We start from the raw sequence: 72,089 nt of genomic DNA on the forward strand, positions 1-72,089 counted from the left end.
TTACCTTTTCTTTGGAAAACACCAAGCCTGATAACCTGGTTCCCCACAGAGGAAGTAAATCTTCTCTTCTGCAAATACAAATGCTAGAAAATGACAGAAAAATAACTAGTGGTTTTTAAGCTCTTAGACATGAGTTCCATCAAGTAGATGATGAAAGCTATAAACAACAACAAAAATGAACACACACTTGTGCAATACTCTGGTATAACAACTACAAAAGGTTCACAGATCCTCCTGAAGTTCGTATCCATGTTTAGAACCTCATAGAGCTTCAGAGCCCATTTTAAATGGAAAGACAGACCTAGTCCAGTTGTTACTCAGTTTTGAAACTAAAAGAAAGACATTCTTATAAATGCAATTATATGAAAATATTTATTCAACAAATATTAAATATCAATAACGCTTTAGGGCCAGGGAAACTGTGAATAAGCAGACAAGTCAGTTTCTTTTGTAGAGCTTGTATCTTTTAAGAGGGAAACAGATGTAAACAGGAAAATAAATAAATGCCTGAGATAATGTCAAGTAACTGCTGTGAAAAAGGGCCTACTTGACAAGATGATCAAGTTTGAACTAAGATCCAAATGACTAGAATGAGCAAATCAAGTGAAAATCTAAATACGGAGCATTCCAGTAGCGGAAACAGCAAGTACCAATGCCCTGGGGTGGAAATGAGCCTGTTATGTTAAAAAATAGCACAGAAGTCCAGAGAGTAGGGTCAGTGAGGAGGAGATAAGGTTGCAGAAGAAGCAGGGCCAGATTCTGAAGCGTTCCAGGGGTCATGGTAGCCAATTAAGCTTACATCCTAAGTACAGTGGAAAGCTGTTGAAGAGTTTCAATAAAGAGAAACATTCTCCGATTTGCAATTTTTTCACAATTTTTTTTCTTGTGGTAAATACACATAACAAAATATACTGACTTGACTATTTTTACATCTATAGTTCGGTAGTGTTAAATACATTCATAATGTTGCACAACCATCACCACTGTCCATCTCTAGAACTCTTTTCATTTGCAGAACTGAAACTCTGTACCCATTAAACAATAACTCCCCATTCCTCCCTCCTTCCAGTCCCTGGCAACCACCATTCTACTTTCTGTCTCTACAGTTTTTTTTAGGAGGGTCTTGCTCTATCACCCGGGCTGGAATACAATGGCACATTAGCCTTGAACTCCTAGGTTCAAGCAATCCTCTCACCTCAGCCTCGCAAGTAGCTGGGACTACAGGCACACACTACCACACCAAGCTAATTTTTTTAAGAGATTGGTCATGCTATGTTGCCCAGGCTGGTCTCAAACTCCCAGCCTTCAAGTGATCCTCCTGCCTCAGCCTCCCTGATCTCTGCAATTTTGATTGCTCTAAATATTTTATGTAAGTGGAATCAAGGAGTATTTGTCTTATTGTGACTGGCTTAGTTCACTCAGCATAATGTCTTCCAGGTTCACTTATGCTGTAGTATGTCAGATTTGCCTTCCTTTTTAAGGCAGAATAATATCCCATTGTATGTATATTTACTGCTGTCCTTTTGCTACTTGTTTTCTACATACCTTATAGCTTCTTTTTGTCCTTCATTTCCTTCATTACTTTCTCTGTATGTATTTAGTTGTTTTTTTAATAGTGAAGCATTTACATTTCTTTCTCATTTCCTTTTGTGTATATTCTATAGCTACTTTCTCTGTGGTTACCATGGAGATTACATTTAACATTCTAAAGTTATAATAATCTAATTTGAATTTATACAGCTTAACTTCAATAACATACAAAAACTCTGCTCCTTTACAGCTCAGTCCCCACCTCTTTCAGTTGTTGATGTCACAGAATTACATCCTTATGCATAATCTATACAAAAACATAAACTAACAATTCTTTTTAATGAATTAGTCTTTTTATTGTGGTAAGAACACTTAACTTTAGATCTGTCCTGTTATTAAATGTTTAAGTGCACAATATAACATTGTTAACTATAAACACAATGTTGTACGGCAGATCTGTAGAGCTTATTTGTCTTCTGTTACTGAAACCGCATACTCCTTGAACAGCAGTCCCCCATTCCTCCCTTCTCCTAGCTCCTGGCAACCTACTACTCCATTCTCTATTTCTATGGCTTTGAATATTTTAGATATTTCATATACATTGAATAATGCAGTATTTGTCCTTGTGTTCCTGGCTTATCTCATTTAGAATAAGGTCCTCCAAGCTCATCCATTTGTCACATATTACAGAATGTTCTTTTTAAAGGCTGAATAGTATTTAATATATGTATATACCACATTTATTTATCTGTGCATCTCTCAATGGACATTTGGGTTACTTCCATATTTGGGTATTATGAATAATGCTGCAATGAACATGAGAGTGCAGATATCTCTTTGAGAGACTGATTTCAGTTATTTTGGATTAGCTTCTCTTTTGGAAAACACCAATCTGATAATGGCTAATTCAAATTCTCATCCAAGATGTGGAATTTTTTGGTCATATGGTAATCCTATTTTAATTTTTTTGTGGAACTTCCATACTACTTTCCATAGTAGCTGCACCAATTTACATTCCCACCAAAAACGTACAAGAGTTCCCTTGTCTCCACATTGTTGCCAACACTTGTTATTTTGTGTGTGTTTTTTATGTAACAGCTATCCTAACAGATATAAAGTGATATTTGATTGTGGTTTTGATTTGTAGTCCCAGATAATTAGTAATATTGAGCATCTTTTCATACACCTGTTAGCCATTTGTATGTCTTCTGTGGAAATATGTCTATTTAACTCCTTTGTCCAATTTTCAATCTAGTTATCTGGTTTTGGGTTTTGGTTTGTTTGAGGTTTTTGCAATTAAGTTATAGGAGTTCCTTATGGATTTTGAATATTAATCCTTATCAGATATGTGGTTTGCAAATATTTTCTCCCATCCATAGATTGCCTTTCCAGTCTGTTGTTTCCTTTGCTGTGCAGAAGCTTTTAGGTTTGATATAGCCCCACTTGCCTATTTTTGCTTTTGTTGCTTGTGCTTTTCGTGTCATAGCTAAGAAATCATTGCCAAGACCAATATCAGAAAACTTTTTCCCTATGTTTTCTTCTAGGAGTTTTACAGTTTCAGGTCTTACATTTAAATATTTCATTCATTTTGAGTTTATTTTTGTGTACAGTATAAGATAAGGGTACAAATTTATTATTTTACATGTGGATATCCATTTTCCCAACACCATTTGTTGAAGAAACTATCCTTTCCCCCTTGCACATTCTTGGCACCCTTATCAAAGATAAGTTGATGCCAGACATGTGGGTTTATTTCTGGGCTCTCTATTCTGCTTCACTGAGCTTATGTCTACTTTTATACTAGTATTACACTGTGTTAATTACTGTAGTTTTGTAATATATTTTTGAATCAGGAAGGATGTTGTCTCCAGCTTTGTTCTTCTTTCTCAAGATTGTTTTGGCTATTTGAGGTCTATATATGATTTGAGGTCTATATATTATATATGATTTTGTGGTTCTATATGTGATTTTTTTGGATTTTTATTTTTTAAAAATTGTCATTGGGATTTTGATAGAGACTACATTGAATCTGTAGATTGCTTTGGGTAATATGGCCATTTTAATAATGTTAATTCTTCCAATCCATGAACACAGGACATCTTTTCATTTATTTGTGACTTCTTTAATATTTTCATCAATATTTTATAGTTTTCAACGTACAATCTTTTACCTCCTTGGCTAAGTTTATTTTTAAGTATTTTATTCTTTTGTTGTTATTATTAATGGGGTTGTTTTCTAGATTTTTTTAAGACAATCACTGTTAATTTATAGAAATGTAACTGATTTCATATGTTGATCTTGCATCCTGTAATTCTCCTGATTTCACTTATTAGTTCTAACAATTTTTGGTGAAGCCTTTACCGTTTACTATATACAAGATTATGTCATCTGAAAAGATAATTTTACTTCTCTCTTTCTGACTTGGAGGTCTTTTATTTCTTTTTCTTGACTAATTGCCCTGACTAGGACTTCTAGTACTATGTTGAATAGAAGTGGCAAAAGTAGGTACCCTTGTCTTGTTCCTAACTTTAGAGGAAAAGCTTTCAGTTTTTTTACCATTAAGTATCATGTTTGTTTTGGGCTTTTCATATATAGCACTTATTATATTGAGATAAATTCCTTCCAACTTGATAAGACTTTTTATCATGAAAAGATATTGAATTTTGTCAAATGCTTTTTCTGCATCTATTGAGATAAAAATGTTATTTTCATCCTTCATAATATGAGATTTTATCCTTCTGTTGGTATGGCTTGTCACATTTATTGATTTGCATGTGCTTGATCATGCTTGCATCTTAGGGATAAATATCACTTGGTCATAAGGTATGATCTTTTTTTTTTTTTTCTTTGAGACGGAGTCTCACTCTGTCGCCCAGACTGGTGTGTAGTGGCGCAATCTCGGCTCACTGCAACCTCTGCCTCCCAGGTTCGAGCAATTCTCCTGCCTCAGCCTTCCGAGTAGCTGGGATTACAGGCATGCGTCACCAGGTCTGGCTTATTTTTGTATTTTTAGTAGAGACAGGGTTTCCCCATGTTGGCCAGGCTGGTCTTGAACTCCTGGCCTCAGGTGATCCACCAGCCTCGGTCTCCCAAAGTACTGGGATTACAGACATGAGCCACCATGCCCAGCTGGGTATGATTCTTTTAATGAGCTGTTGAATTCCGTTTGCTAGTATTTTGTTGAGGATTTTGCATCTATGTTCATCAGAGATATTGGACCGTGGCTTTCTTTTCATGTAGTGTCTTTTTACGACTTTGGTCTCAAGGTCACGCTGGCATTATAAAATAAGTTTGCAAATATTCCCTCTTCCATTTTTTTTGGAAGAGTTTAAAAAGGATTTGTATTAATTCTTTTTTAAATGTTTGATGGAATTTACTAGTGAAGTCACCTGGTCATAGGTTTTTCTTGATTAGGAGGTTTTAGATTACTGATGCAATCTCCTTGTTTGTTAGTGGTCTGTTCAAGTTTTCTATTTCTTTATGATTCAGCCTTTGTAGGTTTCATGATTTTAAGAATTCATCTATTTCTTCTCAGTTATCCAATTTGTTGGCATCGAACTGTCCATAATAATACCTTCTGATCCTTTTCAATTCTGTGGCATCAGTTGTAAAGTCTTTTTCATTTCTGATTTTATTTGAGTCTTCTCCTTTTTTTCTTAGAAAAAAAATTTCAAAAAAATCAAATCATTTTCATTTCAAAACATCCACTCTTAATTTTGATTTTTTTCTCCTCTCTATTTAATTTACCTCTGCTCCAAGTTTTATTATTTTCTTTCTTCTGCTAGCATTGGGCTTAATTTATTCTGCTTCTAATTTCTTGGGGGTATAAAATTAGGTAGTTTATTTGATGGCCTTCTTCTTTTTTACTGTAGACATTTATTGCTATAAACTTCCCTCTTAGTACTGCTTTTGCCGCATCCCATAAGTTTTGATATGTTTTCATTTTAGTTTGTCTCAAGATATATTCTAATTTCTCTTTTGATTTCTTCTTTGATTCAATATCTGTTAAGAATGTGTTATTTTCACACATTTGTGAATTTTCCAGTTTTTCTTCTGTTACTGATTTCTAGTTTCATTCCACTGTATTTGGAAAAGATATTTGGTATGTTTTCAGTCTTCTTAAATTTGTTAAAACTTTTTGTAACCTAACATATGATCTATCCTGGAGAGGGCTTCATGTTACTTGAAAAGAATGTATATTCTGGTGCTGTTGTGTAGAATGTTTTGTGTGTGCCTGTTAAGTCTATTGATCTACAGTGTTGTTCAATTTCCTATTTCCTTATTGATTTTCTGCCTGAACATTCTAACCATTATTGAAAGTGGAATGTTAAAGTCTCCTAGTATCACTGTATTACTGTCTATTTTTCCTTTCTGATCTATCAATGTCTGCATTCAGATGTTCTGGGGTTAGGTGCATATATATGTTTATAATTATTATATCTTCCTGATAAATTCACATTTTAATTATTATATAATAATCTTCTTTGTCTCTTGTCAGAGTTTTTGACTTAAGCTTTATTTTGTCTGATATAATTAAACCACTCTGCCCTCTTTTGATTACCATTTGCATAGAATATCTTTTTCCATCCCTTCATTTTCAGCCTGTGCATGCCCTTAAAGCTAAAGTGTTTTATAGATAAGATCTAGTTGGATCCTGGTGGGTTTTTTAATCCATTCATCCACTCTATGTCTTTTTATTGGAAGTTGAATCCACTTGCGTTTCAAGGAATTATTGCTGGGTAAGAACTTACTGTTGCCATTAAATTGTTTTCTCTCTGCTTTGTAATTCTTTTGTCTTTCTCTTCCTCTCCTGTTTTCCTTTGTGACTTATTATTTTTTTAAGTGAGCAGGTTTTGATTCCTTCCTCTTTTTGTGTGTATATCTACTCAAGGTATTTCTTAGTGGTTTCCATGAGGCTTACATAAAACATCCTATAATTATATTAGTTTATTTTAATCTGATAACATCTTAACTTTAAGTGCACACAAAAACTCTACTTTTATTTCTCTCCTACCTCACATTTTATACTATCGATATCACAATTTACATCCTTACTGTATATGAACAAACTTTATAATTATAGTTATTCTTAATACTTCTGTCCTTTAACTTTCACACGAGTGGTAAAAGTGATTTATACACTTCATTACAATATTACAGTATTCTGTATTTGTCTACATATTTACTTTTACCAGTGGGTTTTATACCTTTATATACTTTTATGTTGCTCTTTAGTATCTTTTCATTTCAACTTAAAGACCTCCCTTTAGCATTTCTTGCAAGGCAGGTCTGGTGGTGATGAACAACCTCAGTTTTTGCTTTCAGGAAAATTCTCTACATCTCTTCTCTACTTTTTTTAAAGGACAGTTTTTTCAGGTATAATTTTCTTTCTCCACAATGTTTTTCTTTTAGCAATTTGAATATACCCACCCACTCTATCCTGGCTTGCAAAGTTTCTGCTGGGAAATCAGCTGTTAGTCTTATATGTGCTTTCTTGTATATGATGAGTCACTTTCTCTTGCTGCTTTTAAAATTTTCTGTTTGTCTTTGACTTTGGACAATTCGATTGTAATATGTCTTGGTGTAGACTTCTTTGAGTTTATCATGTTTGGATCTTTGGGCTTTGTAAATCTAAATGTTCATTTCTCTCACAGATTTGAAATGCTTTCAGCCATTTTTTCTTTAAATAAGCTTTATGCCCCCTTTTCTCTCTTTTCCTCCTGAAACTCCTATAATATGCATATTAGTTTGCCTGATAGACTCCCAGAAGTCCCTTAAGCTTTTTCACCGTTTTTTGTTCTTTCTTCTTTTTACTTCTTACAATAGCCACCTGCTATGTTTGAATGTTTGTTCCCTCCAAAACTAATGTTTAAACTTAAGTGTCATTGTAACAGCTTTAAAAGGTGGGAATTTTAAGAGGTGATTAGGTACTTCCAGTTTTAAAATGGCAATGTAGAAGCTGGCTTCACTCATCCCACAGAAAACCTAAAACAAATATACAGTACTGAGATTTTCACCAGCAACAAGCCACAACTCAACTATGAGGATGAGACAGATCCTGAGGCCAAAGAGAAGTGAAAAAATTCCAAGCAGACAGCAGCAAGTGCATAAAAAGTCTTCCCCCAACCCACAGTTTCCACAGTGGAACAAAATGAGATTGAGGTGATTAACCACTTTCTCATTATTTGGGTTCCCTGGAGACCTGTTCTTGCCTTAAGCCACAGGAAGAATTGTCAGTGCCTGAAGGAAGAAATATCCATGAGGATAGACAAGGATGACAGTAGGGAGGCAGGAATATCATCTCCAGCACCAGAAACTGCTCTGTAATGTGGCCAAAGGAGATGCCAAATCAAAGTGGCCGTTCAGCAGCACCACAGTGTAGGAGGTACATTTCACAGGTCACTTGAGCATGAACTCCTAGCCAGTCTTCCCATGCAAGAATAATCCCTTTGGGACCTCCTGCATTTGTGAAAGGTAGCACTTTAATCATTTAATAGCTTAACTCTAAGGTAAATCTGGGCTTAAGTCAACCCTTGAGCCAAAAAGGAAGCAGCAAACTAGCACAGATTTGCTAAGCAAACATATCCGATAAAAATAAAAACAAGCCACACAAAGAAGACTGAAATAAGTAACTAATCCTTTCGTGCAGAGACATAGATTTATACCCACAAGAAACAACAGCAAACAGCAAATCTAGACCTCCCCAAAAGGGCAAAGCCAAAATCCATTGAAGACTCTAACTAGACAGTGATTTGTGATCTCTCTGACTAAAATTTCAAAATAGTAGTTTTAAAGAAACTCAGTGATCTCCAAGATAACATAGAAAAGCAACTCAGAAATTTATCAGAGATATTTTCTTAAAGGACTCAAATGATTTAATAATCAAACAGAAATGTTGAAACCAAAAAATATTTTTGCTAAACTGAATAACTCCTTAGAGGTTCTCAGTGGCAGAAAGTACCAAGCAGAGAAAAAAATTAAGTGAGCTTGAAGACTACTATTTGACAATACACAGTCAGAGGAGGAAAAACAATGAAAAGGAACAACGACTGCTTACAAAATACAGAATTAAAGACTTAAACGTAAAACCTAAAATCATAAACATCCTAGAAGAAAACCTAGGCAATACCATTCAGGATATAGGCATGGGCAAAGACTTCATGACTAAAACACCAAAAGCAATGGCAACAAAAGCCAAAATTGACAAATGGGATCTAATTAAACTAAAGAACATCTGCACAGCAAAAGAAACTATAATCAGAGTAAACAGGCAACCTACAGAATGGGAGAAAATGTTTGCAATCTACCCATCTGACAAAGGGCTAATATCGAGAATCTACAAAGAACTTAAATTTACAAGAAAAAAATCAAACAACCCCATCAAAAAGTGGGTGAAGGATATGAACAGCCACTTCTCAAAAGAAGACATTTATGTGGCCAACAAACATGTAAAAAAAGCTTATCATCACTGGTCCTTAGAGAAATGCAAATCAAAACCATAATGAGATACCATCTCACACCAGTTAGGATGGTAATCATTAAAATGTCAGAAAATAACAGATGCTGGAGAGGTTGTGGAGAAATAGGAACACTTTTACACTGTTGTTTGGAGTGTAAATTAGTTCAACCATTGTGGAAGACAGTGTGGCAATTTCTCAAGGATCTAGAACTGGAAATACCATTTGACCCAGCAGTCCTATTACTGGGCATATACCCAAAGGATTATAAATCATTTCATTATAAAGACACATGCACACGCACGTTCATTGCAGCATTGTTCACAATAGCAAAGACTTGGAACCAACCCAAATGCCCATCAATGATAGACTGGATTAAGAAAATGTGGCACATATACACCATGGAATACTATGCAGCCATAAAAAGGGATGAGTTCATGTTCTTTTCAGGGACATGGATGAAGCTGGAAACCATCATTCTCAGCAAACTAACACAAGAACAGAAAACCAAACATCGCATGTTCTCACTCACAAGTGGGTGTTGAACAATAAGAACACATGGACACAGGGAGGGAAATATCACACACCGGGGCCTGTTGGGGGATGGGGGGTGGGGGAGTGATAGCATTAGGAGAAATACCTAATGTAGGTGACAGGTTGATGGGTGCGGCAAACCACCATGGCACATATATACCTATGTAACAAAACTGCATGTTCTGCACGTATAACCTAGAACTTAAAGTATAATACATAAAAAAAGAAAATTGCCTTAAAAGACCAAACAAGCTATAGGATGTTTGTTTTTATTGTATACGTTTGCTTGAATATGTTATAGGATATTTTATTAGTTATGTTTGTTCAAGAGAGAATTAAGCAAAAGCAAATGGTAAAAAAAAAAAAAAACTTATTCAAAGAAATAATGACAGAAAACTTTCCAAAACTTGAGAAAAATATTCAGGCACAAGAAGGACCAAGAACACGAAACAGATTCAATCCAAATAAGACTACCCCAAGGCATATAATAAGCAAACTCTCAAATCTCAAGGACAAAGAGAGGGTCCTAAAAGTGGTAAGAGAAAAGACACAAACAACATATAAAGGAGCTCCAATTTGTCTGGTAACAGGCTTCTCAACAAACTATACAGGTTTGTCATGTAAGAGAAATACAAAGAATCATTAGAGACTATTATGAACAACTGCATGCCAACAAATTGGAAAGCCTAGAAGAAATGGATAAATTCCTAGACACACACAATCTATCAAGATTGAACCATGAAGAAATAGAAAACCTCAAGAAACCAATGAGTAACAAAATCAAAGCCGCAATAAAATGTCTCCCAACAAAGAAAAGCCCAAGACTGATGGCTTCACTGCTGAATTCTACCAAACATTTAAAAGAGAGTACCAGTCCTATTCCAACTCTTCACATAAATTGAAGAAGAACAAATACTTCCAAACTCATTCTATGAGGCCAGCATTACCCTGATGCCAAACCAGATGAGGTCTCAGCAAAAAAAAAGACAACCATAGGCCAATATCCCAGATTAAAATAGATTCAAAAATCTTCAACAAAATACTAGCAAACCAAATTCAACAACATATTAGAAAGATCATTCACCATGTTCAAGTGGGATTCATCCCAGGGATGCAAGCACAGTTCAACATGTACAAATCAATAAACATAATACATCACATTAACAGTATCAAGAACAAAAACCATAGATAATTTCAACAGATGCTGAAAAGCATTTGATAAAATTCAACATCCTTTATGATGAAAACCCTCATCAAAATGGGTATTGAAGGAACATACCTCGAAATAACAATGACCATATGTGACAAACCTACAGGTAACATACTGAATGAGGGAGAACTGAAGGCCTTTCCTCTAAGGACTGGAACAAGACAAGGATACCCACTTTCACTACTGTCACTAAGCATAACACTGCAAGTCCTGGCCAGAGCAATTAGGCAAGAGAAAGAAATAAAGGGCACCCAAACTGGAAAGGAAAAAGTCAAATTAGACTTGTTCACAGATGACATGACCTAGACAAACTCAGACTCCACCAAAAAAAAAAACAAAACCTGTCAGAACTGATAAACAAATTTGGTAAAGTTGTAGGATACAGAATTAACATACAAAAATCAGTAGCATTTATACACACCAACAGCAAAAAAACTGAAAAAGAAATCATGAAAGCAATCTCACTTACAATTGATGCGAAAAATATATAACACCTAGGACTCAATCTAACCAAAGTAAAATATCTATACAAGGAAAACTATAGAACTCTGATGAAAGAAATCAAAGACCCCCCAAAATGGAAAGATATACCACATGCATGGATTGAAAGAATTAATGTTGTTAAAATGACAGTACTACCCAAAGAAATTTACAGATTTAATGTAACCCCTATTAAAATACCAATAACATTCTCCATAGAAATAGAAAAAAAATTATAAAATTTATAAGGAACCACAAAAGACTCAGAATAACCAAAGCAATTCTGAGCAAAAAGAACAAAGCAAAATTTTCTACAAAGTTATCATAACCAAGATGCATGACACTGGCATGAAAACAGACACATAGACCAATGGAATAAAACAGAAAACTCAGATAGAAATCCACACATTTACAACCAACTCATCTTTAACAAAGGCACCAAGAACATACAATAGTTCTAACATACAAGAACATATAAAAAATGGTCCTAAGAAAACTGGATAACTATATGTAGAAGAATGAAACTAGACCTCTTTCTCTAACCATACACAAAAATCAACTCAAAATGAATTAAAGACTTAAATCTAAGACCTGAAACTATAAAAACTACTAGAAGTAAACACTGGGGAAATACTCCATTGGTCTGGGCAAAGACCTTTTCTAAAGCCTTTAGAGGAACCAAAGCAAAAATAGACAAATGGGGTTAATTCAAGCTGAAAAGCTTCTGCACAGCAAAGGAAACAAGCAACAATGTAAAGAAACAACCTACAGAATGGGAGAAAATATTTGCGAGTGACCTACCCAGCAAGGACTTAAATATCCAGAATATATATAAGGAGCTCAGATAACTCAGCAGCAAAGAAACAAATAATCCAGTTTAAAAATGGGCAAAATATCTAAACAGACGCTTCTCAAAAGAAAACATTCAAATGGTCAACAGGTATATGAAAAAATGCTCAACATCACTAACCATCAAAGAAATGCAAATCAAAACCACAGTGCAATATCATCTCACCCTAGTTAAGGTTTGAGGTTTGTATCAAAAAGGCAGGAAATAACAGATACTTCCAAGGATATGGAGAAAGGGGAATCCTCATACACTGCTGGTGGGAATGTAAATTAGTATAGCCACTGTGGAAAACAGTATGGAGGTTCCTCAAAAAATTTAAAATAGTACTAACATATGACCCAACAATTCTGTTACCGGGTTATGTCCCAAAGAAAGGAAATCAATATATGAAAGAGATATCTGCACTCCCACATTTATTGCAGTACTATTCACAATAGTCAAAATAGGGAATCGACCCCAGGGCCCATCAGTGGATGAATGAATAAAGAAAATGTAGCACATATACACAGTGGACAATTATTCAGCCATAAAAAGAATGACATCCTGTCATTCTGGAGGCTATTATGTTAAGTGAAATAAGCCAAACACAGAAAGACAAATATGGTATGTTCTCACTTATATGTGGGAGCTAGATCTCATGAAAATTAAGACAGAGAATACATTAGTGTTACCAAAGGCCAGGAAGTGTAGAGTAAGAAGATGAAGTAGGGAGAAGATTATATATGTAATTATTGCCACAGAACAGTGAACTTAAAGATGGTAAAATGGTAAACTTATATGTATATTTTACCTCAATAAAAAAAATTAAATTAAGAAACTATTGCCAAGCAAGAAGGTGATTAGGCCAGAAGGTCTCTGCCCTCATGGGTGAGATTAATGCCATTGAAAAGGGCAAGCTCAGCCCCCTAGTGGACAGGCAGGGGGAACAAAACGAATATAACTGTAATGAGAAATTTTAACACACTATTCTCATCTTCCACAAACCAAACAAAAAGTTAAAAATGTGCAAGAATCTGACTAATTAGAATCACTCATTAGATATATCAGAAATATATTAGATATATATTAAACTTTCAGCTCAGCAGAGAATAAACCATATATTCAAGAGTAAATAAAAGATTTATTAAAATGTATCAAATATTGAGTACTATAGGAGATCTCTATAAATAGGCTGAAAAGTAAAAAATACAATCTTTTCGGGCCACAATGAAAGAATACCATAAATTTTTTAAGGGTTTAAACAAAGAAACAAAAAGGGAGTCCTGACTTCTTTAACAAGTATTGTAAAACACTGCATGTATAACCATTGGTTCAATAAGGAAAGCAAAACTGTAACAGAAAACACGACTATCCTTCTGGAGCCTGCTGGCATTGACCTATTCTCATGGCTAGACTGCAGAAGCTTGGAAACTGAAAAAAAGCAATAATGACCGTAAGACTGAGTGACCCCCACCAATGGACTGCCAACTAACACCAATTTTATCTATATTGTGCTCATCCTCCACCAGCTAATTTGACAGAGTAAGCATGTAACACATACATAGACACACATGCGCACACACACACACATTGAATTAACTGGATATGAGAAATACACTTAAGGTAGAGAGGTGATGGCAGAACAAAAATTGTATGTGGCCATCTTCAAACTAAACACATTAAATATTGTAAAAAATCTTCTTGTCTTAAAAAGTCATAAGGGTGATAAATCTTGGAGAGCCTTAAGTTGGCCATTAGGCTTGATGAAGTGGGAAATTCTAGGGTATATGTACCAGGTGAGCACGAATACAGTAGGTGAGGTAATCAGTTTTGGAGTCCAAATAAAACGAGGGCCATTTCTTTTTGCTAGCTTTACATACCAAAAGCCACTGCTTTGATGGTGGGTATTTCGGTACATGGCTATTCTTTATGTTATTTTCTACATTTTCCTATATGTTTGTAGTATTTTTTAACTTTCAAAATAAACATATTTATCATTGTATTACTTACAAGAATGCTACAAAATAGACTCATATTGTACTGATGGGAATGTATGCTGGAAAACAATTTTGAAATATTTATGGAGAGCCTCAGAAGTGCTGATACTCTTTAGCTCAGTAATTGTATTTGGGGGATCCTATCCTTAAGGAGAAAAATATAGTCAATATATTCATTGGAATATCATTTATAATAAAAAATGGAGAAATCAAAATTCACAAATGGAATAATTATTATTTAACTCAGGGGTAGGCTGTAGTCAGCAGCCTATGAACCAATTCCAACCCATTGGCTATTTTATTAGCACATAGGCATGCCTATTTGTTTACATATTATCCGTGGCTGTTTTCATACTAAGTAGGCGAGTTGAGTGAAAGAAACCATACAGTTCAAAAGCTGAAAACATTTGCTATCAGACCCTTTGTGAAAAGTTTGCCAACCCCTTGCTTAAAGTATGGTATATCTATATAACAAAATACAATGCAGCAATTTAAAATTATGCTTATTAGAGAAATTTTAATGACATGACCAAATATTTAGAATATTAAGTTTAAAAATGTATGTACACCATAATTTCAACCACAGTACAGAATATAAAGGTAACTTAATTATATCTTCAAGAAATATTTACTGAATATCTGCTGTGCTTCAGGGCATGTTTTAGAAACGCACCTCTTGGCCAGGGGAGGAATTCTGAATACAGACACCTAAACAGGCAATTACAATGCAGTGACAGAAGTGCTTTGAAAGGTGAGTCAGAGGATACATGAGAGTACATAGGAGGGGTGTCTAACTAGTGCTGGGCAGGGGAGGCACTCAGCGGAAAGTGACATTTCATTTAAAATCTGAAGGGAAAGAGTCAGCTAAAGAAAGGTAAAGAAAGGAAGTGTTCCAGTAAACAACACAGCAAACCAGAGGGAAAAAAAAAAAACAGGCAAAATGAAGGCCTAAAGATGAGAGACGGTGTGATACTTTGGAAAATCTAAAAGTAGCCCAGCATGACCAAAATACAGACTCTAAAGAATACCAAAGAAACCTTAGTCCTGAAAGGTGTGATTATAGATCACACTCCAAGGTTATCAGGGCAAAATTTAACATTAATATTCACACTTCCCCTACCCACATCACCATCATCTTCTTCCTCATCTCAAGAAAGAGGGCTCAACTTCATGATCCACTGAGTCACTGTACATAATAAGAAGGTGGGAAGAGTGAGGAAAAAGGGGAGTGTTACTAATCTGTGTGTTGGCAGAAAATTGAAGGGGGTTGGGAGGCCAGTAGTGATCACACACACTTTTGCTGTTTGATGAGAAATGCAAGTAAAATATTTTAGTTATTTTTTAATACCCATTGAACTGTGTTTCCTTAAACAAAACACGGGGGCTGAACAACCTGGGCTCCTGGAATTATAAAGATCAGGTGCACCACAAACAGTGTACATTGTTTTTATTAAGATACAAAGAGGTTTTCTTAATAGAATTTATTTCTATAAATAGCAAACTCTTCATCTCATAAATCCTTTTACAGACTTTAAAATTAGATACTCTTTCAGTAATTCTTGAGGGATCATTTTCCTTAATGGAATTTGGGTGGATAATTCTTTCTACTATTTACTTCACATCTAACTATGAATCACCTTGATATGCGGTTAGTATCTGGACAGGTGGATCTGCCCCACATCCCCATCCTCATTTGTCCTTGTTTCTATGTTGTCCCTAACTAGGGAGACTATAATTTCCTTACACGACTTTGTTTAAGTAATTCTATCTATCTTATTCTAGTCTCATTTAATTGTTGTAGAAAGCATTCAGAAGCTGTGGCTCCATCTTTCTAAGAATTATCTATAGAGTATATAGAGTATTGCTGTTCCCATTACTAGATTTAAACTTTGGCACTGAGTCCCCAAATCTAGCACTGATTGTAAATAACAATATTGAAAGCTCTTCCAGGTCCATACTTGTAGGCTGCTAAAATCATGCCTTCTGTGCATGTGTGTCTGTGTGTGTGTGTGCGCCTCTAAGTTATCTTATACATCTTTCGATAATATCCTTTTTCAATCACTCCTCTGTTTTGAAAGCCTTCAATGACTTCGCTTTAGCCACTGGATAAACTCCAAGCTCCTTACCCTAGGGCTTCAATATTCTTCAAAATCAGATTGCAATCTGTATTAGTACATTCTCATATTGCTAAAGAAATACCTGAGACTGGGTAACTTATAAAGAACAGAGATTTAATTGGCTCAAGTTTCCACAGCTCTACAAGAAGCATGGGGGCATCTGCTTCCGGGGAGGCCTCAGGGAGCTTTTACTCATGGTGGAAGGCAAAGCGGGAGCAGGTGCCTTAAATGGCAGGAGCAGGAGCAGGAGTAAGGAGAAAGGGGGAAGGTGCTGCACACTTTCATACAAACAGACCTCATGAGAACTCACTATCATGACAACAGTACCAAGGGGGATGGTGTTAAATCATTCATGAGACACCCACCCCCATGATCCAATCACTTCCCCTCAGGCCCCACCTCCAATATTGAGGATTACAATTCAACATGAGATTTGGTGGGGACACAAATCCAAACCATATCACAACCCATCTGTGAATCGTATTTTGCACTAGCTCCCATTACTATAATTGAACCAGGCTACTCAGACCTTCCTTTCGGCTTTCCTGTTCCCTGTCTCTGTCCCTACCTACAATGCCCCCACTTCTCTTCCTCCATCTGAATCCAGTCCTGAATCCAAGGCCAGGCCAAACCCTGAGCCACACTGAATCACGGGGTTCTCATTCTCCTTCACCCATCAGCTCTACTACTCACTTGGCACATTTTACATTCTGACATATCAAATTTCTTTTTCCTGTGTGCTTGTCTTATCCCTTCCAGCTAGATCTTAAATTTCTTGAGGACCAAACAATGACTTATTCTACTTGTACTAAGTGCTCAAAAACTACACCTGGTCCTAGATCATTTATTTTATAATACAAACATTTAGAATTTGACCCACTCTCAGCATGGCGGTTGGCCTTCTTTCTACTACTATTCCCTAAAGTTGCAGGAGCCTTACGGCTGGACTTTCTCCAGGCTGCTGTTCAGGCAAAGCTAATGTCTCTCAGTTCTGTTTGAGCTGCCCACTTTACCTAGGGGCTGAGAGGGCAGCTGGTACTGACTGGCTAAGACCTAAGGGGTAGTGGGTGCAGTGCACTCAACTCTAATTTGGGAGAAAATGTACTTAACCCTAGAAGGCAAATAATATTTACTGTATAACTGAATAAAAATGCTAAATATTGAGCCCTCATCCTATGTCTAAATGACAGGTAATGTACTAAGTACTTTACATACATTTAATTATCATAACAATCCTATGAAGCAGGCATCATGAGCCTTCATTTTACAAATAAAAAAAAACCACATTTCAGAGAGGCTAAATAGTTGCTCAAAAGCACACAGATAGAAAATGGAAGAGCTGGGACTCAAATCCAGGTCACTCGGACACCAAATCTTGGAGTATCACCCATTTCATGATTTGCCTCCCAATCATAGCCCAGCCTTCCCTCTTCTGGTTCTCTCTTTGACGAACACATCATTTTTTCACAGCCATATAAGCTAATACAATCTCACTTTATATCAGATGTAGTCTGATCCCTTGAGCTGAGAATCAATAACTTCTTAGCAGGGTCATGACCTAGAATATCTATACTATTTAAACACGTATGGTACTTCACATTTGTGATCTCCTGAGCTCAAGGCAAATTAAAGGTGGCAACATGGTGGAGACTCTTACCTTTCCCCCTCCTCCTGTCTTTAGTGTGAACATGAGTGATTACGATGATATGCTGGAGAAGGGGTGGAACATATAGGAAGAGGGCTGATAAGTTGTTTCATAGCTCAAAGACATGAGATTGTGTAAAAAGATTCACGTCTGAGGCAGGTGTGGCCCAGGACACTGATTGACTCCTATGGTTTGGGGTTGACTATGTAGCCGATAAAAATAGTTTTGAGTCTGCCAAGCAACTTCAGCCTTCCATTTTCTTATTTTTTTTTTCATTCAAGGACCTTAGAAGCCATAGGTACAAGTATACTTTGTGAGGTCGGATAGAAAGGAGTCCTGCTAGCTATAAAAATGTGTATAGAAATACAGCTGAAAAGGGTGATTTTTGTCCTGAGCCTTGTTCATGAGTCAGATTCCACAGGGCCCAATTTCTCTGCAGCTCTCCCTCTTCCCTCCTCCTACACATGACTGATTTGCTGATAATGAGCCACATGACCCCTGAACACTGAGTGGTTTCTTGACTATAGTGACTTCTTTAGTCCTCTGTGTGGTCTTTATTCGGGTAGAATTTCTTCTCCCCACCTTGTAAGCAGCCACCTTCTTTGGAAAACTTATGGGTACCAGTTGCTTGTCAGTATAACAAGTCAGTGAAGTTGAATTGTGCTATGTCTGAAAATTGCAAACAAATCCAGCTTAACTTCAATTTCTGGGAAGAAACAAGAACAAATCATCCCACATTCAACTGACAGACACCTAGAAGACCCATTCCCAGAGCCACTGTTCCAGCCATATTCTAGTACTTCATTATAGATGTCCTGGTGCTGACATTTGAGGTGAAGCATGATGGGAAGGTGTCACCTCTAAACCCACTCTCCTGCAAATTGGAATAGTATGGCAAGTAGCCCATCTCTGAAGGACAGAGTGAAGATTAACAAGACACTCCTGGTAAATTGGTCTCAGAATCTAAAATGACAGCAAAGGGGGAAAGAAAATAGCTAACAGAGGCTTGGCACCTACAAAAGAAAGTATTTTTAAAAATTCTTTCATAAGTCTAGTTTCTGAGCTAAACACTAAAATACAGTGGACTCAGGACAGTTGAATTCTTGAACAATTATCTAAATGTTGTATAGCCATTTCCATCTTGTTAAATGATAATATTGTCCTCAATGTCTATTTCATTTACTATTTTTCATTTCTGTATTTGTGCTTCTTCCTAACCAGGTCTTCCTGAGACTGTTTTATCATCATTTTCTTTTATTGTATGGTGTCAATCCTGACAACTCCCTTGCAAACACCCTCACTGCTTTGCCCCTTTTTCCCTTTGTTGAACTCACCTGGGAAAAATACCAACTCTGGTTAATGCAACAACCCACTTATTCTACCCCTGTGCTAAAGCAGCTCCTGTTGACTCAACTAATTTCCAATTTATAACCACAGATTTCAAGGAGGCACCGTGTACTGCCATAGATAACCCTATTACACTTTCCTAGTAAATTCATATTCTCTGACATGATTACTTTAGATTTAGTCTCTTTCCTCAAATCTTCAAAACCCCTACCCATCTCATCCTTAATGACATCATTTTATAGAAAAAATAGATGCAACAGAACAAATCTCCCTCATCTTGCCCCTCCAAACACCATCAACGAACCTTCATTTCTTATTTTAGTAAAATATGCATAACATAAAATGTGCCATTTAACCATTTTAAGTGTACAGTTCATTAGCATTAAGCACATTCATTTTTTTGTGCAACCTCACTACTATCCTTCTCCAAAACTTTTTCATCTGCACTTGTTTTTTTAAAGAAAATAATAATAGCTAGCTTTTATTGACTACTTACTATCTGTGAAGCATTTTTCCTAGGAATTTATACGCATGAACTCATTTAATCCTCACAACCATGAGGTGGGTATCATTTTCTCCATTTTATAGAACTGAAATTTAGGGGCAAAAAAGTAGAGTAATCTCTCATGACACTGAGATATCTCACACCTGTTAGGATGACTGTTATCAAAAAAAAACCAAAACAAAACAAAAACAGACAAGTTTGGCAAGAATGTTGAGAAATTAGAATCTTCGTACACTGTTGGTGGGAAAGAAAAATGGTACAACCCTCAAGGAAAACAGTATGGAGTTTCCTGAAAAAAAAAATAAAAATAGAGCTATCATATAATCTAGTAATTCCATGTATGGGTATTTATCCAAAATAACTGAAATCAGGCTCTTGAAGAGATATTAGTACTCACATGTTCCCTGCAGCATTGACTCACAATAGCCAACAAGTTGAAACAACCTAAGTGTCCATTAATGGATAAATAAAGAAAATGTGGCATACAATGGAATATTATTCATCCTTAATAAAACAGGAAATCCTGCAGTATGCATATACAACATGGATGAACCTGGAGGACATTGTGCGAAATGAAATAAGTCAATCACAGAAAGACAAAGACAGCATAATTCCACATATATGAGGTATCTAAAATAGTCAAACTCATAGAAGCAGAGAGCAGAATGGTGGTTGCCAGTGAGGGGAGGAAGGGAGAAGTGGGGAGTTGCTGTTCAATGTGTAAGTTTCCATAATGCAAAATGAATATGTTCTAGAGATATTCTGAATTACATTGTGGCTGTGGTTAACAATATTGCCTTGTATACTTAAAAATGTGTTAAGAGGGAAGATCTCAAGTTAAGAGTTATTACTACAATAAAATTAAATTTTTTTAAAAGTTGACCAATAAATAGGGCACAAAGTAATTGTTATGGCCACACATTCTACCTTTCATCCTGTAACAATGGCTAAACTGTGTATACTCCCATCTAAGGGTGACGCCTCCACCCATTTTCTTTGGTGCTATTGCTTTTCACCTGCTCAAAGACTTCACTCCAAGCCATTGTCTTATTTCTCTTTCATATCTTCAGTTTCTCCTTTCCTATTGCATCTCTTCTGATGGCATACAAATATGCTAACTGGCATCTATATTTAACAACAGAAGGAAAACTCTCTTTTGACTCCACATCCTCCTCTAGTCCCTGTCCTGGGTTTCTGCTAATTTTCACAATAGACATCCTTGCAAATGGTATCTGTACTTGTCTACTTCCTTTCATCCCATTCGCTTCTCAAAAACTTCACTTTTGGTTTTCTGCACTGACATCAATATACCATGATTTAAATTCTACGAGTGATTTATTTTACACTTTTCAAAAACATTCCTATACCTTTATCTAGCTATAAAGATCATGAATCAAACAACTTTCTGTTTCCTACTACGAAAGCCAAGTAATTAAGTCCTTTCACTTTCTCGGTGTTCTTTGCAACTTCCAGGTCTTTCTTAATTTAATTTGAGGTTTTAAACGCAATCGTCATTCTCTGTAACATTCTCTTTATGATTTTTAAGTTGTTACATTCAACATTGCAACTATAGTCATACTATCACACTTATTTCTGTGTATTTATTTAGTGTCACAGTATGACTTTCTCTTAACACTCCTCACAATTTGAGTTCAGCTCTCACTGAAGAGAAGGACAGGTACAAATATATTTTTCAGGAAGAATACCTAGGTGGTACATTTTGTAAAAAATCTTAAAGATACGGGAGTATTAATTTATTGCTTTCACACACAAATTTGGGAATGCTTAGAATTTTTGTATCATAATCTTTTTTTCTGATAAATTTTGTAGAACAGCAGATCTTAAAACTGGAGATGTGATCCTATTTCCAGGTTTGATCAGTCTAAGATGGGGCTCACTCAAGTGTGACTTTTATAAAGCCCCAAAAGTGACTGTGATGAGAAGACAGTGTTCAGAACACTGCAATTGTCATTTCTCCAGTTTCTCTGGCATTCTGGATTGCAAAAAAGTTTAATAACAATGTGAATTGTTTTCTTTTTAGATAATTTGCTCATCTTCTTGTATGCCCAGGTTTAAATCCAAAGTCTTATCACCTAGTACTGTTGCTGAGATGTGGATGAGGTTATGTAAGTTCTCAGAACCCCAACTTCCTCATCTCATTGCTGAATAAATGTATTCTTATATCACCTTTGTGAAGGATAATAATGTTTAGTGTTCAGCACATGATGAATGATCAATAATTTTTTTTGCTTAGCCTTAAGCACCCTATTTCAGCACGATACATCCAATCGTGGATTCTTTCCTTCCTTCCTTCTTTCCTTTCTTCCTTCCTTCCTTCCTTCCTTCCTTCTTTCCTTCCTTCCTTTCCTTCCTTCCTTCTTTCCTTTCTTTCCTTCCTTCTTTCCTTTTTTTTTTTTTTTTTTTTTTAACAGAGCCTTGCTCTGTCCCAGGCTGGAGTGCAGTGGCATGATCTCAGCTCACTGCAACCTCTGCCTTACAGGTTCAAGCGATTCTCCTGCCTCAGCCTCCCGAGTAGCTGGGATTACAGGCACATGCCACCATGCCCAGTTAATTTTTGTATTTTTAGTAGAGATGGGGTTTCACCATGTTGGTCAGGCTGGTCTTGAACTCCTGACCTCCTGATCTGCCCACCTCGGCCTCCTAAAGTGCTGGGATTACAGGTGTTAGCCACCGCACCCAGCCGATTTTTTTTTTTATTTCAATAGCTTTAGGGGTACAAGTGATTTCTGGTTACATGGATGAACCGTATAGCAGTGAAGTTTGAGATCTTAGTCACCATCATCTGAGTAGTGTACATTGTACCCAGTATGTAATTTTTTATCCCTCATTCCCCTCCTGCCCTCTCCCCTTCCAAGTCTCCCGCACCCATTATACCACTGTGTCTGCCTTTGCATACCCAGATCTTAGCTCCCACTTATAAGTGAGAACATAGGGTATTTGGTTTTCCATTCCTAAGTTACTTCACTTAGAATAATGGTCTCCAGCTCCATCCGAGTTGCTGCATAATACATTATTTTGTTGCTTTTATGGCTGAGTAGTATTACGTGGTGTATGTATGCCACATTTTCTTTATCTGCTCATCAGTTGATAAGCACTTAGATTGGTTCCATGTCTTTTCAATTGTGAGTCGTGCTGCGATAAACATACACAGGCAGGTGCCTTTTTGATACAATGACTTCTTTTCCCATGGATAGACACCCAGTAGTGGGATTGCTGGACGGAATGTTAGATCTACTTTTTGTTCTTTGAGAAATCTCCATACTGTTTTCCACAGAGGTTGCACTAATTTGCATTCCCACCAGCAGTGTATAGGCATTCTCTTTTCACTACATCCATATCAACCTCTACTGTTTTTTGATATTTTAATAATGGCCATTCTTTTGCTAAGGTAAGTGGTATTTCATTGTGCTTTTAATTTGCATTTCCCTGATGATTAGTGATGTTGCGCGTTTTTTCATTTGTTTGTTAGCCAGTTGTACATGATCTTTTGAGAAATGTCTGTGCATGTCATTGCCCATTTTTTTGTGAGATCATTTGTTTGTTTCTTGCTGTAGAGTCTGGATATTAGTCCCTTGTCAGATGCACAGTTTGCAAATATTTACTCCCATTCTGTAGGTTGTCTGTTCATTCTGCATGTTGTCTGATTATTATTTCTTTTGCTATGCAAAAGCTTTTTAGTTTAATTAGGTCCCATTTGTTTTTGTTTTTGTTGCATTTTGCTTTTGGTTCTTAGTCATTAATTCTTTGCCTAGGCCAATATCCAGGAGATTTTTTTCCCTACGTTTTCTTCTAGAATTTTTGTGGTTTCAGGTCTTAGATTTGTCTTTATTCTATGTTGAATTGATGTTTGTATGTGATGAGAGATAGGGATCCGATTTCACACTTCTACATGTGGCTTTTCAGTTTTCCCAGCACCACTTATTGAATAGGATATCCTTTCCCCAACTTATATTTTTGTATGCTTTCTCAAAGATCAGTTGGTTATAAGTATTAGGCTTTATTTCTGGGTTCGGGTTCTCTATTCTGTTCCATTGGTCTATGTATCTACTTTTAAATCAGTTCTATACTGTTTTGGTTACTATAGCCTTGTAGTATAATTTGAAGTTGGGTAATGTGATGTCTCCAGATTTGTTCTCTTTGCTTAGGATTGCTTTGGCTGTTTGGGCTCTTTTTTTATTCCATATGAATTATAGGATTGCTTTTTCTAATTTTGTGAAAAATGATATTGGTATTTTGATAGGAATTGCATTGAGTCTGTAGATTGCTTTGGGCAGTATGGTCATTTTCATGACATTGATACTTGCAGTCCATGAGCATGGGACATATATCCATTTGTTTGTGTCATCTATAGTTTCTTTCAACAGTGTTTTTGTAGTTTTCCTTGTAGAGAACTTTCACCTCCCTGGTTAAATAAATTCCCAAGTCTGTCTGTCTTTTCTTTTTTTTTTTTTTTTTTTTTTTTTTTTTTTTGCAGCTGTTGTAAAAGGGATAGAGTTATCGATTTGATTCTCAGCTTGGCTGTTGTTGGGGTATAGCAGTGCTACCGATTTGTGTACATTGATTTTGTAACCTGAGACTTTACTGAATTCATTTATCAAATCTAGGAGTATCTTGGAGGAGTATTTAGGATTTTCTAAGTATATAATTATAACATGAGCAAGCAGAGATAGTTTGATTTCATCTTCTCCAATTTAGATGCTCTTTATTTCTTTCTCTTGCCTGATTGCTCTGGCTAGGACTTCCAGTACTATATTGAATAGAAGCGGTGAAAGTGGGCATCCTTGTCTCATTCTGGTTCTTAGGGAGAATGCTTTCAACTTTTCCCCATTCAGTATGATGTTGGTTATGGGTTTCCTATATATGGCATTTATTATTTTTGGTATTTTCTTTCTATGCCTAGCTTGTTGAGGGTTTTTATCATAAAGTGATATGGATTTTATTGAATGCTTTTTCTGCATCTATTGAGGTGATCATATGGTTTTTGGTTTTGGTTCTGTTTATGTGATGAATCATATTTTTTAAATTGCTTATGTTGAACCATCCCTGCATCCCTTGGATGAAATCCAATTGATCATGGTGAATTATCTTTTTGATGTGCTGTTGGATTCAGTTTGCTAGTATTTTGTTGAGGATTTTTGCATCTATATTCACCAGGGATATTAGTTCGTAGTTTTCTTTTATTTTATTTATTTTATTTTTTGTTATGTTCTTTCCTGGCTTTGGTATCAGGGTGATACTGGCTTTATAGAGTAAGTTAGGAAGCATCCCTCTTTCTCAATCTTTTGGAATAATTTCAGTAGGATTGGTACCAATTCTTTGAATGTCTAGTAGAATTTGGCTATGAATTCATATGGCCCTGGGCTTTTTTCATTGTTGTTGGCAAATTTTTTGTTAGTGATTCAATCTCACTCTTTGTTATAGGTCTGTTCAGGATTTCTATTTCTTCCTGATCCAAGCTAGGAGGGTTGTATATTTCTAGAAATGTATCCATTTCTTCTAGATTTTCTAGTTTGTGTGCACAGAGGTATTCACAGTAGTCTCAAATGATCTTTCAAATTTCTAGAGTGTCAACTGTAATGTCTCCATTTTCATTTCTAATTAAGCTTACCTGAATCTTCTGTCTTTTTAGTTAATTTACCTAATGGTCTATCAATTTTATCTTTTCAAAGAACCAACTTTTCATTTCATTGATCTTTTGTATTTTTTGTTTCATTTTATTTCATTCTACTCTGATCTTTGTTACTTCTTTTCTTCTGCTAGCTTTGGTTTTCATTTGTTCTTGTTTCTCTTGTGCCTTGAGGTATGACATCAGGATGTCAATTTGTGATCTTTCAGACTTTTTGATGTAGGCATTTAGCACTCTTTGTTATTACCTTTCTTCTGCAGCTTTGGGTTTCATTTGTTCTTGCTTCTCTTGTGCTTTGAGGTATGACATTAGGATGTCAATTTGTGATCTTTCAGACTTTTCGATGTAGGCATTTAGCACTATAAACTTTCCCTTTAGCACTGCTTTTGCTGTATCCCAGAGGTTTTGATAACTTGTGTCACTGTTATCATTAATGTTGAAAAAATTTTTAAATTTCCATCCTTATTTCATTGTTAACTCCAAAATCACTCAGGAGCACATTGTTTAATTTCAATATTTTATATAGTTTTGAGGGTTTCTTTTGGAATTGTTTTCTAGTTTTATTCCACTGTAGTCTGAGAAGATACTTGACATGATTTTGAATTTTTAAAATTTATTGAGACTTGTTTTGTGGTGTATCATATGATCTGTCTTGAAAAATCTTCCATGTGCTGATGAAAGTATATTCTGCCATTGTTGGGTAGAATGTTCTGTAAATATCTGTTAGGTTCATTTGTTCTAGAATGCAGTTTAAGTCCAGTGTTTCTTTGTTGACTTTCTGCCTTGATGATCTGTCTAATGCTATCAGTAGTATTGAAGTCCCCCACTGTTATTGTGTTACTGTTTATCTCTTTTCTTAGGTCTGGTAATAATTGTTTCATGAATCTGAGAGCTCCAGTTACCTACATATATATCTAGAAATGTAATATCTTCGTGTTGGGTTGATCCTTTTATATTATATAATAACCTTCTTTGTCTTTTTTCTTTTTCTACTGCTGTTGCATTAAAGACTGTTTTCTCTGATATAACAATAGCCACTCCTGCTTGCTTTTGGTTTTCATTTGCATTTTCCCACCCCTTTACCTTGAGTCTACAAGAATCCTTGTGTGTTAGGTATGTCCATTTGGTTTGTGATTTTTTATCCATTCTGCCAATCTGCACCTTTTAAGTGGAACATTCAGACCATTGGCATTCAACTTTTAATATTGAGATGTGATATACTGTTCCACTCCTCATGTTGATTGTTACCTAGTTACTTTGTTTTCTTCATTGTATTATTGCTTTATAGGTGCTGTGAGTTTTACGTTGTCAAGAGGCTCTACACTGGGGGATTTGACATTTTGTTTTAAGATTTAGAACTCTTTTTGTATTTCATGTAGGGCTGGTCTTATAGTGACAAATTCTCTCAACATTTGCTTGTCATAAAGGAATATGCTTCTCCTTCACTTATGAAACTTAGTTTTTTGGATACAAAATTCTTCACTGAGAGTTACTCTGTTTAAGGAGACTAAAGATAGGAACTCAATCCCTTCTGACATGTAAGGTTTCTGCTGAGAAGTATGCTGTTAGTCTGATAGGTTTTCCTTTATAGGTTGCCTGATGCTTTTGCCTCACTGCTCTTAGAATTCTTTCCTTCAGGTTAACTTTATGTAACAGAACCTTGGTTATGTCCTTTTTGCAGTCAATCTCCCAGGAGTTCTTTGAGCTTCCTGTATTTGGATGTCTAAAGTTCTAATGAAGTCAGGGAAATGTTCCTCAATTATTCCCTCAAATAAGTTTTCCAAATTTTTTGCTTTTTTTCTCCCTCAGGAACACCAATGATTCTTAGTTTTGGCCATTTTACCTAATTCCATATTTCTTGGAGATTTTGTTCATTTCTCTTCATTCTTTTTTCTTTATTTTTGTCTGACTAGGTTAATTCAAAAGCCTTGTGTTTGTGCTCTAAAATTATTTATTCTACTTGGTCTAGTCTATTGTTAAAACTTTCCACTGCATTTTGTAATTCCTTTAATGTGTCTTTCTTTCTTCTTCTCAGTTAGTCTATTGTTAAAGCTTTCCACTGCATTTTCTAATTCCTCTAATGTGTCTTTCATTTCCAGAAGTTCTGATTGGTTTTTCTTTAAAGTGTCTCTCTTTAGAAAATGTTTCATTCATATCCTAAATTTTTTTAAAAACAATCTTTATGTTGGTCTTCACCTTTCTCTTGTATATCCTTGAGTAACTTCATAATCAATTTTTTAATTTATTTATCGGGTATTTCAAATATTTTATCTTGGTTTGGATCCATTGATAGTGAGCTAATGTGATCTTTTGGGGGTGTTATAGAGCCCTGGCTGGAATTATTTCTCTGGTTCCTTCTCATTTGGGTATACTAATTATTCTAAGTATTTCTGAATTTATTTTTATTTTGACTGATGAAGGGGTGGCCTGCCCCTCCACACTTGTGGGTGTTTCTCGTTAGGTGGAACAAGAGACTTGAGAAAAGAAACAAGACATAGAGACAAAGTATGGAGAAAGAAAAAGTGGGCCCCCAGGGGACCGGCGCTCAACATACAGAGGACCCACACCAAAACTGGTCTCTGAGTTCCCTCAGTATTGATCATTATCTTTACCATCTTAGAAAAAGGGAAGTGACAGGATAATAGGATCATTGTAGGGAGAAGGTCAGCAGTAAGACATATGAATAAAGATCTCTGTGACATAAGTTTAAGGAAAAGTGCTGTGCCTTGATATGCATATGTAAACATCTCCATAAACCTTTTTAGTGCATAAAGATCAGCATTGCTCTAGCAAGTCCCACCTTTTGCCCTAAGGCGGTTTTCTCCTTTCTCAGTAAACAGAACAGACAATTGGGTTTTACACACCGAGATGTTCCATTGCCCAGAGACCGGCAGGAGACAGACGCTTTTCTCTATCTCAACTGCCAAGAGGCCTCCTTTCCTCTTATTATACTAGTCCTCCGCAGCACAGACCCTTCACGGGTGTCAGGCTAGGGGACAATCAGGTCTTTCGCTTCCCATGAGGCCATATTTCAGACTATCACATGGGGAGAAACCTTGGACAATACCTAGCTTTCCTAGGCAGAGGTCCCTGGCAGTGTACGTGTCCCTGGGTACTTGAGATTAAGAGAATGGTGATGACTTTTCACAAGCATACTGCCTTCAGACACTTGTTTAACAAAGCACACCCTGCACAGCCCAAAATCCATTAAACCTTGAGTCACCACAGCACATGTCTCTTGCAAGGACAAGGTTGGGGGTAGGGTCACAGATTAACAGCATCTCAAATACAGAACAAAATGGAGTCTCTTATGTCTACTTCTTTCTATATAGACACAGTAGCAGTCTGATCTTTCTTTCCCCACAGACTGATTTTTAGATTTTTTTTATTTTCCCCTTAAGGATGTGACTTTAATGTTCATAGTTTATTATAACCTAATTGGATTCTGGGTGCTTTCAGGGGTGAAGACTGAGTACGAGTTCCTTCATTATAGTCTTTGTATGATGGCTTTCTCCGATGCTGGTTGTAGTAGCAATGTGCTTGCTGTGTATATAGGTTCACTGTCTCCTGTGGGGTTGGAATGAAAGAGGTCTCTTGAAGCTTATCTCATTCTCCAGTGGTGTGCATTTATTTATTTATTTTTTTCCCCAGTATTTTATTCACTGGGTTGAACAGTTCAGGCTTTAGGCTAGTAGGAGGTGTCCGTGGGTAAAAACTGACTGTGGCTAAAGCAGATGAGTAAATGCAATACCCATTGGTGGGCAGAGGTCCCTGTCTTGACAGAGGTGGCTGAGGGAGTTCTCAGGGAAATGCACTGAGGTCTTTTCAGGGAGAAGGGTGGGAGCCATCTCTCCTCCCCTGCCTGGCCAGTAGGAAGGTGATCCACCTCCAAGTCACACTCCTGACCCAGTGTTGCAGTTATTCAGATCAGCAGGCACCTCTTTTTATCTGTAGGAATACTGATGTTCCACATAGAGAGGGATTATGATTCTACCTGTCATACAAGCCTGAACCTGGAGGGCACCCCTCCTGTGGGGATGCAGTCACACTGAAGTGTTCCAGAAAGGCTGTCTACAGGTACACCCATGCTGAGCTCCCATGGGAGAAGCCCCATCTGTGTCTTCAATGGTAGATGAGTGAAAGAAGACCCCTTCTCCAAGACCCTTCACTAGCACCAGGGCTTCCTGACTGCTGCAGTAGAGCTACAGATGTTCCCCACTGAGCCCAGCACTGCACCAGTGCCTCTGCTAAAAGAAACTTCCCACAACTGGAGAGTTCTCAGACTGAAAGCCTGCCATTAGGATTCTTTCATCCCACAGAGTGCTCCCTTGATGAGGTACACTCCCTCTTCTCCTGGGAGTAGCAGTCCCTAAGAGTTAGACTACTGGGAAGGCTGCTGCTCCTCTCGGTCTAGCTGCCAGTGGGGCTGCCACACTCCAACCTGGTGCTGAGGAATGTCTACAAAGAATCCAGTGATGTAAGCTGTCAAGTCTCCCAGCAGCATGTACCTGCACCATCTCTGATGGGGATGGCAGAGGGGTGATGTAGGTTCTGTGAGACTTCCTTGGTTATAAATAGCCTTAGTATGTTGACTTTCTCAACTGCTAGTTGTAATAGTAATGAATGGTCATGTGGACACAATCAGGACCTCCTAGTTAGCCAGGGTGATGCAGGAAACAGTGATAGTTGAGATCATGCACAAGTTTTCTCCTTTCTGAGTGCTGTGTCATTTTGCCTGCAGATGTTGTAATGGACTGTATCAGTTGACTTCCAACTGGAAAGTAGCATTTGCAAAGGAACACCAACTGTATTTGTAGTGGTGGGACTTGTGCCTGCCTTATGTTTCCACTCTAGTGTCTCAGGTAATAGGTGGGGCCATAGAGCTCCCAAAAGTTTCTGCCCTTTGTGTTAAGCTACTAGGGCAGAGAGGCAAAGGCAGGTGGTGGCTGTTTCAGGCAAGTCTGTGCTCTGGCTCCCCATGTGTGGGCACCAGCAGCAGCCCCAGTGGGGATAGACGGCAGTTCTCTGGGCACTGGGGTAATGTTTCAAGGAGCAGTGCAGTCATCTCTGTTACACAAAAGAGTCTGCATGGGGAGTGGGGAGTAGCAGGTGGCGGTAAACCCCACCAAGCTCCCACGTACTTGGCAAGGCAGTTCTCACACCCACAATGCTCTGCTAGCAACAGCCAGCTGGGTTCCAGATGGTCTGTGCTCAGAACTCAAAACTGCCCCAGACCATAAACCTTCCCCATAACACAGGAAACCATGGCTTCCACGCCATGCCTCTCACTGTCCACTCACAAAGCAGGGGCATCCAGCTCCGTGCCCATGGCTACAGCACACTTCCCACTTGCCCCTTGGTTCTGCCCAAAGGGGTTTGTCCCCACTTGAGATTATATTGAGAATCTTTTATTATCATTATACTTTAAGTTCTGGGGTACATGTGCAGAACCTGCAGGTTTGTTACATAGGTATACATGTGCCATGGTGGTTTGCTGCACCCATCAACCTGTCACCTACATTAAGTATTTCTCCTAATGCTCTCCCTCCCCTATCCCTCCATCCCCCGACAGGCCCCAGCGTGTGATGCCCGCTCCCACCCCCCATGTCCACATGTTCTCATTGTTCAATTCCCACTTATGAGTGAGAACATGCGATGTTTGGTTTTCTGTTCTTGTGTTAGTTTGCTGAGAATGACGGTTTCCAGTTTCATCCATGTCCCTGCAAAGGACATGAACTCATCCCTTTTTATGGCTGCATAGCATCCCATGGTGTATATGTGCCATATTTTCTTTATCCAGTCTATCATTGATAGGCATTCGGGCTGGTTCCAAGTCTTTGCTATTGTGAACAGTGACACAATAAACATACGCATGCATGTGTCTTTATAATAAAATTATATATAATCCTTTGGGTATCTACCCAGTAATGGGATTGCTAGGTCAAACGGTATTTCTAGTTGTAGATCACTGAGGAATCGCCACACTGTCTTGCACAATGGTCGAACTAATTTACACTCCCACCAGCAGTGTAAAAGCGTTCCTATTTCTCCACATCCTCTCCAGCATCTGTTGTTTCCTGGAGCTTCTCTCAACCTGTGACCACTGCCTGAGTTATCTGGCTGACTTTCATGAGGTCCCGTGAGGCAGATCAGGAGTGGCTTCCCTCTATTCCTGCTGGAGTCTGAGACTGCACACAAAGTGCATCCTGATGCCACTCCTTCTCATTTACTCCCCACTGATCATTAAAACAGCTCCAGCACTGGGTAGGGTTAAAATCTGTGGCCTGGATTGCCAGGTTCCCTCGTGGAAGTATGTATCCCAGAGACAGTTTCTCCCCTCCTCATACTCTGAGGACTTAGTTTTCTACCTGGCTCAAGTAGGCTGCAGTCCATCACATCTTTCAAAGGGTCTGCGATTTCTTTCACTTCTCCTGTTCTGCTCTGTATTCTCAGGAAAAAGTTCACAGTGTGACTCTCTACACACTGTTTTGTCTTTCTAAGTGCATTATTAGCTAATAATGCCTCCAATCTACCATCTTGGAAAAAAAAATAATGGATCTCTTAATCCTGCCTGGAATACAAGTCCTTTCTCAATCTTTAGATTCAGATTTGCTTGGTTGTTTTGATAAGGAGTTTTCTTCTAATATAACTTGCATTATAAATTAATTCAACCTTAATTAATCAGGTGTCCTCCTTCAGCAATATTTATTATTCCTGGGCTAGATCTTTGTGGTCACTCTTTCATATCTCTTATCTTCTCTCATCATTTTCAACTTTCTACTGTTTATTCTGGGAGTGCCCTCTCAATTTTAGCCTCTACCTCAGTGGTTCTCCGTGTTCTAAAGAAACTTCAGTGGAAGTTTCAGAGATCCCCTTTGGGATCCACTGTCTGGGTGAAGGAAAAAGTGTAGTCAGTGGGGCACTGGGGCCCCATCTGCACTTCAACCACAATCTCATTCATCCCTTTTACATGGTAAGGGTCTATGTATGCTTTCTTTAAAGAAGGGGATCCATAGCTTTTTAAAACATTGCAAAACTGGTGTTATATATTACTTATTCCATTTTCTCTGCGGAATAATTTGTTCTTTTCTGACTTCAATATGAATTTGAATTTGCCTACTATGGTTTTCATTTCAGTAACTCCCTTCCTAAAGTTTCTTCCTGCTCATAGAGGCAATTTCCTTTTGTATATGAATAAAAATCATCAAGCAAATACCTTCTAAAATTTTCTTCTGGTTCTCATAGCAAATCTAATTTATATTTTATAGCTTTATTCTGTGTCTTGTCTCCCTACTTTGGTGCCGTACAGGCTGTTCTTTCAACTGTTTATTTACTTATCATTAACCAGGAGGACCCACCCAGTCTCTATATTGGAGAACAGACTGTACAAGTGTGTTTTCCATAATTTCTCCTCTAGAACTGGAAGAATCATCCATAAGATATGAAGCCAAGAGCAAGTTGATGTGCAGAGCTTTGAGCTCAGTTCTTAGTAGTTAGGTCAACTAAGTAATTTCACCCAACACGGGACCACTTCCATCATTTCCTAGTCATAAAGAAGAAAATTCATTTCCCAGGGAAACTGAGTCCATCTTTGAACCAGTCCTCTTTAATGAGGAAAGTGATGTAAGGAGAGTTACATCTTTTTAACATCTTTACTCCTGAGGGCTCTCAACAGGTGCTTGTCATTCTTCTCCATCTCCAGCCACATTACATCTGAAAACTGCAGCCTTAAAAGAAGAGTTGATGCTTATAATCTAGACATCATATCTTTCTGTTTTATAACTGTATGTTTTTGCACATACTTAAAATGCCAGCTGAACCACCCTGTCCTATATGACCCATCTATAAAACTCTAGATTATTTTTCAAACTTTTGTTTAGTGATTCCCTCCTGTATTAAGACTTTTCTGGCTAATCTCTCATGCACACAGGGTTAGTCTCTACTATTTCTCTCCATGCACACACTTCTATTCTATTTACTTGTTTAAATATCTGTCTTCCCTACTAGACTATCTCTTGAGGCTATAAAAAAAAAAAATGCCTAGCAGGGTGCCTAATCAACAGTGTTAAATGGAAAGGACAGGTTCTGAGACATGTTACAGCCATCTCCAGAAGCAATTTTTGTTCAGAGAGAGGTGACTGCCTGACACTCTGGTTTCTAGAACTTTCGTTGGGAAGATGAAGTGGTAGTGAACTAAGGGGTCACCTTCAAATTATAACTGGAGACGTTGCATTGTATAGGAGCAGCCATACCAGAAACAGTGTGACTAGAGTTTCTTAATCCAGCCCACCAAAGGAAGCAGCAGAAATTCCTTCTGGATAATGGAATGTACTCAATTCTCATCCTTAATTTTGAGAGCAATTGCAGATTAAATCATGAGCCACTTAAGGGAAGGGACTGTGTTCGACATCTGCATCTGTAAAAACTGACATGGGGCTTTGCACTTCATAGGAGTACAGATGTTCATTGAATTAAATAATTATAGTAACTGTATGTTTGCATAGGTTTTTAATGGGTGATTGGGGAAAGTCCAGTCAGGATGAGTCAGATAGCAACAATATCTTTTAAAGCTACATTTTAAGTATAAGTATAGTATAAGGACAGGCAAAGGGGCATAAAGAAACTGCTTTCAAATACAAGGCCATTTAAAACCTTTTAGCACTACCTCATTAAATGCTCAGAACAAGAAATAAAAATAAGCGTATTTTTGTGGCTGTCATCACCTGCATTGAAAAATGTTTCACAAACTAAATGTCCTTGGCAGTAATTCTTGGTTATCTAGTTAACTGTTTCCAACATGGAAAAGGCCAGGTATGTTTAAGTTGCTCTTACACAAAATAAGCAGTAGGATTCTTGTGGAGGAGAGGAGAACGATTGTGAAGTAAGACTCTCCAGCAGTCATCCCTCTACAGAAACATCAATTTAAACAACTATCCCTGAGGGTATATTAAAGGTATATTGAGGGTATATTTACAAAATATACCCTCAAGAGCTAGGGAAACCAAATGATAGGTCACAGTACTTAGTTATAGCGCAAAAATAATAAAAGATGCATTGAATAAGGCAGAAAAGATAGTTTTACATTACCTGTGTCACTACTCCCCCAACCAAAGGCAGCACAGCACAATGAAAGTGAGAAAAGAACCTTGACTTGGACCCCAACGCTGAGCCCACCATAGCAACACCTAGTTCTGGACAGACCCCCATGGTTCCATAATCCAGTCTGCCCCAAGACCAGGCAGGATTTCACAGTTTCAGACTTCAGACTTGTGTGACAAACTTGATCTTTGGCCTGCACCACTAGTGGGCTCATATCAACAGCCCATGCTCCAAATAGCCCTCAGCAGCAGACAGGCCTCAGCCACTCCAGGTTATTGGCCTACACCAGCACCGTGCCCGCTGTAGTTAGCTCCAGTCTTCTGGCAGCACCATACCAGCCACAACTGCATCAGGCTTCTGGTGCACCACAGCACCATGCCTGCACAGTAAGCCCCCAGCTTCTGGCAGTGCCATGCTAGCTGTAGCTGCCCCAGATTTCTGGCATGCCCCAGTGACACACTGGCCACAACTGCCCCCAGCTTCTGACACATCTCAGTGGTGCACCTGCTAGAGGGCTTTCCCAGAAAAAGTTAATCTGTGAAGATTGGAGTAAGTATCCACTACTTCAAATGCACAGACATTAATGTACAATCACAAGGATACAGAACAATCAAGGAAGCGTGACAATACCAATGGACAAAATAAAGTGCTAGTGACAAACCCTAAAAAGATGAAGATGTATGAACTGCATGATAAAGATTTTAAAATAACTATTTTAAGAAAGCTCAGCAAACTTCAGGAAAATACAGAGAAAAAAAATCAATGAAATAAGGAAAACAATAAGGCACCAGAATGAAAAATGTATTAGAGTAGTTGAAAACAATTTTTAAAAAATCAAACAGAAACCCTAGAGCCAAAGATACAATAAACAAAATGAAAAATGCAATAGACAGCATCAACAGCAGAATTGATCAGGCAGAAGAAGGAATCTGTGTCTCAATGATAGCTTATTTGAAAATACATAGTCAGAGGAGAAAAAAGAAAACCGAATAAAAAAGAATAAAGAAACTTTGCAGGATGTATAGGACAGCATCAAAGAGCAAACTTCAAATCACTGGAGTTTAAGAGAGAAAAGAGAAACATAAAGAAGTAGAAAGCTATTTTAAAGAAAGAGTAGCAGGACATTTTTAAACCTGGAGAAAGATTTAAATATCCAGGTACAGGAAAGTCAAAGTTCTCCAGTCAGATTTAATCCAAATATGACTACATATTATAATCAAGACATATTATAATCAAACTGTCAAAGATCAAAGGCAGAAAGAAGATTCTAAAAGCAGCAAGAGAAAATAAGATAACATATAAAGAAGGTCTAATACAGCTAGCAGCAAACTTCTCAACAGAAACCTCACAGGGAGGGGAAGAGCACACAACAGGGCCAGTGGTGGGGTGAGGATCAAGGGGACGGAGAGCATTAGGACGAATGGCTAAAACATGCAGGGTTTAAAACCTAGATGACGGACCAGGCGCGGTGGCTCATACCTGTAATCCCAGCACTTTGGGAGGCCGAAGCAGGTGGATCACCTAAGGTCAGGAGTTCAAGACCAGCCTGACCAATATGGTGAAACCCCATCTCTACCAAAAGTATGAAAATTAGCTGGACATGGTGGCATGCACCTGTAGTCCCAGCTACAGGAGAATTGCTTGAACCCGGAAGGCAGAGGTTGTAGTGAGGTGAGATCGCACTACTGCACTCCAGCCTCAGTGACAGAGTGAAACTGAATCTCCAAAAATAAATAAATAAATAAATAATGACCAAAAAAAAAAAAAAAACCTAGATGATGGGTTGATAGGTGCAGCAAACCACCATGGCACATGTATACCTGTGTAACAAACCTACACATTCTGTACTTGTATCCTGGAACTTAAAGAAAAAAAGAAAAACGAAACCTTATAGGCCAGGACAGAGTGGATATTATATGCAAAGGGCAATTTTAAAAGGCTACTGTATTCAACCAAGAATACAGTAACCAGGAAATATGTCTCTGAGAAATAAGAGAGAGAAAGACTTTTCCAGACAAATAAAATCTGAGGAAAGTCATCACCACCAGACCTGTGTTACAAGAAATGCTAAAGGAAGTCCTTTAAAGTGAAAGAAAAGGATCCTGATGAATAGCACAAAGAAAATCAAAAAAGTATAAAATTCACTTTGAAAAGTAAGTGCACAAATTCAGAATTCTCTAATACTATAATGGTGATGTGTAAACTATTTATATCTTGATTACAAAGGTTAAAAGATAAAACTATTAAAAAACAGTAATATCTGCAGTAATTTGTTAAGGAATATATAACATAAAATGATGTGAATTGCAACATCAGAAATTCAAAACCAGGATGGGGCACAGTGGCTCATGCTTCCCAGCACTTTGAGAGGCCAAGGCAGGTAGATCACTTGAGTCCAGGAGTTTGAGACCAGCCTGGGCAATATGGCAAAACCCTGTCTCTACAAAAGCTACAAAAATAAGCCAGGCATGGTGGTGCATGCCTGTAGTCCCAGATACTTGGCAGGCTGAGGTGGGAGAATCACCTGAGGCTAGGAAGCGGAGGTTGCAGTGAGCCAAAATCACACCACTGCACTCTCACTGGGGTAACAGAGTAAGATCCTGTCTCCAAAGTGTAGAGTTGGGTTTTTATTTTCTTTTGTTTTTACAGTCAAAGTTAAGTTGTAATCAGCTTAAAATTACTTGTTATAACCATACAATTTTTTGTAAACATCCCGATAGTCACAAAGCAAAAACCTATAGTAGTGTTAAAAGGAACTAAATACGGCCTGAGAAGGATTCCGTACCTTTTTTTTTTTTTTTTTGAGACCAAGTCTCGCCCTGTCACCCAGGCTGGAGTGCAATGGCTCGATCTCGGCTCGCTGCAACCTCTGCCTCTCAGGTTCAAACGATTCTCTTGCCTCAGCCTCCCAAGTAGCTAGGACTACAGGCACCACCACGCTGAGCTAATTTTTGTACTTTTAGTAGGGACAGGGTTTCACCATGTTGGCAAGGCTGGTCTCGAACTCCTGACCTCATGATCCACCCACCTCTGCCTCCCAAAGTGCTAGGATTACAAGCGTGAGCCACCGTGTCTGGCCAGGACTCGGTACTTCTTTATTTGAGTCCTTGTGGACAAATTGCAACCTAACTTAATAGGTAGACAAGATTGAGAACCTGACTTGGGAGTATGTGCCTGTAACAGTGGCTGGGTCTTGGCCAATCCCAGCAGCCATACACCAACTACTCATACACTATCGAGTGTTCAAACTGTGTTCAAATAAGGCAAACACTTAGCTGTAACCAATCTAGTTGTTTCTGTAGCTCACTTCTGATTTCTGTACATCACTTCCCTTTTCTTGTCTATAATTCTTCTTCCACCATGTGGCTGCACTGAGTCTCTCTGAATCTGCTGTGATTCTGGGGGCTGACTTATTTGCAAATCATTCATTGTTCAATTGAACTCCTTTAAATTCAATTTGGCTGAAGTTTTTCTTTTAACAGTAGACACATAAAAAATAAAAAGCAGGGAATCAAAACACCACTAGAAAAATCATTTAGCTACAAAGGAAGACAGCCAGAAAGAAAGAAAAGAACATAAAGAATCTATGAACAACAAGATAGAAAACAATTGGCAAATTGGCAAAATGGCAGTAGTAAGTCCTTACCTATTAATAATTACCTTGAATATAAATAGATTAAATTATCCAATCAAAGGCATAGAGAGGCTGAATGGATTAAAAAAAAAAAAAAAAGACCCAACTATATGCTCCCTACAACAGACTCACTTCACCTGTAAAGATACACATAGACTGAAGGTAAAGGGGCAGAAAAAGATATTCTGTACAAATGGAAATCAAAAGAAGCAAGAGTAGCTATATTTATATCAGATAAAATAGACTTTAAGTCACAAACTATAAAAAGAGACAAAGAAGGTTATTATATAAAGTGTCAATTCAGCAAGAGGATGTAACAACTGTAAATATATATGTACCCAACATCAGAGCACACAAATGCATAAAGCAAATATTAATAGATCTGAAGGGAGAGATCGATTGCACTGTAATAATAGCCGGGGACTTCAATAGCCCACATTCAGTAATGGAAAGATTATCTAGATGTAAAATCAGTAACAAAAACATTAGACATAAACTACGCTCTGGATCAAATGGACCTAACAGCCATATGCAGAACATTCCATCCAACAGTTGAAGAATTCACGTCCTCAAATATAAATAAAATATTCTCCAGAAGAGATGTGATGTTAGGCCACAAAGCAAATCTGAACCAATTTTAAAAGATGAAAATTATACCAAGTATATTTTCTGACCACAATGGTAAAAAATTAGAAATGAGTAACAGGAAGAACTTTGGAAAATCCATAAGTACATGAAAATTAAGCAACATGTTCCTGAACAACCAAAGAGTCAATCAAGAAATTGAAAGAGAAATTTAAAAATTTCTTCCAACAAATGAAAATGGAAACACAGCATAGCAAAACTTATGGAATATATCAAAAGCAGTTGTAACAAGGAAGTTTGCAGCAATAAACACTTACATCTAAAAACGAGACAGACACATCTCAAATTAGCTACCTAATGTTTTACCTCAAGAAACTAGAAAAACAAGAACAAATCCCAAAGTTAGCAGAAAAGGAAATAATGAAGATAACAACAGAAAATAATAGAAAAAAACAATAGGAAAAAAACTAAAAGTCAGTTCTCTAAAGGATCAACAAAATTAACAAACCTGTAGCTAGACTAAGAAAAAAGAGAGAGAAGACTAAAATGAATAAAATCAGAAAAAGGAGATATTACAACTGATATAATAGAAACATAAAGGATTATAAGAATTTTTTTTTTTTTTTTTTTTTTTTTGAGACGGGGTCTTGCTCTGTCACCAGGCTGGAGTGCAGCGGTGGGATCTCGGCTCACTATAACTTCCAACTCCCTGGTTCAAGTGGTTCAAGCGATTATTCTGCCTCAGCCTCCCAAATAGCTAGGACTTCAGGCGTGCACCACCATAACCAGCTAATTTTTGTATTTTTAGTAGAGACGGGGTTTCACCATGTTGGCCAGGATGGTCTTGATCTCCTGATTTCATGATCTGCCCACCTCATCCTCCCAAAATGCTGGGATTACAGGCATGAGCCACCATGCCCAGCCAAGAAATTATTATGAGTAATTATACAGGAACAAATTGGATAACCTAGAAGTAGATAAATTCCTTGATACATACAACCTACCAAGACTGAATTATGAAGAAGTAGAAAATCTGAACAGACTAATAGTAAGATTAAGTCAGTAATAAAAAGTTTTCCATCAAAGAAGAGACCAGGACCTGAAAGCTTCACTGCTGAATTCTGCCAAACATTTAAAGAACTAATATCAGTTTTTCTCAAACTCTTCCAGAAAATTAAACTGGAGGTAATACTCCCAAACTCATTTTTCAAGGGCAGCTTCACTCTGATATGAAAACCAGACAAAGACACTACAAAAAAAAAAAAGAAAGAAAACTACAGGCATATATTTCTGATGAACATAGATGCAAAAAAATCCTCAACAAAATACTAAAAAACAGAATTCCACAGTACACCAAAAAGATCATTCACCACAATCAACTGGGATTCATTTCAAAGATGCAAAGACGGCTCAACATATATAAATCAATAAATATGATACATCATATTAACATAATAAAGGACAAAAATGCTATGATCATTTCAATTATTCCAGAAACAGCATTTGACAAAATCAACATCATTTCATGATAAAAATGCTCAACAAATTTGGTATCATATATATAGAAAACCATAAAGACTGTACCAAAAAACTGTTAGACCTGATAGACAAATTCAGTAAAGTTGCAGAACACAAAATCAACACACAAAAATCAGTAGTGTTTCTATATACTAACAGTGAATGATCTGGAAAGGAAATCAAGAAAACAATCCCATTTACAATAACTACCAAAATAAGTAAATTAATTACTTAGGAATAAATTTAGCCCAAAATGGAAAGATCTCTACACTGGAAACTATAAAATCCTGTTGAAAGAAATTGAGGAAGACAAATAAATGGAAAGATATCTCAGGATCATGAATTGAAAGAATTAATATTGTTGAAATGTCTTTACTAATTAAAGTGATCTACAGATTCAAAGCAATTCCTATTACAATACCAATGACATTCATCACAGAAATAGAAAAAACAATCCTAAAATGTACTTGAAACCACAGAAGACCCCAAATAGCCAAAGCAATTTTGAATAAAAAGAACAAAGTTGCTGGCATCACACTACCTGACTTTAAAATATACTACAAAGCTATAGTAAACAAAACAGCATTGTACTGTCATAAAAACAGATGCATAAGCCAATAGAACAAAATAGCCTAGAAATAAGTCCACATGTTTACAACCAACTGATTTTCTATAAAGGAGCCAAGAACACACAACAAAGAAAGGACTGTCCCTTCAATAAACACTGTTGGGAAAACTGGATATCTATATAAGGAAGAATGAAATTAGACTCATCTCACACCATATACAAAAATCAACTCAAAATGGATTAAAGACTCAAAAGTAAGATGCAAAATTGTAAAATTACTATAAGAAAACATAAGGGAAAAGATCCACGGCATTGGTCTGGGCAATGGCTTTTTGAATATGACCCCAAAAGTACAACCAACAAAAGCAAAAAGAGACAAATGGGACTACATCAAATTTAAAAGCTTCTGCAAACAAAAAAGGAAAGAATGAACAAATTGAAGAGACAACCCACAGAATGGGAGAAAGTATTGCAAACTATACATCTGATAAGGAGTTAATATCCACAATTTATAAGGAACTCAAAAAACTTAATAGCAAGGAAACAAATAACTATTTAAAAATGGGTAAAGAATCTAAACAGAGATTTTTCAAAAGAAGACATACAAATGGCCAGGAGGTATGTTTAAAAATGTTCAGCCTCACTAATCAACAGGAAAATGCAAATAAAGCCACAATGAGATATCACCTCAAACCTGTTAGAATGGCTACTATCAAAAAGAGAAAAAAATAACAAGCACTTAGTAGGATGTGGAGAAAAGAGAACTCTTGCACATTGTTGGTGGGAATGTAAATTAGTACAACCATTATGGAAAACAATATGAAGGTTCCTCAAAAATAGAATTATCATATGATTCAGCAATTTTACAACTGGGTATATATCCGAAGGAAATGAAATCAGTATGTTAAAGAGATATCTGCACTTTCATATTTATTGCCACGTTGTTCACAATAACCAAGATATGGAATCAACCTAACTGGCCATCGGTGGATGAATGGATAATGAAAATACGGCATATGTACATAATGGAACACTATTCAGCCTTTTAAAACTGAGGAAATCCTGTCATTTTTGACAACATGGATAAACTTGAAGGATATTATGTTAAGTGAAATAAGCCAGACAGAGAAAGACAAATATCACATAATCTCACTTATCATGTGTGGAATCTAAAAAAGTTGATCTCATAAAATATAGAATAGAATGATAATTACCAGGGTTAGGGTGGTTAGTTGGGGGAGAGTTGGGGAGACGTTAGTCAAAGGATACAAAATTTCCGTTGGGCAGGAGGAATAAGTTCAAGAGAGCTACTGAACAACATGGTGGCTACAGTTAATAATATTAATAATATGGTATTCTTAATAAATGCTAAGAGAGTGATATAAAATGTCCTCATAAAAATAATATGTGAGGTAATGCATATGTTAATTTGCTACATGTAGTCATTCTACAATCTATACATACTTCAAAACATTATGTTATGCATAGTAAAGATGTACAATTTTATCTATCAATGTACAGAATCAAATTTTTAAAATCTCACCAATAATCCAAAATTTTCTAATAGATTCAATCTGTCCTACAAGAAAGGCTTTTGCCATGTATATAGAATCAACTTTATTGAAATCAAAAGCTATTTTCTATGTTGCTAATGTTTCTGTAATGTTTAAGAGCTTATTAATTTGTACTAGAGTTGGACATGTGTTCTTCATTGGTCCATGCAGGACAAACACCTGAAAATAATTTTTGGTGTTTATTAGTATATTTTAAGGGGTACCTTTCTCAGGCTAGGCTGAATCTATCTCCAATTCGCTTTTCTTATTAAAGTTAGCTCAGGTCAGTTTCTTTTTTCAGGTAACATTTAAGATATCATACTATGTGTGTTCTAATCCTCAGTACACCCAATTGATACATGCAGTTCCTTTCTTCAGGTTCCCTCTGAGCCCTTATGCTGGTCACTATGCTCAATTTTTCCAGATGCTGGTGAGAGAACTTTTACCATTATCTGTGGTTGCCTCTCACTCACTGATCCCTACAGGTCAAGGATGACTTATCTGACATGTGGACGAGGAACAAATGTCACTATTTATGTTGCAGTTTGTTTCTACTATGCAGAAGTAGACCGGGCAAAACTCTTCAGCTACCCCAGGTGGGGGACCGTATTAGGAAGGGTTCTTCAAGGAAAGAGAATGGACAGGGTTCCTAATACAGGAGCTATGTATTAGAGTTCTCCAAAAGAAAGAGAAAGGGTGGAGGGAGTCATTACAAGGAATTGGCTCATATGACTATGAAGGCTGAGATGTGCAGGTGGTAAGATGAGACCTGGGAGAGCCAAGGGTGCAGTTTCAGTCTGAAAGCCAGTAGACTTGAGACTCAAGAAGAGCCGATGTTCCAGGTTGAGTCTGAAGGCAGGAAAAGTCCACTGCCCTGGCTCAAAAGAGTCAGATAGCAGGAATCTCCTCTAACTCATGGGAATGTCAGCCTTTTTGTTCCATTTCAGCTTTCAACTGATTGTGAGGGCACTCACATTAGAAATCTGTTTCACTCAGTCTACCAAATCAAATTCCATTCAAAAACACCCTCACAGACATTCCTAAAATAATGCTTGACCAAATAGCTGGGCATCCCATGGCCCAGTAAAGCTGACAAATAAAATTAGCAATCACAGAAGTTAAGTCATTTCAGTTCAGGGCAGTGGTTATTGTGTAGAGTCCCATTCCCGCCTCCAGTACAAACCACCTTCTCTAATCCAGCTTTCTTAGAGAACCCCAAACTAGGTAATACAGCTGACACTTCACTTTTATCTTCTTGTAACAACTATGTCTTTCAAGTGGATCAAAACCCATAATAGAAGAGGGTTTGCTTAATTATCAAATCTCCACAAGCAGTCTTCTTTAACAGCTAAGGAAAATTACTTTTCCTAATTTCTTCTGGTCCTTTCTTCCCACTCCCTGACTAGAGGGCTCAAGGAGAGCTTCCCTATTCACTTTTATGTTCTGTTGATTCCCAGCCCACTTTGAAATGTCTCCATCCTTCTGTGGCCTGGCTCCAGTTACATTTTCCGCAATTAGCCTAGGGATAAACAGACACAAAAATAATGAAATGCTCAATCTAGTGGTGCTTCATCAACCACTATCGTGCTTTCTAAACCTGAAAGAATGTAACAAGAGACACTGGCCTTCCACTTGGTAATTTTCTACTAAAATTAGCCCGATACCACAAAATATTTCTTTGGCTCAGGCACTGCATACATCCCCACTTTCCCTTTCCCTCAAAACTTAAAAAAAAAAAAAAAAACTTAGAAAAACTGATGTGATACAATAAAGAATATACATCATCTATTAAATATTCTTACCAAAAATTTTTAATCTGAAGCTATCAGTCAAGCTCTAGAGTTAACTTTCAGTTTGCAGGAAATAGCAGGGACGAGAGGTTAAATGTTCCATGAGGAAATAGGCAAATCTAGAATCTGTAAGACAACCAGAATGGGCTCTTCAAAGAATTAAGGTTTTGAAAACCTATTGAGACATAACAACCAAATGCCATATGTAAAATTAACATGCAACCCTGTTCAAAAAGGGATAGGGGAACTGTAGGCTCCTTTATAGATTTCATTTGGGGACAATAGTGGAAATTTTAGTATGAACCATACTAAATATCCACAAACCAGCCCCAAAGCAGTATTTCCCAAAGTGCAGTCTCTATTAGAAATTCCAGGCCAAGGATGCAATGGCTCATACCTGGAATCCTAGCACTTTGGGAGCCCGAGCCAAGTGGATTGCATGAGGCCAGGAGTTCAAGACCAGCCTGGGCAACATAACAAGGCCTTGTCTCCACAAAAAAAAATTTTTTTAATTAGCCAGGCGTGGCAGTACACACTTGTTGTCCTAGCTACTCATGAGGCTGAGGCAGAGGGTTGCAAGCCCAGGAGCTCAAGGTTACAGTGAGCTATGATTGCACCACTGCATTCCAGCCTGGGTGACAGAGTAAGACCCTATCTCTAAAAGAAAAATAGAAGAAGAAGAAGAAGAAGGAAAGGAAATTACAGGTTTCTCAGCCCTTTACTTACTGATTTTGACTCAGTCAGTCTGAAGTGTGGCCTGGAAATCTATCTCTCTTCATTTTCTCCCAGGTAATTCAGATGTGCAGCCACATTTGAGATCCATTGCCCCAGATAGCAAACGTGTTCTAAGTAACCAATCATGCACCACCACCCCCACCACACACACACACACACACACACACACACACACACACACAGAGAGCCTCCTTCTAATTTGGTTCTGCTTATTTTCCCCTTTCTGGCCCCATATTTCCTTCCTACCTCAATTTTGATACCCACCCCTGACCCAGTTGGTTTGGGTTATCCTCCTGTCTACCCTCTGGCTTGTTGGGCCTTGGATACACTTATGTATTTGGTGCTTTTCTCACTCCCTTCTTCTGCCTCTAGGGCCTTGGAAACTCTTCCCTTCAGCCTGTCTAGCTCGCTGATGCAGCACAGGTCCCAAACACCCCTCCCTCAACCCAAAGAGAAGAAGGCATTCATGTAAAGTTCATCGATGGCCTTATCAAAACTCCAGTTGCAAAGCACAGGACCGTAAGCAATGTGAGGAAGCAGGGGCTGGACAGCTATCTCCTGTTACTTTTATGAGGTCCAAGGGCCCCTTGTCCCTCCCCTATACTCTTTTAGTAGTTTAAGCACAATCACAGTTTCTTTTTTTTTATTTTTTTCATTACATAGATAACACATGAATGCAGTCTCACTGTAAAATAATTCAAACAACACAGATATGCTAAAGCTGCAGTGCCCCATTTCTGGGCACCTCCCCAAAAGTGACTGATAACAAATTAGCATGGTGTACATTTCTTCACATCTTTTTGCATTTACATATATCAAGTTAAAGAAGTTCTCAAAGGTGGGTGGAGAATTTTGCCCCTCAGGGGGACATTTGGCAAAATCTGGAGACATTCTTGGCTGTCACAACCCAAGTTGTGACACTAGCAGTTAGTGCTCACACAGGACTGCCTCCACAACAGAGTTATCCAGCCCAAATGCCACAGTGCCATAGCTGAGAACCCCTGAGTTGAACTACATGAAACTGCCAATGACTGACCAATTTTGACCTTTAAAAAGGCCATTTGGTGTGTTACAACCTAATATATCTGCATATATATGGAAATGTACAGTTTTGTTTGTGGCTGTCTTATGTAAATACATCATGCCATATGGTATGATTCTATAGCTTTCTTTCTGATTCTACAGCTTTCTTTTCTGATTCTATAGCTTTGTTTCTGATTCTATGGCTTTCTTTTCCCTTTAACAGTATGTCTAGAGGATTCTCTGTATCAGGAGCCAGAACTCTATCCAATTCTTCACAGCTACTGTGTGATGTTCTGGCTGAGAAGGCTCTCCGTGGTCCTTTAGTCACTCCCCTTTGGAGGGATGTTGGATGTTTCCAGTTCTTTATTAGTGTAAACAAAAGGCATATGAGCATCTGTGTCTAGGTCAGATAGACAGGTCTCAATCAGTTTAGACATTTGTTTTGTCAAAGTTAAGGATCCACCCCAGAGACAGGTCTGTGTCTTTTCCCAAAGAAGATTTTGAGGGCTTCAATAGTTAAAGGGGAAAAGCAGGCTGGAGAGGAAATGAAAGATATGGTCACATTACCGAATCCACATGTTGTAAGAGAAAAGGAGTAGGTAGGGGTTAGTTAATTATATATTATCTCACACTCAGCAAATCCGCACTTTATGTAAGAGAAGGCGGACATAGAGTGGCTACCTGTGGAGATAAATTTTAACTTTTTACTTGTAGCTATCTGCGCAGGAACAAAAGGAAATGAAGCTTCTTGCATGACTCAGCTTTCAGCTTCATTTTTTCTTTTGGTGGAGTGAATTGGGGTCCCAATTTTTATTTTCCTTTCACACTAGTAAAAACCACACTCCAATGAGCTCCTGCCCCACTCCCTTACCCACACGGTGGTCAGGTCTAGGGGCTGGGGATGTTGAGGATGGGGGACACTGAGGACCAGAAAGGAAGGGGCTGGGGATGAAGAAAGAACAGCCTGGGCTTCCAGGGAGGGCGGGGACTTCCCTGAGCTCCTCAAGCCCTGGCTGCCCCCAGCTCACGTAACTGCCTGTTATCCTGCACAGCAGAGGCCATTTCAAGCCGTGGGTATTTACAACAGGGCTGTGTGAGTTCTGAAACCCGCTTGTTAGGCTTTCCACCCAGCTATTCTCTTGGGGTGAGTAAAGGGCTCAGGGAGTGACACACATCACTTGCCTGCCACCAAGGCCTCCCCGGGTACTGCTGGGAGTTTCTGTCACACCTCTGAAACCTACTCAACTGTCAACACATCACTCAGCAAAACAGCCCCCCACATTTCTTAGGCATGCAGCATTGTTTTTCCAAGGAACCTGAGCCAGAAGAAACCTTTGCTTTCCCATGAATGCTTTAAGGGCTTTAATTATCATGGAAAACGGCATGCAGACTATTCCAAGACACAAAGACAGCCTTCTCCACATGTTCTGAGAGAAAAGCAGACTGTCATCTGAAAGAGGAATTTATTTCCACATAATTGGCTCTATAAAGGGCATATTTGGTATCTAATTCGTTAAATAACTGATGGCCTACTGGTGCCAGGGTTGACCCCACAGGGAAAGGAATGCGTAATTAATTTACTCATTTATGATTAATGCATTTCCAGCTTTCCTTTGCTGCCACTCTTCAAGGAGAAAATTGCCCAACCCTGGGACTCTATTTCTGAACACCTAATTCATTTAAAATAAAGAAAGAAATCTGGATGACAAGCAAGAAGTCAGTTGTTAATGGAAGACCCCTGAGGCCACACCTTTCCTGTGTGCCCCTGTCCATCTCAGAAGTCTGTTTGAGAAAGGGTCTTTGCTCAGCTGTCACTAGTAAAATGCTTAATACACACTACTACATGTCTGCTTTTTAATTTTTGTTTGCTCATTTCCTGTTTTGTTTTGTTTTGTTTTGTTAGCCACTATGGTACCATAGGTAGGTAGGTAGGTAGGTAGGTATAGAGAAGTGAAGAAGGAAGAGAGGAAAAGAAAGAAAAAAAAAAGCATTTCAAGTGGCCCCTACGTCTTCACATAGCATAAAGGCTATTTTGAATCACACCAAACCAATCTGTTTTCAGTGAGGAAAGACGATGTAACACAAGCTGCCAACATTTTTTCCTGGTTATTCATGGTGTTTTGTGAACATCCTATTGTGTCTTTTTAATTGCTCTTTCTTGAGCTCAAATTTATGGAAAAGAGTAACTCAGTAATATGGGAACCCAAATATAGCTCTTCATTCACCCAGCACCATTTTTAAAGCAAGGCACTCCCTTATTTCCTTTTTTTTTTCCTGTTTCTCCATCAAAACCAAGTTACCCTGTGTGCCATATTCTCTCAGTCTTACAACATAACCAAGTTCATATTTAGAAAACTGTGCTCCTCACATCTCCCAGGTGTGGTTTATATTCACCATTTGTGAGGTATATTATTCCAAGGAGGTAATATACTGGTGTCTTTAATAGGGCACCCTCACAAATCCCCTAAATACTCTCTTATTCTATTTCCAAAGCCATCATTTTAGTCCCTTCCCAACCCTGTTTCTCAGGTCTCTGACGTCTGGGTTGGACTTTTAGCTTTTAATGGCCTCATTACACATCCTGGACAATCCCCTGTGACCGCAGGATCCCCAGAAGCAGCAGATGGGATCTTCCACGTAAAGCTCATACTTGGAACCCTATAGGATCTCCTAAAATAATGCCAGCTTCCAAATGAATGTAGTCCATGTCTTTGTTTATGCTCACAGTAACCAGTGAGGAAAATGCCAATGGGAAGGTTAATCACAACCTGCTTCAAGAAGTGCATTTAGATTATTATTATTATTATTTACATTTTATAGATGAGAAAACTAGGGGTCAGGAATAAGTGTCAACCTTCATACAGCCCCATCAATGACACAAATTCATAGCTCATTGGCCACCAATTTGTAATTCTTTTTTGCTAATACTGATTCAGTAAAAAAGAAAATCAAATGTGCAGCTTGAGGAATCAAGGAGGTAAGGGAGTAAGATGTAGGCTGCACCTCAGTGCACAGAGTCCCAACACAGTTGGGTGAGAGCCCGTACAATCGGGTTCTAAGGGTTCTTGAATGCACACCTTGGCAAGATCCCCAACAATCATAGTTCTAAGACCTGTACCCTTAGCAGATGTCCTAAACCCTTGGGCATGACCACTGTCATCTCCCTATAGCAAAGGTTCACAAACCCAGGCTGCACATGAGAATCACCTGGGAGCTTTTAACATATGCAAATATCCAGTTACCAAGAGGTTTTGATTTGGTTGGTCTGGGGTGGGGCCCAGGCATTAGTGTCAGTTAAAGCCTCCCAGTGGTTCTCATGGTTAGCCAGGGTTCAGAACCACTGGTCTGCAAACAGTCTTGGCCCACTGCTACCATGAATGGTCAGGATGACTGCTTACTCTCTCTTCTGTGTCTCTCCTGGGGCCTGTCCTCTCAAGTTCTTTTTAGCAATTCCTTCTATGAAGGCCTTCCAAAATCACCTTCTCTAATTTCATTCCAATTAATAAATTTGAGCTTTTTCACATGGAGTGGGGAGCAGTGAAAGGACTGTGGACAAAGGGAAATTTTGCATTATTATTTATCACGGAAAATTTATGTAGTATTCACAGTGTGCTGGAATAAAGGATTTCAAGATTGCCTTATCTGGTTTTCAGCGGCTATGAGCACAGTTAGTCATGCGGTTTTATGCTCCTCTGTTTAACTGCCTGTGAAGTTAATAGGTAGATGCAATGCTGGAATTGAGTTGGTTCAACTCTGAACTCAATATATGGCTTCTAAAGAAAAGAGCAATTGTCGCCTTTAAGATTGCAAAAATCCAATTAAGTATCACTCTCCCCTGCCACTCAATAGACTTAGACCCTGGAAGTAATGTTAATGACGCCACACTAACATCCAGGACAATCACCATGCCCCTTTTACTGAAATCACACCAGAGCCACTGATTATATAGAAAGTGCGAGAATTTTAATGCAACCCCCTGGCTTTCAGTTGTCAAACAAAATGCTATGAGAGGCAGGGACTGATGAGGGCCAGACAATAAATCAAAAAAGAAAAATGTGCCATTATTCTGTTTTCTTTTTCAAAGAAGTAGTATTCAAGGTCAGCAAAACAGACACAGACATTTTCCCCCAGAGATGTGTCCTTTGGGATCCACTGCCCCAGTGTCCATGCCCCTCCGTTCATTCTCCACTGTAATTAAGATATATGTACTTTTCTGGGCTTTGAGAGTTGCTGACAGACAGCTCAACTGCCAACAAAGAATAAATTGCCAGAGGCGGATGCTCAATGTTAGACGGCGCCCCAGGCAATGCGAGGCTGTGCAGCTACACCTGAGACCTAGTCAGACTACAAAGCAGGGCGTTAAACCATTTCAAGACACACACAAACTGGCATCTGGTTTATATTGCGGTCTCCCCTTTAAAAGATAGGGATAAACGGATTTTCCCAACACTGAGCAACTTCAGCTGATCCATGCCACTTGCCCCACTAGGTCCCAGCAGTCAAACCCCAGGCCTCTTCAAGGACCTCTTTCCTCCTCAGACTGGCTGAGAATGGGCCTGGTTTCTTTTCTGCTCCAAAACATGGGTCTGATTGCTCACACTGAGTGAAAGCAAAACCAGATGACTGGGATGGGCTGAACTGTGTGCCCCTACAATTCACATGTGGAAGCTCTAGCCACCAGTACCTCAGAATGTGGCTGTATTTGGAGATGGGAACTTCAAAGAGATTCCATTTAAATGAGGCCATTAGAGTGAGCCCTCATCGAATCTGATCAGTGTCCTTGTAAGAGGAGGAAATTCAGACACACAGAAGAGACACCAAGGATGTGCGCACAGGAGAAAAGACCACGTGAGGACCCAGCAGCAAGTTGGCCGTCCACGAGCCAAGGAGACAGGCCTCAGGAGAAACTCAACTTGCTGACCCCTTGATCTTGGGCTTTCAGCCTCCAGAACTGTGAGAAAATACATTTCTGTTGTGTAAGCCCCTGGTTTGAGATACTTTATGGTGGCAGCTCTAGCAAACTAATCCAGGGGCCCCTATATTGATGTAATTGAATATAATATTGAAATACAAATCTGAAGATACAGATGTTTTTGCTGTTGAGGAAGGCAGAGTGAGTGCTCTCCATCAGGCCACTGTGTACTTTGCAGACAGCAGCCAGCTTTCTCATCTACACTAAGAAGAAGCTTCAAGAGAGAGCTGGCTGTGAGAAGAGATGGTGCTCCCTCAGTGACCTCTTGAGACACAGCTGTTCGTAAAGACAGGAGGGAACCTCCACCAGCCTTGGAAAGTGTTCTTGGGTGTTTGCCAGACCTTGAAAAATCCAAATTCAATCACAAAAGTGACAGCTATTCCACAGACAGAGACAATGCTCCATTTGGGCTAGTGGGGGCCTGAGAAGGTGTCCCACAATCTTCACTTCAGTAGTGGGTAAAAGTAAGACATAGCTAATCATTTCAGAGAACTCTGAGACAAAGTACCTTCAGAATAGTCTGTTGTCATCCCTCGGACTCAAGAACAGCTTGAGATGTGAGCAGCTGCCACCCAGCATTGCCGAGGACTATTGTAGCACACACGCGAGGTGACCGGGGCCCGAGGGAGGAATCTCTCAGGGACCTGCCGCACACAAGCCCATCCAGATCCTGCCTCCAGAGGCATCCCTTACCTTGGACCCTAAGTCACGTCTGCAACACTAAAAGTTTCTTACAAAACTTTATTTTCTTGTAAGGCGATGCCATGAGTGATATGAGGTGCCATCTGACTCAAATGTACCTGTATTTACCAACCAGAAAATATTTTCCAGACAAATGTAAGTAACCTTTGCCCCAGTGTCCAACTGGAGATGAGGAGAGGTTGACAGAGGGTAGGTAAAAGAAGAGCCATATATCAGTTCACCAGAGTCATTACCATGTTCAATTTCCCAATGTATTGCCTCGTCAGATTTGCAAAAAATTTCCCTGGCTTTCCAGAGTAATGTTCATTGGTGCCGCAAGCCACAAGACCGAGAATTCACCAGGTTCACAGCTGGGCCAGAGTCCTGCCTGGCTTAGTCTGTTCAGGATGCTATAATAAAATATCATAAACTGGGAGCTTATAAACCACAGAAATTTCTCACAGTTCTGGAGTCTGAGAAGTTCAAGATCAAGGCCCTAGAAGATTCAGTATCTGGTGAGGACCAGCTTTCTGGTTCATAGATGGTGCTTTCTTGCTCTGTCTTCACACGGCAGAGATGCTAACAAGCTCCCTTGGTCCTCTTGTATAAGGGCACTAATCCCATTCACAAGGGCTTTGCCCTCATAACTGAATCACCTCCCAAATGTTCCTGTCTTCTAATATCATCCCCTTAGGGGGTTAGCATCTCAACACATTAATTCTGAGGGGACACAACATTCAGATCAAAGCACTGCCATTAATGACCTCATGTAGATCTCTCCTTTAGGCTACTTACTCTACCTGTCAGTACTTTTCAATTTAAACAATTTCATAAACAACTCCAATTTAACAACTTCTACCTTAGAGTATTTCATATTAAATTACCTTAAAATATAAGCTGGCCTCACTTTGTTCTATAATTCCTCTCTTCATTTTTCCTTGGACTCCCATTCTAGCTTTACATATAACATTATTTTGGTCAATATTCAATTTGTCATCACTTCTAAACTGTATTTTCAGTTTCTGGACTCCACATTATTGTCTACTCCATAGATGAGGGGCCAAGGAATCCTTGAATACATCGAAGAGGTCCTATTTCAAGGCTCCTTGTAGATCACCTTGCAAAGTCATTTTGTGCTTTACCTATTCACACATACATAGAAGTATATTTGCCCCATTTTGCAGGCTTTGAAAGATGGCTTTTCTGTGTACAAGATTTCCTTGAAGTGGGAACTTCTTTGTATTATTTTCTAGGAGGAAAAGTGCTTCCTTCTTTAGCCTTCTTAGAAAGCAGTTTTTCTGAGAACACTTAATTTTGGAGGGGGCACCTAAATTCTTTGAAAAACATTTTTACTGGTTTAAAATTTCTTTTTGATTCATGTTCCTTTTGTTTGCTTGTTTGATGCCATGGGATATGATATAGTTTGGATGTGCATACCCGCTCAAATCTCATGTTGAAATGTAATCTCCAGTACTGGAGGTGGGGCCTGGTGGGAGATGATTGGGTCATGAGGGTGGATTTCTCGTGAATGGTTTAGCACCAGCCCCTTGGTGTTGTTCTCACGATAGGGAGTGAATTCTCACAAGATCTGCTTATTCAAACGTGTGTGGCATCTTCCCCACCCCACCGTTCTCTCTTCTGCTTCTGCTCTGGCCATGTGGTGCCTGTGCCCCCTTCATCTCCTGCCATGATTGTAAGTTTCCTGAGGCCTCCCCAGAAGCTGAGCAGATGCCAGCATCATGCTTCCTGCACTGCCTGCAGAATCATGAACCAATTAAACCTCTTTCCTTTATAAATTACCCAGTCTCAGGTATTTCTTTATGGCAATGTGAGAATGGTCTAATACAGAGTAATACCTTGACTTCCTACTACTTTACAGTTTTATCATTCCTCATATGGGGTCTGGAAGGGAAAAGAAAAATATCTCTGCAAACTGTCATACAGCCATATCTCACCATGCACTTGATCTGATTTACTCTTATCTTGCTTTGCGAGGATGCCTGACAAATCCTTCTCAGATTTGGATGGCTTTTCTTAATTGATTTCTCCCGAGTTTCTAAAACTATCTGTCCCTTGATCTTCTCAATAATCCATCTTCCTACTCCAGCCAAAGCTGCACTGTCCATTACATACCTGGTCAGTTTAACTAGACATACATATAATTTTTAAAAATTTCTTAGACTTTACCATGTTAGTAAGATCAGCTACCTTATTTATTTGATATATGTAAAATCTTTACTTTGCTTTTCCTATACATTTCCCAGTTGTGATAACTTAAGTAAATGGTAAGATTTATCTCATTTGAGCTCTGCCATAAAATGCCAGTGGAAGAAGTACTATTCTGATTATTTTGTATGAAGTAACTGAGGGCTCAAAAAAGAGAGTTCACTTTTCTGGGGCAGTGAAGCCAGAATTCAAGTCCCGGCAGTGGCACCAAAGCTGCATTCTTAATCTCTAGCTTGAACACCATGACTGGGGAGAACAGGGATATTTAAGTGATTAGATCAACAAACTATTGATACATGCTTAGAGACTGTTCAAACACCCAACACAACATCCACTCAAGGTGACCCAAGGGAGGCATGACTGAATGGTAACTGGGAAAAGAAACTGACACTCAGTAATCACACTGTGTTCTGGAAAGAAAGAATATGCTGATGAAAAGTGGGTCGTTACCTCTGCTTGTTATCCACAGCAAGAAACCCAAAGGAAAAACATAATCAGGGTGCAGCAGCATTATCCAGGGGAGAGATGCCCAGGCTGAGCTTCACAAGTGTTTATGAACGTGAGTGTAGCAGACAGATGCCATAGTGAAAACGGATGCAGGCAGACACCTCCACACTGGCCTGGGAGCCCCCACAGCACCCCAGAGAAAGGCAGGCGGCTCCTGGAGGAATGGGAGGCCTCAAGCAACCACAGCTTGGAGTAGGTGGGTGATTACACCAGGTGCTGTGAAAAGCACTTGACATATATCACCTTACTTAATCATTTCAACAACGCTATGATGTATTATTATTCCTAAGTTGGGGTGTAATTGCATAAGTTCACACAGATAAGAAATAGCTGAAACTCTATACATGAAGTAAATGTGCTTTTCTTAATAGCCTGTGTATCTGCAGGCAGATAAATGGGTTCTCTACATTTCTCTGCCTGCAGATATACAGGCTATTTTTTAAAAGTGCATTCCTGCGTCCTCAAATCTGCTAGTCTGAGAGAATCCTGTAGCATCTGAGAAACAGTTCAGGGATCCATGCTCAGTTCTATGGGGTATGGGGAGAGGTCATTGTAGAGACCTTGTTTCCAGTGGAAGCCAGAAAAGTTCATATTCCACAAAAAGGAGTCTTAACAGAAAGTCCAGGCTGACTTGAATCACCCTGTGCTGATTCAGAGCTTTCCTCGGATCAGCTGGAGAACTTTAGAAAATACTGAGAAATACTGAGAAAATCTCCTCCACCAAAGATTGTAACTTAATTGGTCCAGGATGCAGCCAGAGCCTGGAGGATGTCTTAAAGCTCCCCAGTGGTTCTAATGTGCAGCCATGGATGAGAAACACAAGGAGCCTTTCAGATTCCTTCATTAAGTTTAAGATTGGCCTCCATAAACTGAAAGAGAATGTCCTCAGTCAAGGGGCTCCCAGGTGGAAGGGGAAAATAAGGAGTGGAACAGGGAGCTAAGCTGGTCAAGAAGAAAAAGTTCATATCCGAGAGCTTTTATTTTTCTTCCTTCTAAAAATGTTAACAGGTGTGGCAAAAAAAAAAAATATTGATTAAAGAAGATATGTTATGTTTTCTTACCAAACTGACAACATTGTATGATACTACCCTTTGGTACTGGTGAGAATAAAGTGCTAAGGGTTCTCTCGTTTACTGAAGATTGAAATGCAAACTCTACAGTCTTTAGGGAAAGAGACTTGGCAACATGTATCAAGAACCTTAACAGCACCCGGAGCTTTATATATGCATGGAAGACAGGTAAGGAAAGATATACACCAAATTAACAGTGATTTTCTCTGGGTGGTAGGATTTCAGGTGAATTTCATTTCTCTGCTTTTACATACCTATGTTTTCTATATTTTACACAGTGAGTATGTCTTGCTTTGGAGAGGGGAGTGAAATGTAAAAATAATATTTTGTTAAAAGTTTTGTACCTATGGCATGACTTTTACACTCATGTATTTCCCATCAGTTCTTCTCCACCACTCCAATTTTGCTTTTTGGGGCTCGTAAGTCATTTGCAACCAAATCTGACTGCACGCTGATCCCCTGTAGAATGGAGCACACAGCCCCAGGTTGTGTTTCCCAGATTCTTCAGGATTCTCTCAAATAAGATTTGGGATTTGTAGATATAGCATTCTCCATTTATCTGCCTATACAGATACACATGCAAAAAAAAAAAAAAATACACAGCACATGTCATATGCCTTGTTCAGTAGGATTGCTTCATTCTGAAGCCCAAACATTCATTAAGAGCATGGACTCAAAATAAATGAGGTTAGTCCAGCCACTGTGGAAGGCAGTGTGGAGATGTCCAAAGAACTTAAAATAGCGCCACCATTCAACTCAGCAATCCCATTAATGGACATATACCCAAAAGAAAATAAATCATTCCACCAAAAAGACACATGCACTCTTATGCTCACTGTTGTACTGTTCACAATAGCAAAGACACGGAATCAACCCAGATGCCCATCAATGGTACACTGGATAAAGAAAACATGGTTCATATACACCAGAAAATACTACTAAACATCCATAAAAAAGAATGAAATCATGTCTTTTGAAGCAACATGGATGGAGCTAGAGGCCACAATCCTAAGCAAATTAATGGAGGAAAGAACCAAACACTGCATGGTCTCACTTATAAATTGAAGCTAAACATTGAACACACATGGACATAAATATTGGAACAATAGACACTTGGACTTCTGAAAGGTGGAGGGAGGGGGGTAGGTTTAAAAATTACCTATCAGGTAGTACGCTCACTACCTGGGTGACTCACTCCATACTCCACACCTCAGCATCACCAACATTCCCATGTAACAAATCTGCACAGGTACCCCCACACCTAAAATAAAATTGAAAGTTTTTAAAAATCATATTATGCCCCATAAATGTACAAAATTATTATTTGTCAATTAACATTAAAAACAAATATTTTTAAATGATGTTAAAAAATTAAAAATAAGTTTTAAAAAAAGAGCATGGACTCTGAAGTCAGAGGTCTGGTTAGAATCTGAGTGGTGTGAACTTGGGCAAATTAATGAACCTTTCTGTGCCTCAGTTCACTAAAGCGGCGTTAAGAAGAAAAGCTACCCCAGGGAACAGAGATGAGTTGCACTGAGTTTAGCAGGCGTCAGCCCTTGTTCTGCCGCAAGGTAGAACTTCATTGCTGTATGATCTGGAACACATCTCAACCTCCCTGAGCTTCAGCTTCCTCACCAGTAAAAGTTGGATGATAATAATAAACCTTCCCCTCTCACTTCATAGTGTGAGGACCAACTGAAACAGTGTATGAAGACTCTAAAGGGCTGTGCAAATGCCAGTTATTATTATTATTATTTTTATTATTATGAGATGGAGTCTCACTCTGTTGAGAGGCTGGAATGCAGTGGTATAATCTCAGCTCACTGCAACCACTGCCTCCTGGATTCAAGCGATTCTCCTGCCTCGGCCTCCTGAGTAGCTGGGATTACAGGTGCCCGCCACCACACCCGGCTAATTTTTTTGTATTTTTAGCAGAGATGGGAGTTTCACCATGTTGGCCAGGCTAGTTTCGAACTCCTGACCTCAAGTGATCTGTCTGCCCTCGGCCTTCCAAAGTGTTGGGATTACAGACGTGAGCCACCGTACCCAGCAGTTATGATTTTTATCGGTTTGTATTACATTCTCTCATCCGTGATCCTCTCATCCCCCATGGTTATACAGAAGCCAAGAGTAGGGTTGGGCAGCTTATATTTTGAGGGAAGCAAAGAGGCCCAGCGCCTTCCACTACCTTCATCACTGTCAAAACAAATGAGTGACTTTGGCAGTATTTCAACTCTGTGATGTGTGCTGAGCCTCAGAAACCTGGCAGGGCACAGTAATCAGTCACACACCTGAGGTGACTGCTGAACTTTGTGGCTTTTAACTAGAAACCCACACAGCTCTGCCCAGATGACCGTGCTGGCACAGTGGGCATGGATATAACTCCACAACACTTGAGTTTTAAAATGTCACATTTCTATAGCTTTCTAAATCAAATAAAAAACTGCTCTGAACATTCACCCACCAGGAACTGCAAGGAAATTCCATCTCTGTCACTATAGCAACGCTCTAGTCCCCTCCATGGGGTCTTACAAGATTCCCTGACTAACAGGACACCCAGTGCAAAGGTCGTGAGCTTCAGTCCAAAGTAACGTCTGTCCCCTGAAGCTGCAAACAAGCCTAGCCAGCTTTGAGCTGGATTCTGTTCTGGGTGGACTCAGAGAGAGACCCCTGGCCTGGGTGCTGTGGAATGTAAGACAATGGACTCAGCATTGTACACAGACTTTGTCCTTTTTCTAAAAATAGCTGGGCAGGAAGGCAGAAAGATTAGGAACCCACAGCCAGAGGCTGGACAACCACTACACCCAGTTTATTTACGCAGCAAAAGTTTTATTTGTTGTTTGTTTGTTTGCATGCTGTGCAAAGTTCCTCTTGCATATTAGTACCAACCTAGTATCTACTGAAGAATTACTTTGTGGTCAGGAGGGATGGAGGCTTGGCCACTCCAGCCAGTGGAGGGTGACTTATAAAACTCAGGGAGGAAAGGGGGTGCCTTATGGTTACACCTCAGCAACCTGTAAAAGAGCCGTTTGTAAAGGATTCTGATGACATGCATTTGAAAGGAGACCCAGTATTTGTCCAGTAAGATGTTCAGGATCCATCATTTTACTGAGACAATTTTTCTCTATCAATTTATGTAACATGAGGTTTTGTCTATTAAGCGTTGGGGAGAGAAGGCCATCAACACAAGGCAAATGAAATTCCCCTAAGAGCCAGTTCTAGACAGGAAGCTTTGGAATTTTTCCAGATTCAAATGATCAATTAAATTGTTCCAGCCAGGCACAGTGGCTCATGCCTGTAATCCCAGCACTTTGGGAAACAGAAGAGAGCAGATCACCTGAGATCAAGAGTTCGAGATCAGCCTGGCTAACACGGTGAAACCCTGCCTCTACTAAATATACAAAATGAGCTGGGTGTGGTGGCACATGCCTGTAATCCCAGCTACTCAGGAGGCTGAGGCAGGAGAATCACTTGAACCCAGGAGGCAGAGGTTGCAGTGAGCCGGGATCTCGCCACTGCATGCCAGCCTGGGCAACAGAGTGAGACTCCGTCTCAAAAAAAAAAAAAAAATTGTTCCAAAATGGAGATTTATGTTTAAGCTTTCTAACTGTCTCTGACTTGCTTTCTCATCAGCCATCTTCCTCAAATGGCTATAAATCAGACCTTGCCATTCAGTGCTTAAAACCCTCCAGCAGCCTTCCATATAGTCAGGAGACAATCCAAATTCTTTCCATAAGGTGGCCCTGTTACCTCTCTGAGTTTATCTCCTGTTGTTTCTTTCCCCCAATGCCATTCACTTTGCTTCAAACGTTGCACCATCCTTGCTGTTCCACTGACATTCAGGCACACTCCTGCCTCAGGGCCTTTGCACGTGCCATTCCCTTTGTATGAAATGCTCTTTCCACAGATAGTCACATGCTTTCTACCTCACTTTAGTCAGGTCTTTCCTGAGATGTCACCTCAGTGAGGCTTTCCACCACCACTATGTACGTAGTGGCTGCACTAGTTTACATTCCCACCAATGGGTATAACAGTTCCTTTATCTCCACATCCTCATCAACATCTGTTATTTTTTGTCTTTTTAATATAGTCATTCTAACTGGGGTAAGATGATATCTCAATGCGGTTTAAATTTTCATTTCTCTGATGATTAGTGGTGTTCAGCATTTTTTCATATACCTGTTGGCCATTTGTATGTCTTCCTTTGAGCAATGACTATTCATGTGCTTTGCTCACTTTTTAATGGGATTGAGTTTTTTTTCCTATTGAGTTGTTTGAGTTCCTTGTATAGTTTCTACATTAGTCATGTGCCGAGATTCATCTTGTCAGATGAATAGTTTGCAAATATTTTCTCTCATTCAACAGGTTGTCACTTCACTTTGTTGATTGTTTCCTTTGCTGTGCAGAAACTTTTTAATATAATATAGTCCCATTTATCTATTTTTGTTTGGTTGCCTATACTTTTGAGGTCTCAGTCATAAATTATTTGCCTAGACCAATGTCTAGGAGAGATTTCCCTAGGTTTTGTTTCAGTAATTTTATAGTTTGGGGTCTTATGTTTAAGTCTTTAATCCATTTGGAGTTTATATTTAAATATGATGAGAGACAAGGATCCAGATTCATTCTTCCGCATGTGGCTATCCAATTTTCCCAGGACCTTTAGTTGAAGAGGGTATCCTTTTCCCAATGTGACTTCTTGTTGACTTTGTTGAAAATCAACTGGCTGTAAATAAGTGGCGTTATTAATAGTTTCTCTTATTCTGTTCCACTGGTCTACATGTCTATTTTTATACCAATATCATGCTGTTTGGGTTACTATAGCCTTGTAATACATTTTAAAGTCAGGTAATGTAATGCCTCCAGCTTTGCTGTTCTTCCTCAGAATTGCTTTTGCTATTTGGGCTTTCTTTTGGCTCCACATGAATTTTAGGATTGTTTTTTCTAATTCTGCTAAGAGTTACATTGGTATTTTCATAGGAATTCCATTGAATCTATAGATTGGGGCAATATGATCATTATAACTATATTAATTCTTCGAAACCATGAACACTGATGTGTTTCCATTTATTTGTGTCATCAATTTTTTTATCACTATTTTATAGTTTTCCTTGTAGATATCTCTCATTTCCGAAGATAATCTCCTAGGTTTTTGTTTTGTTTTGTTTTGTTTTATTGTAGGTATAGTAAGTGGTGTTGCTTTCTTGATTTCTTTCTCAGCTAGATCATTATTGGTGTATAGAGATGTTACTGATTTTCGTACATAGATTTTGTATCCTGCAACTTGACTGAATTAATTTATCAAATATAAGAGTTTATTGGTGGATTCTTTAGGTTTTTGTAGATATAAGATCAGATCATCAGCAAAGAGGGACAATTTGACTTCTTTTCCAATTTGGATGCTTTTTTCCCTTTCTCTTGCCTAATTGCCCTGGCAAGGACTTCTAGTACCATGTTGAATGGAAGTGGTGAAAGTTGGCATCTTTGTCTTTTTCCAGTTCTTAGAGAAAAGGCTTTCAACTTTTCCCCATTCAGTATTATGTTACCTGTGGGTTTGTTCCATATGGCCTTTGTTGTTTTCTATCCTCAGTTATAGAATTTTTATAATGAAGAGATGTTGAATATTATCAAATGTTTTATCTGTGTCTACTAAGCTAATCATATGGTTTTTGTTCTTCATCCTGATGATGTGATGATATATCACCTTTATTGATTTGCATATATTGAACTATCTCTTGTATTCCTGGGGAAAGTCTCACTTGATCATTGTATATTGTCTTTTCAATGCACTGTTGGATGTGGTTTGCTAGTACTTTTTTGATTATTTTTGTGTCAATGTTCATCAGAGATACTGGCCTGAAATGTTTTTGTTGTTGTGGTTTGTCTTTATCTGGCTTTAGTATCAGGGTGATACTGGCCTCATAGGATGAGTTGGAGAGAATTCCCTTCTCTGAGACATTGTTGGAATAGTTTTAAGAGAATGGTATTTTTCTTCTTTGTATGTTTAGTAGAGTTCAACTGCGAATCCATCCACTCCTGAGCTTTTCTTTGTTTGGAGACTTTTTATTACCGATGGAATCTTGCTACTCAATATTGGTATGTTCAAGTTTCTATTTGTTCCTGATTACATCTTTGTAGGTTGTATGCTTCTAGGGATTCATCTATTTCCTCTAAGTTTTCCAGTTTCTCAGCATATAATTGTTCATAATAGTCTCTGATGATCGTCTGTATTTTTCAGGTATGAGAAAGGGTATATTTCCTTTTTCATTTTGTTTATTTGGGTCTTCTCTCCTCTTTTTTTTGTTACTTTAGCTAGTGGTTTATCAATTTTGTTTATCTTTTCAGAGAACTAATTTTGTTGATGCTTTGTGATGTTTTCAGTCTCATTTCATTTAGTTCTGCTCTGATCTTTATTACTTCTTTTCTTCTGCTAATTTTGGATTTGGTTTGTTCATGCTTTTCTACTTCCTTAATATGCACTGTTATACTGTTAGTTCATAATCTTTCTACCTTTTCAACGTAGGCATTTATTGCTATAAAGGTCCCTCTTAGCACTGTTTTTGCTATGTCCCACAGGTTTTGGTATGTTATGTTTTCATTTTCATTTGTTTCAAGAAATTTTTTGATGTCCATACTAATATCTTCATTGAACCAGTGATCATTCGGGGGCAAGTTGTTTAGTTTCCACTTATTTGGACAGTTTCCAAGGTTCCTTTTTGTGTTAGTTTCTAGTTTTATTCCATTGTGGTCCAAGAAAATAACTGATATGATTTTGATATTTTTAAATTTGTTGACACTTGTTTTGTGCCCTATCATATGGTCTGTCCTACAGATTATTCCATGTGCTGATGAAAAGAATGTATATTCTGCAATTGTTGAATAAAATATTCTGTAAGTGTCTATTAGGACCATTTTGTCTAAAGTTCAGTTTGAACCCACTGTTTCTTTGTTGATTTTCTGTGTTGATGATCTATCTAATGCTGAGAATGGCGTATTGGAGGCTCCCATTATTACTGTATTGCAGTCTATCTGTCTCTTTAGATTTAGTAATATTTGCTTTATGATAATGGGTACTCTAGTGTTGTATGCATATATTTAGAATTGTTATGGCCTCCTGCTGGATTGATCCTTTTGTCATTATATAATGACCTTATCGGTCCTTTTTTAACTGTTGTTGATTTAAAGACCTTTGCATCTGATATAACTATAGCTATTCCTGCCTGGTTTTGCTTTCCATTTGTGTGGAATATATTTTTCTATCCCTTTACTCTTAAGTCTATATGTGTCTTTACTATTAAGGTTAGTTTCTTGTAAGCTGCATATAGTCAGATGATAAGGTTTTTTTTTTTGTTGTTTACTTTTATCCATTCAGCCATTCTATGTCTTTTAAGTGGAGAATTTATTTACATTAGAGGTTATTACTGATATGTGAGGCTTTTTTTCCTGTCTTCTTATTGTTTTCTGGTTGTTTCATATATTATTTGTTCCTTTCCTTTTTCTTACTATTGTCATTGTGGTTTAATCGATTCCTCTAAAGGTTATCATTTGAGTCCTTTCTTGTCCTCCTTTGTGTAATTGCTTTGCTAGTGAGTTTTATACTTCTGTGTGTTTTCATGATGGTAAATGTACTTCACTTCCAGGTTTAGGAATCCTTTGTGCATTTCTTGTAGGACTGCTCTAGTTTTAATGAATTCAGTCACACTTGTTGTCTAGGAAGGATTTTATTTCTCCTTCATTGGAGAAGGATAATTTTGCTTGGCTGAAAGTTTCTTTCTTTTAGCACTTTGAATATACCATCCCATTCTCTTCTGTCCTGTAAGGTTTCTACTGAGAAATCCAATGTTCATCAAATTGATTTTCCTTTATAGGTAAGTAGACACTTTTCTCTTGCTGTTTTATAGAATTTGGTCTTTGTCTTTGACTTTGAACTAAAATGTGCCATGGAGAAGACCTTGTTGTATTATATCTGCCTGGAATACTTAGCCTTCTGTATCTTGATGTCTAAGTCTCTAGTTAGACTTGAGAAGTGTTCATCTGTTATTTCATTAAGTGGGTTTTCCACTCCTTTGTCTCTTCAGTCTCAGTAATATCAATCATTGAAATATTCAATCAGTTTATGTTGCTCCAAATGTGATTAGTGCTTTGCTCATTTTTTTTAATTCTTTTTTTTAAAAACTTTTGTCTGACTGGATTACTTCAAAAAACTTTCAAAAGTTGTGGGACCCAAGACTTATATTCAAGTTCTGTGATTCTTTCTTCTGTCTGATCTACTTTATTGCTGAAGATTTCAAATGTATTCTGTATTTTTTTCAATGAATTCTTCAGTTCCAGAATTTTTATTTTGGTTATTTTTAAAAATATCTATCTCTTTTGTAAATTTCTCATTCATATCCTGAATTGTTTTCCTAATTTATTTGTATTGTTTTTCAGAATTCTCTTATATCTAACTGAGCTTCTTTAAAATCAATATTTTGAATTCTTTATCAGAGACTTTGAAAACTTATTTTGATTCAAAATCAAATTACTAGAGAATTATTGTGTTCCTTTGGAAGTGTCATATGTCTTTGCTTCTTCATATGCCTTGTGCCCTTATGTTAATATCTGTGCATATGGTGTAATGGTTGTTTCTTCCTATTTTTGAATTTACTTGGCAGGGCATAACTTTTTCCTGAAGATGTATCTATGGCATTGGTTATATAGGACACATTGACTTTGATTCTCAGTACATGCAGTAGTGTAGTCTCTGTACGATTTCTTTGGCTCTAAACATTGTCAGTGGTGTCTGTGATATCCTCAGGAGGTTAGGGCATGGTTATTAGTGGAGGCTGTAGTGAAGTTTTGCTGAGGACTGAAATGCCAGGTGGGCCAATCTTCAATCTCTGGTGGTGGTAGTGGTGGGATGAGTATGCCTATCTTTGTGCCCCAGGGTGGTATACACTGGCACCTGTGTTTACAGTCACTGACAGGCCAGGTCTTGAGCCTTCAGGTGACTTGCTTGGATGTCAGCAGTGGCAGTGGTGGACTGAGTAGGTGGGCAGGTGCTTAGGCCTCTGTGCAGCCAGTATGGGATGAGGAATGGCCACAGCAGTGGCGGGACGATTCTCTGGGTCCTGAATGGTATCTATTGATGTTGGCAGAGGCTGCGATGAGCTGAGTAGACCAGTCCCCAGGTCCTCAGGTGGTGCTTGCAAGTAGGTGCAAGCTGAGGTGATAGCAGCCAGGAGTTTAATTCCAACCTTAGGCCCCTAGGAGAAGTGCCCAGGTGCCCAAAGTTGTGGATGGGGTTGGCAATCCCCAGGACCTGGGGCTATATGCTCTGTCTGAGAGGGGATAAAACTGGGCTGGACAGGCTTGTGCTCAGGCCCCCCAGTGGTGGCAGCAGGCACCAGTCATTGGCAGGGGTGGAGCAATCCTCAGGCCCTAGGCAGAATGCTGAGGTGAGGGGTGGTAGCAGCTGCACTGAAGCCCTGCCACTGGGAGGATGGGGCTGCCCTTGGTGGCCACAGCCTGGGCCAGTGGGTAAGGAACGTGTGTCCCTTTCACAAACTAGTTCCAGCAGGGCTTGCCCCCACCCTGGTGGTGGTACTTCATGCCTAGCTCATACATCAACCCCAGCTGCAGGAGCCTCTGCCAAACTGACAACCAAATTCCAGATGCAACTCACATCCTGCTCACTTCCTGGCACCAGCAGCTGCAGCCCACACCTCACTCATTTCTTAGCCCTGCCTGTGGTAGCACTCCCAGCATGCTCCCCAGCCTCAGGAACAATAGCTCACATTTCTGTAATGCCTCAGTTCTGGCACCATTGGGCCCCAGAACAGTGTGCAGTCTGCCAAAGACTAGGTTTGAAAATGGCATCTTGCTGTATTATCTGCTTAGGTCTCAGAAAAGGTGTGGGACCCAGCAGTGGGAACTGGAGCAGTGACATCCCGTGGTCTTCCAGCAGCTCACTGGGTTTGTTTCAGGGGTTGGGAGGTTCACGTGGTTCTCCCATGGCCAGAATTGTACAGTTCCATGGTGGGGCTGTGGGCTACTGGAAGGGTCTCTCACTCACCCTTTCCCCACATTGGGAAGTTGTTCTAAACCAACAAATGTTTAGGGGGATTAAATTGCCCATTCGCATTTCAGTTACATTCATGGAAAATGTACAAATTAGGGAACTGAAGACTCTACTCCATGGGCTCCATTTTCTTAATAAGTAAATTAAGGTAACTGGATTAGATACAGGATGATAAGCCCTTTGGGTTTAAGCAAAATTTTAAAATCTTCACGGACTTTATATTCTAGCAAAGAACATAGATAGTAAGCAAATAATCACAAATGTGGTGAATATTTACACAAGACTTATACGCATATAACACAGGGGCTCAACTTGGCAAGGGGGTATGTAGTTATAGTTGAATAATACTTGCCTTTGAAAGACATATTTTAAATATTCGTGCCAAGACCTGAAGTAGCTGGGAAAGGGGGGGTCAGGGAAAAGGAGTTGGAAGAGTCCATTCCCAGCAGAAGGGGCAGTGTGTGTGAAGCCCCAGAGTGGGAGAGAGTCTACGTTAGATCCAGAGGGCAGCAGGTAGAGCAAGAGAGCTAGGCAGGGTTGGAGTATACAAGGTCTTGTTGCTTATGACAAAAATATGGGGCATTACCCTATAGGCCATTGGAAGCCTCTGCAGGAATTAAACAGGGGAATGTCATTAAAAGATGATCTGCCTGCAGAAGAGAAAGAGAATGGATGGGAAGAGGGTGACACTGAGGTCAGCAGTCCAGTTGGGGGGTTAAGGTGATAATCCAGGAGAAAGACCAGGGTCACAGCAATGGGATGCAGAGAAGCAGGCAGATTCAAGAAAGATATATGTAAAAAAGAATGAACAAGACTTGGTGAGATTGACAGGCTATAGCAGGTAAGGGGAACAGAGGGGCCAAGGAAGACTTGACCTTTCTTTTTTGTGTAACATAGTAGATGTTGATATTTACTGAGATCAGATACTGGGAGAAGAAAACAGATTTGAAGGAACATATGGTGAACTCTATTTGGGCCAGATTTTGGCCAGATTTGTAAGGCAACCATACAGAGAAGCCAAATATATAGTTGGATAGATAGGCCTAGATCTCAGAATAAAGGTCTAGGCTCTGTTGTTTACTAGATGGCAAGATTAATAGATTCTAGAAGAGCGTAAGAGCCAATATTATTCCAACAGTCAGCAAATTGACCTTTAGTTCAAGGTGGGAGATGCCATAAGCTCTCCCAGAAGCAAAGAGACTTAAGGGCAGTGACAGGTAATTCCATGTGCCTAATGCCAACTAGGCAATGATCTAACCTCAGTTCTCTAACAGTAGAACATGCTCATCTAAACCAAAGACTCAAGAGTCATTGGAGAACTGAATTATGGCAGCTTACATTTATTAAACCAATATTACATAACAAGCGTACATATTACCTTATTTATTAATGTGGGGATAATCATTATAAATAGTTGTTGATATAACTCTGAGTTCATATTATCTATCTTTTTGTTGGGTTATTATGTTATCTCACTCAATCCTCAGAACAACTCTATGAGGTAGGCATTATCATCAACCCCATTTTATACATGAAGAAACTAAGTTTCGAAATTATGAATGACCAAGGGAGTGCAAATGCCATGATGCAAACCCAGACCTGTCGGACTCCATAGCTCTCCTCCTCATCTCTAGGAAAGACATTTCCAGAAAGTTAACCTAACAGATGGATTTTTTTCTTCCCCTGAGGTTTAAGAAACAAGCTCCAAAGCAAAACAACTAGTCATTCTGCTAAGCCTCTGATTGTCCTGTCCATACTGTCATCTCATACTAAGAAATATAGTCAGGAAAGATGCTATTAGCAGGAAAAGGTCTACTTTACAGTTACAGAATGAAATTGCCAAAAATCTAATTTTTCCAGCCCACTACAGCATATGGTCCTAGGGAGCCCAGGGCAAAAAACAAGTTGGTATTCCTTATTTTTCAAACCTCCCCAAACCTGGAAGTATTGCAGGCCAACAGACAACAGTCATGGTATCTCAATGTAGCAGTGGGAGAAGTCATTTCCTTGGTATGTGACCTTGGGCAGGAGACTTAATGTGAACTTTAGTTTTCTCATGTGTTCAATGGGGCTAATGGTGGTGTTACTTTATTTCAATAATTGCTACCCATACCATAGGGCTTAATACAGATGAGGCATTGCTCTGAACACATTGCATATATTATTTCATTTTTCCCCTAACCCCATGAGATACACTGAGTAGAATCTATTATCCTCACTTTACAGATGAGTGAATGAGGGAAGGAATTGAGTAATTTGCCTAAGTTTGCTAGAAGTCAAGTTGCTTAACAGAACTAAGACTCGACCCCAAGCAATCCGAGAATGACTCACCACCAAACTATACAGCTTCTTTCATGCTGTGAGGATTAAACGAGATGATGTATGTAAAGCATTCTAGCACATACCATATGCTTCATTAACACTATCCCATTATTTTTATTATACTTATTATTATTTAAAAACTGAAGCACAGGATGGTATTTAAGACTTCATGTATAAAACGGGGATGTATAAAATGGGGATGATTAAATTGTATTTAACAGCACAATTTCAGAGTAGACTTCCAACCTTTTTTAAGTTGTGTGAAAAAAAGAAACATTATTTACAAGCAAGACTCTTAAAACCCATCCTAGAGGAATGGCACATTTTTAAGCATCCCATTTAGACAAGCAGTTCAATAAATGCCAAGGGAGCTGAATGGCACTGTGGACCAACTGCTGAGGGAATTCCCCAAAAAACTATCGGGAACACTGTCTTCAGGGCATCATCAGTGCACTCATCCTTGCAGACTCTGCCTCCCTACCTGACAAACTTAAGAAATTGTCACACTCTTTTATTGAAGGAGAAGAAAATAAAACTAATTAGAAAAGCCTTCTATTGCAATGTGAAGCCTACTTTTAATCCTAAACTTAGAAGAGGTAAGGCAGGACTGTGACTGTGAGTAAAGGCTTTTATGTGCCTCCCACAGCAGGCTCCTCCTAAAAATGTAATCACATCCCCTCAGAGTAGTGTCCTCTGACAACCACATTTAAAGCAGACTCCCCAACTTATGCTCCTTTATTCCATCATATAATGGAATCCCTAATTATATCATTTAACTTCTTTGTTTCTCATCTATTTATCCCAACACACACCTCTAGAGAAAAGCAAGTCCCCTGGTCTGTTCAGTCTGCAAGAGTTCTGTCTGGTTCACCAACATATCCCCAGTACCTAATATATTCCAGTAACGGAAGAGAAATTCCAATCTCTATGAACATTTTGAAAAACATTTAAAGATGTCCAAATGTACAACCCACAGCAATCACTACAAAAATACCCTTTCTTCTCCTACTCTCAAGCACAGTGCCGTCCAATAGAAATATACCACTAAGTACCTATGTAATTTTAAATTTTTTGGTAGCCACACATTTTATTATTTATTTATTTATTTATTTTGAGACAGAGTCTCACTCTGTTACCCAGGCTGGAGTGCAGTGGTGTGGTCACAGCTCACTGCAGCCTTGACCTTGACCTGCCAGGTTCAAGTGATCCTCTTACCTCAGCCTCCCAAGTCGCTGGGACTACAGGAACACACCACCACGCCCAGCTAATTTTTGTAATTTTTGTAGAGATGGGATTGTGCTATGTTGCCCAGGCTGGTTTTGAACTCCTGGGCTCAAGCAATTCACCCACCTCAGCCTCCCAAAGTGCTGGGATTATAGGTGTGAGTCACCGTGCCTGGCTATAGCTACATTTAAAGAAAATAAAAGCAGAGTGACATCAGCAAGATGCCTGCCATCTCTACTCCCTCCCAGAAGAAAGGACCAAGGCAATGAAAAAAAAGTTAAGATTTGACTGGCATGTCTAAGGGAGAATGCTGGAGTGCAGCAGTAGAGTAGAGGCACACTTGTAGTGACTGGAAGTCCAGGAGAGCAACATGGAGGCACCCAGCCTCTGTAGCCCCATCTCCTCCACCCAGATCAGATCAGCCTAGAGATAGGAGGGACATTTGTGGGGAAAAGGTAGGCAGAAGGTCCCTACCAGTTCTCATTGTCACTACAAACACCTATAGTCCTTACTACAGGAGAATCCCACAGTCCTCACAAGCCCTGAGTCCAGTTTGAAGAACTTTCAGGAATTTACATGGCTGCGTTGTCCTGGATTGGGAGCACAGGGTTTGTACTCCCTATCCACCCCTGACCATAAACCCAGCTGCATATGCCCTCAACCTGAGAAATAGCTCAGTGAGCCCTCTCCTGGCAAAGCTGCAACACTGTCATCACAAACTCTGTCAGCCTAGGCCTCTGAGAAACTCACAAATGCCATTAGTATGGATTATAGCTGAGGAAACTATACGGAGACTATACCACTGCATCCATCTAGAACCAAGGCCAACACAACCCAATGAAATGACAGGCTAACACCCATTCCAATGAATAAGTCCTTTCCCACAAAACCTACTCCACAAATTTGGAAGAAGCAAATATCCAGCTGCATAAAAATCAATGTAGGAACACAATCATGCAAAAGCAAAGAAGCATGTCACTTCCAAAGGAAAACAATAATTCTCAAGTAACAGACCCCAATCATAAGGAAAGACATAAAATGCCACAAAAAATAATTCCAAATAAAATCTTAAGGGAACTTTCTTATAAGAGAAAACAGATAGATAATTCAATGATATTGGAAAGAAATATTATTTGAATCAGAAATTCAACAAAGAGATAGATATTATTTTTAAAAAGCAGCAATTCTAGAGCTGACAAATTCAATGAATGAAATTTAAAAACACAATCAAAAGCTTCAAGAAATTAAAAAACACAATCTAGTCTAGAACAGAATACACCAAGCAGAAGAATGTCTGAACATGAAGACACGGGTTTTGAAATAACACAGTCAGATCAAAAAAAATAAAAAAGAATGAAGAAAGCCTACAGGATATATGAGACACCATTAAGCAAACAAATATTTGTACTATAACATTCCACAAAGAGAATAGACAAGAAATAAGTGAGGAAAACTCAAAATAGATTTAACTTAAGCAGGTCCCCTCCAAGGCACATTATAGTCAAATTGTCAATAGACAAAGATTTTAAAAGCAGAAGAAAAAAGTGTTAAGTCACATATAAGGGATCCCCACTAGACTGGCAGGAGATTTCTCAGCAGAAATCTTACAGGCCAGGAGAGAATGGGACGATATATTTAAAGTACTAAAAGAAAAAAAAAAACTGTCACCCAAGAATATTGTACTCAGGAAAGCTATCATTCAGAAATGAAGAAGAAATAAAATCTTTCACACAAAAAAAATAAATACTAAGGGAATTCATCATCATTAGACTGGCCTTAGAAGAAATGGGAGTCTCACATATAGAAGTGAAAAGAGGATAACTACCATCATGAAAATGTGGAAAACTATAAAACTCATTGGTAGAGCCAATACACAAAGGAGAAAAAGAAATCAAACCTTAACATTACAGAAAATCACAGGCAGACAAAAAAAGAAACAATGAGAGAGGAAGTAAGAAAGAAAGATACACAAAACAATCAGAAAACAATCATTAAAATAACAGGGATAAGTCCTCAACATTTCAATAAAAATCTGAGTGCAAATGAATTAAATTCATCATTTAGAAGAGATATACTGACTGAATGGATAAAAAACAAGACCAAGCTATTAGGTTGGTGCAAAAGTAATCACAGTCTTGTCATTTTTTAAAAAGTAATTTAAAGAACTGCAATTTCTTTTGCACCAACCTAGTATATGCTGTCTACAAGAAATTCATGCCTCCTGTAAGACACATATACACTGATAATGAAGGAGTGAAAAAGATATTCATGCAAGTGGCAATCAAAAGTGAGCAGGAGTAGCTATACTTACATCAGACAAAACAGACTTCAAATTAAAAACTGTAAAAACAAAGAAGGACAATATATGATAATAAAAAGATCAACTAAGCAAGAGAATATAGAACTGTAAATATACATGGACCCAACACCAGAGCACCCAGATATCTAAAGCAAATAATATTTGATTAAAGGGAGAGATAGACTCCAATACAATAATATAATAGTTGAGAACTTCAACACCCTACTCTCAGCATTAAACAGATCATCTCAACTTAAAAGCAACAAAGAAACATTAAATTTAAACTTCACCATAGTCCAAATGACCTAATAGACATTTATACAACATTTCAACCAACTGCTGAAGAATTCACCTTCTTTTCTTCAGCACATAGAACATTCTCCAGAATTGACCATATGATAGGACACAAAAGAAGTCTCAAAAAAATTTAGAAATATTGAAATCATATTATGTATCTTATCTGACTACAACAAAATACTACACATCAACAAGAGGAACACTTGAAACTATATAAATGCATGGAAATTAAACATGCTTTCAAATGATCAATGGGTAGAAGAAGGCACTAAGAGTAAAATTTTAAAATTTCTTGAAACAAATGAAAATGGAAACACAACTTACCAAAACTTATGGGACACAGAAAACAACAGAATTAAGAGGCAAATTTATGGTAATAAATGCCTATATCAAAAAAAACTAGAAGGATTTCAAATAAACAACCTAATGATGCACCTCAAGCAACAAGGAAAGCAAGAACAAACCAAACTCAAAATTTGTAGAATGAAAGAAATAGTAAAGATCAGAACAGAAATAAATAAAATTGAGATTAAAAAAAAGATTGGCTGGGTGCAGTGGCTCATGGCTTTAATCCTAGCACTTTGGGAGGCCAAGGCAAGCAAATGGCTTGAGTTCGAGGCCAGCGTGGGCA

Source organism: Macaca fascicularis, chromosome 3 (genome assembly GCF_037993035.2).
Source record: "Macaca fascicularis isolate 582-1 chromosome 3, T2T-MFA8v1.1".
NCBI lineage: Eukaryota > Metazoa > Chordata > Mammalia > Primates > Cercopithecidae > Macaca > Macaca fascicularis.